We start from the raw sequence: 51,270 nt of genomic DNA on the forward strand, positions 1-51,270 counted from the left end.
TCACTTTCTCGGATGTCAAATTCCTGAATAAATAAGTGAAATCTTTATCCCAAGGAAGCAGGGGGTGTGGGCTAAAACAGATATAGAAAGAGAGGAGAAAAGAGAGGAAAATGAGGAGACGTCACAGGAATTCTCTGGGGCTCCAAAGAGACACTTTTATCACATCTGGGACAATAAGTCCTGGCTGAGACAGGACACGCTGCTGCTGGCATGGGGCTGGTGTCCATTTCTAGGAAACAGAATAAGAGTTTAAAGCCTGGAAAATGAGTTCTTGTGACCTGCTCGTGCACTTTTTAACGCCAAGCATCAAAGTAGTGGCACAAACCCTGGAGGATCCACAAGGGACCAGAGCAGGGCTGGAATCCTCCCCTGGGATCCACTGATCCCGTTGGCATCCAGTTGATATTTGGGAGCACGGACTGAGCCTGCTGAGCAAAATTCACATTGGCTTCAGCTGACATGTGAATTAAGTGGAAAAAAAAATCCCAAACTCAAATGAATTAAAAATGAAAATTTCAGGTGATGGCATGTGCTTGCAGATTAGAACGCCAAAGGAAGAGAAAGAGAACTCGTACCGTTCATGAAAAGCAATTCTGCTGAGTGATGCTCCCTGCAGGGTTGATACTGAGATTTAAAAGTGGCAACACTTTTTTTCCCCCCTAACCATACAACATTGATCTAAAAATAAAAAATGGAACTGTTAGAATAAGGTAACCTCACACAGCCCCTTTAGCCACAAACTTACAAGAAACAAGCAATGTAAAAAAAAAAAAAATTAAAAAAAAAATGCAGCGTCTAAGCATAAAAACATTGATGGGGTGTGTGGAGAGGAGGGGGGTCAAAGAACAGGAAACCAAAGTTGACGGGAACCCAAGTGACATTTGGGCTTAATGAATGACTTAAAACCCCAATATTGCTCGTCAGGAAATGGGGAGAGGAAATGGAGCGATGTTTTGAGAGTATAAATGAGGGGCTCTCATCAAGGTGAACGCTGCAGATCTGCTTTGTTCCCTCCCGTGGGATCCAGCCCAGAGCCGCACAGAGGGGAGCAGCCCTTCCCCAACAGCATGAGGAGCTGCTCCGGGGGCACAGCCCTGCCCGTCCTGCTGCTGCTGCTGCTGCTGCTGGGCACGGCGCCCGCCCAGCCCTCCTGCACCCTCTTCCCCAAGCTGCTGCCCACCAAGCTCAAAGAGCTGAGGGTCAAGTTTGAGGAAATCAAGGATTATTTTGTAAGTATTGTCGCTTTTTCTTTTTTTTTTCTTTTTTTTTTTTTTTTTGTCTTCCCGTTTTTTGCTTTTCTTGCAAAGGGCCGGGATCTGGACGAGAGGGAAGAGTTTCCTCCCTGCAGAAATGATTTGGCTGGGTTGTGTTTCTCGCTGCTCACAGAGAGAAAATCTGCCAGGCTTTCCTTCCTAGTTTTAATGACAGTGAACTCGAGGTTTCATAATGAACCTCTGCAAGCCTTTCTAGCCAGGCTTCCCCCGACATGCTGCAAACCGAGTTAATCACTGAATTAATAGGAAGGAAATAGGGTTTCTTTTTCTTCAGGGCAACAAAGTCCAGCCCTGCTGAAGTCAGTGACAGATGAAAAGCGAAATCTTTTGCTAGAGATTTTTTTTTTTTTCTTTGAAAGAACCACAAAACCTGCAGAGGGTGTTTTTATGAGTGGGGGAGCACAGCAGACACTGAACACCTGCCCTGGTGCCTGTGCAAGGTCCCTGCTCTGCACCCCAGGGTGCACTCAGAGCATCTGCCGTGCCATCAGCGCTGGTGGAGGTGCTTGGTCACAGCCCTGGCACTGCTTTACTCCGTGGCAATGTGTTTTAGCAATAAAACAGGGTCATTCTCCAGATTAAATCTCAAGCTAATGTCGCAGCTTGTATCTGTCAGCAAACGAAGGCAGCCAAGGTTTTAGATGGAGAGCTGGCTGTCAGTCTCCCAGATAACGTTGGGAACGGGATTTTTAACCTCTCGGGGCAGCTTTTAAAGCCTTTAAGGCTTTGGGTGGTGCCAGCCCATCCCGCTGCGGTTGGTGTAACAGAGGCACCACGAGAACAAACCCCCCTTTTCCCATCACCTGGGGGCTCACAGGGGTCACCAAAGCAGGGGGCTGAACCCTCCTGTCCTGTCACAGAGGCTGGGGTGGCTCCCAGGGCTCTGAAACCTCCCTGGAGAGCTTTGATGTCTGAGCACACCCTCAGACAGCAGCACCCTGTGAGAGAGAGCGGCTCCAGCCCGGCCCCAGGGGCTCCACATTAACAAATCCGATGGCACCAAAGGTGGTGATTTCATTTTCTGGCTGACCTTGTGCTGAGAGGTTGTGGAGCAGAGTGACTCCTGTGCCTGGTGTCACTGTGCTCTGCTCACACGCCCTTTGCTGCAGGGAGACCCGAAATGCAAACAAGGGGAGGATCGTTTGTTAGGGCAAATGGAAAGGTTTGGCTGCCCACCTGAAAAAGCTCATTTTTCAATTCCATCCTCCCCCAGCAATCGAAGGATGAGGACCTCAACATCCAACTGCTCAGCTCTGACCTGCTGGAGGAATTCAAGGTAAGAATCTCACTCCCTTGCGAGCTCCCCCGCCTTCCCCATCCTCGGGCAGCGTTTCATAAGAAGGGAAGCCGGCTGGAATCTGGGGCATGCGCTGCTGTCACGCCCGGCTGGCAGTGCCACCCTGCAGGGACACGTGTGGCTGTGGCGGGGCTGGCACCGGCTTCCCCCTTGGCTCCACACCCGGGGCTGGTTACACAAACCTCTAAACCCAGCTCTGCTCTGTACAAACCCCTAAACCCCGCTCTGGTTTGTCCAAACCCCTAAACCTGGCTCTGATTTGCCCAAACCCCTAAACCCATCTCTGGTTTGTACAAACCCCTAAACCCATCTCTGGTTTGTCCAAACCCCTAAACCTGGCTCTGCTCTGTACAAACCCCTAAACCCCGCTCTGGTTTGTCCAAACCCCTAAACCTGGCTCTGGTTTGTACAAACCCCTAAACCCATCTCTGGTTTGTACAAACCCCTAAACCAGGCTCTGTTCTGTACAAACCCATAAACCCAGCTCTGATCTTTCCAATCCCAAACCCAGCTCTGATCTTTCCAATCCCAAACCCAGCTCTGCCCTGTTCAAACCCCAAACCCAGCTCTGATCTATCCAATCCCCAAGCCCAGCTCTGCTTTGTCCAAACCCAGCTCTGCCCTGTTCAAACCCCTAAACCCGGCTCTGATCTTTCCAATCCCCAAACCCGGCTCTGCCCTGTCCAAACCCCACCCGGAGCTGGTGGCTGTCCCCAACCAGGCTCCTTTCCCCCTGTCCCCAGGGGAAGCTCGGCTGCCGCTCGGTGTCGGAGATGATGGGTTTCTACATGGAGGAGGTGCTGCCCAGCGCCATGAGGACCAGCGCTGAGCACCAGCACAGCGTGGGCGACCTGGGCAACCTCCTGCTGAGCCTGAGAGCCATGATGAGGCGCTGTGTGAGTGCGGATCAGTGCTGCTGGGCTGGGCAGAGCGTGCCCGGGGCGGGCCTGGGGGTGGGATGGAGGAACAGGGCTCCAGGCAGACCCCAGGGTGGGGTTTGTGCTCCCATCAGTTCAGGGATGATGGAGCAGGGCTCCAGGCAGGTTCAGGATGGGTTTGTGGTCTCATTATTTCAGGGATGGGATGGAGGAACAGGCTCCAGCCAGACCCCAGGACGGGGTTTGTGCTCCCATTAGTTCAGAGATGATGGAGCAGGGCTCCAGGCAGGCTCCAAGGTGAGATCTGTGCTCTCATCAGGTCAGTGATGGGATGGAGGAGCAGGGCTCCAGGAGCCTTCCAGGATGGGGTTTGTGCTCACAATATTTCAGGGACGATGGAGCAGGCATCCAGACAGGCTCCAGGGTCTGGTTTGTGCTCTCATCAGCCCAGGGGTGATGGAGCAGGAGCTCTACCCGCAGCCAGCCCTGCAAATCAGAGCCTGCCTGAAGAGCAAGGGAGGGCAGGAGGAGATCTGTCCCTTACCTGGGTGCTGAAGCTGCTGAAGTCACACCCGGGGTGGCCGTGAGCCCATCGCTGCACTCAGCTGGGACAAACCCTGTCCCACACCGGGAGCTGCTGTCCCCAGGGGCTGGCAGCAGGGACACAGGGCTGGGGCCACTCCAGGTGCCAACCAGCTGGAATCGCTGCCCCCGTGGCCGCAAAGAGGGGCAGCAGCGGTGACAAGGGACAGGAGGAGGGGACAGCCACCCCTGGGGCTGGAGAGGGAGGCCTGGGGCTGAAGCTCGTGTCCCTTTGCAGCGCGCATTCTTCACGTGCGAGGAGAGCAGCAGGAGCATGAAGAACATCAAGGAGACCTTCAGCAAGGTGAGGCCACACCCAGGGGCTGGGAGGAACCTGCTTAGAATGGAGAACAGAACCCCAAACAAAAAGCCTTTAATCACACAAAAATGTTTGATGACACAAAATCTTGCAGCAGAGGAACCCAGAGAGCGATGGTTGAAGGGTGGGAAGGTCCTGGAATTCCCGGGGGATTGGGCAGAGGAGCCGGAGGTGTCCGTGGGAGGAGGATTTGTCATCGCACATCACAGTCACTTAAACCCACCCGTTTAATCCTTTCCCCTGCAGATGGACAAGAACGGAATCTACAAGGCCATGGGAGAGTTTGACATCTTCATCAACTACATCGAAAAATACTTTACAATGAGGAGAAGGCGTTGAGAGCACCTCTGGGGCTGCATTTTCCACACCGAACCCTGCTACTTGTTGAAAAAAAATCACTTTAGGCTGCGAGAGCTCAAATTAAGTTATCTCAAGGTTCGGGTCAAGAGTTACAGGTCAATAACTCCCAGCTTAATATTGTATTTAAGAGTTATTTTTTTAATAGTTGAATTTATTATTTATTACTTCTAATACCTCAGTGTTGATGTTTACAGTGTGTCTTGAAGAAAGGAATTATGAGCTTGTAAATTACTATTTATTGTTCAATATTTTAATATTGTTTATCATAGCGCTATTTTATTCATAGCTTCAAAACATCCAAGGCAGCATTTTTCTGGAGGGCAGACAATGAACTGAGTGAATTCCACTCCTGATTAGGAGCAAGGCCAACTCTGAGTTCAACAAAATTTAATTTTGGGCAAATGACCCTCTCCTCATATTTTATATCTCTATTTATTTATTCAATCAGGTGGTTTTACATTTAGAAGGAGAAAAAGCCACAGCAACAGCTTGGTTGACTCCACTTTAAACTTCAGCCTGTAGATTAGTCCAGACTAAATTAAAAAAAAAAAAAAAATCAGTAATAGGAATGAAATGTTTGGTTCTAATAGAACTTGATTTAAATTTTGCTCAGTATCTGCCCTTCCAGAGCTGCTGCCTCGGCCACTCTGCACTTTGCAAAGTTAACCTTATTATTTTCCAGTCTCCCGGTGGGTTTTACTCACCGTTTTACTGCTGTTACTTTTTTCCTTTTAGAAGTTAGAGGATATTTAATTCACCACCATTTTAAGGTGGCTCGGGTAATTTGCATTCAAATCCGCGGAGGCTGCTCCACGGTGGGATTGGATTTTTAATCCCCACCGAGCCGCGGGAGCAGCTTCGGTGCAACCCCCAAAAAGTGGCCGATTTTAAGGCTCAGCTTCTTCCTCACCCCGGCGGACCCTTGGAAAAAAACAAACCACCACGACCCCAAGAGAGGCTTTTACTTCTAATATTTAGAAGTGGAAAAGCCCCCAGCCGACGGAAACGCTGCCAGGTTTTGGTGTTTGCTGTACGAGTCCCAGCTGAGGAGAGATTCTTCACGCCGGATTTTAATTTTCGGGGACATTTCTGGTGGCGGCAGGGAATTCCTGCTGGCAGCCTTGGACATCCCGGAGCGGGGCAGGGATTCAGGAATTCTGCTGCTCGCTGGGTCACTCCTGCTGCTGAAAGCTCAGGGCAGTCAAAGACTGTAAAATTTCGATTAAGCTTTTTTCCCAGGGCACGTTAAACTCCCGTTGAGCCCAATTCTGTGCTTCTTGGTTTTTTTTTTCCCCCTCCGAACACCGGGGATGTTGTGGGAGAAGCGGGGACATCAGCTCCTCTCCTGGGGCGGCTTCTGTCGCTGGGTGAACTCTCTCCTATTTATCTGTATGGAAAGAAATCCTTTATTTTTGCTAATAAAGATTCCCTAACGAAGGCGGCCTCTGTCCTGTTCCTGCGAGCTGTTGGCAGGGCTGTAAACGAGCGGTAAATGAGCGGTAAATGAGGGGTAAATCAGCGGTAAATGAGCGGTAAATGAGGGGTAAATCAGCGGTAATTTCAGCGTGGGGATGCCCAGTGGACACAGATCCAGGTGGGAAGACACCTCGCTTCTGTTACCGACCAGGGGAACTGAGAAAACCTGAGCAAAATTGCAGAGCGAATTCCTCACCAAATCCCTGTCACTGACCTCCCAGAGCAGGGAAACACCTCGGGAGGAGCAAACACCCCTCTCCTCCACCGCCGCTCCTCCGGCAGCGTTCTCCCCTCGCTGGAGCTCTGTCCGCGGCACGGCCGGGATGCACGGCTTAAAAAAATAAAAAATAACAGGGGTAAAAGGCCAAAAGGCAGCTCGGAGAGCTGGGAGACGCAGGGCACCGTCGCAAATGGCCCAGGTGACCGAATTCCAGCCGCGATCCTGGCGCCAGCATCCCGCGGTGTCCCCCCAGGGGCTGCGCCCTGACCTGTGCTGGGTGTGCGCAGCAGCTCTGCGGGTCCCAGCATCAACGAAGCCCAAAATATCAGTTTTTTTTGGGGAAACCACCATAAACCCCAGCGTTTTGCTCCTGCTGCCTCGCCAGGAGCTGCAGTGAGCCCCGGCACCGCTCCTCAGCCCCCGGTGCAGTTCCTGCCAATCTCAGTGGCCGTCTGCGTGTTACAGGAAGAGCAGGAAGCCGTGGCGGAGATCAAAGCTGGTGGTTTCTGGTTTTGTTATCCCACAGAAGTTGGGTTTCCTTGCTGGGTATCCTCGCCCTGAGAGCGCCGCCTGCTCAGCAGCCCCAGCGCCGAGAGCCTGAATCGCCTCCCGACCTCTCTGCTCCTGCCCTGCCCCAGGGCTGAGCGCCCCAAATCCCGCATCCCCACCCGGGGCTGCCTCGGAGCTTTCTGCTGCTTCTGCTTTTTGCTTTTTTCTTCCTTCAGAAACTTTTCCTCAAAGCCCCAAGCGCCCCGCGCTGTGCTCGCTGTCGGGAATGTAATGAACTTTCTTCATCTTCTGCTGTTGGGGCAGCAGGAGGAGGGCAAATCCCAGCTGGAACACCAGGGTGGAAGTGTCTCCTGACCACAGCAGGACAGACACCTCCAGACTGAGGACCCAAACCTCACTGACCTCTTTCTTGGAACAGGAAAAAAAAATTGTCTCTTGTCACGAGGAAAATGAGCACCCTGTACGTAACTCTTCAGCATCCCAAGGTGCCCCAAAAACCAGGGACAAGCCTGGAGGTGATACAAGGGGGCGAAATTAAAACAAGTCAACTCTGCTATAACTTCTTTAGGGTTGCGGAAGCTTTCGGAACTTTCCTCATTTTGCTGTGGTTGTAGTTATCTCGTGTTACTTAACTCGAAGTGGCTGCAGCTCCCGGGCCCACGCAGCTCCTGCCTCTCTGTGTCCTACATTTCAGCAGCACGTGGCCGAAATTGGGGCTTTTGTCGCGAAAGGGGACAGGAGGAGCAGCAAAAACAGGGCTGTGAACACCAGCTGGGCACACAGATCACCGAGGGGAGCGGAGGGCACTGCCCCGGCTTCGCAGAGCCGCCAATTCCTGCCCTCAGGCGGTGAGAGGCTGAGAAATTCCCAAAGCTGGGGATTGCTGAAGATGCTCATCCCCAGGGCCAGCAGCCCAGTGAGGAGCTTTGGAGTCACCTGGCTCCTGTTCCAGGGGGATGGCAACGGGAAAATGGAGCCCTGGGAGTGCACCCAGAGACGCCAGGGTCTGCACCCAGAGACCCCAAAGGTCTGCACCCAGAGACCCCCAGGGTCTGCACCCAGAGACCCCCAGGGTCTGCACCCAGAGACCCCAAAGGTCTGCACCCAGAGACCCCCAGGGTCTGCACCCAGAGACCCCAGGGACTGCACCCAGAGACCCAGGGACTGCACCCAGAGACCCCAAAGGACTGCACCCAGAGACCCAGGGACTGCACCCAGAGACCCAAGGGACTGCACCCAGAGACCCAAGGGACTGCACCCAGAGACCCCCAAGGTCTGCACCCAGAGACCCCCAGGGTCTGCACCCAGGGACCCCTAAGGACTGCACCCAGAGACCCCCAGGAGCTGCACCCAGAGACCCCCAGGGTCTGCACCCAGAGACCCCAAAGGTCTGCACCCAGAGACCCCCAGGAGCTGCACCCAGAGACCCCAGAGACTGCACCCAGAGCTCCCAATCACCAAATCCCACGGGTTACTCTGCTGGCAGTGGCCATCCATCCCAGGGATGCTCCCGAGGGAGGAAAAGGATTCAGTCCCACCACACCAGCCTGGCAGAAGCCTTCCCCCATCCCTGCTGCTGTCAGACCCTGTCCAGAGCAGAAAAAGAATGGATAAATGCTGGTTGGGAGGCAAGCAAAGCCACACAACCCTCGAGCTCAGTAAGGTGCCTGGTTCTTAGCAGGTTCCCACCAGGTTCCCAGCAGGTTCCCAGTTTCAGAGAAGCTCTGTTCACACGGGGCTGTGCTGCAGCCGAGCCCCCGGCAGCCCCAGGGCTGGAGGTTTCACAATGACTCAGGGCTGGTTTGCCTGAGACAGGCAGAGCCCGGGCAGGCTGAGGGAGCAGCACCCACGGGAGAAGGAGCAGGAGCAGGAGCAGGCAGCACTGGCTGTCCCCTCTGCCCTGAATTGCTTCATGCTCACACAGCCTGGGGCTCTGTGGAGGACTCAGATCCAAAACTGAACCCCGGGGAGGCTCGTGGCCACAGAATGGTTTGGGCTGGAAGGGAATTTATTGATCATATTGTTCCCACCTTCCACTGTCCCAGAGAGTTCCAAGGTGCCTCGAGCCTGGCCCTGGAGGGTCCCAGGGACAGAGCAGCCACCGCCTCTCTCATCAGCCTATTTCAGTGTTTGAAAAGTTTCTCCCTTATATCTAGTCTAAATCTACCCTGTTTTAATTAAAGGCCACCGTCCCCTGACATCTCACAACAAGCTCTTCTGAGATGTTCCCCTTTAAGCACCAAACCCCTGCAGCAGCAGTGACGAGGTGAGGGCACAGAGCTGCACAAACCCTGGGACACTTCGAGGTGCCAGCCCAGGCAGCAGTGCATTGATGTGTGACAGTGTGGGACACAGGCACTGCCACCCCTGGGGCTGTGGGACGGCGATGCAGGGCCAGGAAGGGTGTGGAACTGCTCCTCATCCCTGCCAGGCCTTCAGATGCTTCAGAGACTCCTCTGGGCTTTCCGACGGCAAAGGAGATGGAGATTCCAGCCCACGGTGCAGGGAGAACACCTCAGCTGCTCAGGGGTGGAGATTTAGGGGTTTAACACCAGCAGTTCTCATTTTGTGCCTTGTGACCTGCTGCCTTTGGCCTCTTGGCAGGGTCTCTCCATCATTTCATCACACCCTGAAGCAACCAGACCATCTCCTTTGCTCCAGAGCCGGACCACAAGGTTCCTTTCCTGGCAGTAAGCACCAAATTCACTTTTTTCCGAGCTGAAACTTGATTTCCTGACTCTTTTGCAATGCTGAGCCCGGCTGCTGCGACTGGCACATCTCACACACCCTCCCCACAACCTGCTGGGTCTGATTTTCAGAGCACCGAGGAGCAGCTTTGCCTTTTCTGGTTGGAAAACGGGCTGCAAAAAGCCTAGAGCAGGATTCCTGCGGGCCTGTTACACCCTGGTAACAGGAGCAATTTCTGGAGAGAACCTTTTACTCTGAGCAAAAAAAATAAAATAAAAAAAAAAAATCACATCTTGTTCCTCTGCTTTTTCAGCCAGATTTCCATCAGCACCTGTCACTTCACAGCCAGCCCTCAGCAGGGTCCCTGCAGCCCCAGGTCTGAGCGAGGCTGATGCCAACGGGATCTTCCATAAATCCAGCTTTTCCTGAGCATTGAGCAATTCAGCTGTGAGCAGGCTGAGCCTCCCACCAGGAAATCCTGACATCCCCCTGATGGGCCTGGTCCTAATGCTTAGAAAATACAACCCTCAAGTGATTTTGCACAGAATTTTTGCCCTTTTTGAGTTGTCCAGCTTTACCAACCAACCCAAGGCAGAAAGGCAACCAAGGCAAAGCCTCTGTGGCCAGCAGAAGGAGGCAGCTGGTTGCCAGAGCAGCTCTGCACGTCGTGAGAGACCAGGCAGGGAAAAAAAAACCAACTTCCCTCCGTGATAAATCAGGGCGACAAGCAGCAAATAATCCTCACCTCGTCACAAAACAAAGGGCAGCAGTGAAACAGCAACCAGCCGGGGGCTCCTCAGTGCCATTGCACAACTAATTCCTCCTTGTGCCTTCCTCCTGCGCTTCCACAGGACGTTTTGTCCTCCTGGGGCTGCCCGGAGTTGACCAACACCACGGGAGCACAGCAAACCACGGCTGGAGGAAGGGGCTTCACCTCCATCCTTGCGAGAGCAGCAGACACTTCGTGTGTTGACAGATAAGAGATCTCTGTGATTCATCCCTCCCCAGTGATCAGCCTGGAGCAGAGCCAGAGTTTTGATCAAAAGCACCTCAAAAGCAAGAAATATATATGTATATATATATATTATTATTCGATCAAAATCACCCCAAAAGCAAGAAATATATATGTATATATATATATATATATTATTTTTTTTTTTCCTTAGCAGGAAGCTTGCTGCTAAAAATAAAGCAGGTGGGGTGAGGAGAGAGGGGTTATTTTTCTATTAAAAAATTTCAGATGTCGAATTTCAGATGTTGCAGCGGATCTTTCACAAATTCCTGTGGAGTCAGCGGGTCGCGGGTGCCCCCAGGTTTCCGTGCTCTGCTCCCACTGCAGCTGACTCCTGCAAAAAGTCGTGACCATCACCTCCCACAGGCCCCAGACCAGCTCCTCAGTCTGGGATTTTCTGTCCTGCCCGCCCTGGGGTTGTGTTTCCCAAAGGTGATGGAAGCACAGAACCCCAGAATGATCCTGGAAGGCACCTTGAATCTCACCTCCCTGCCACGATGTGTGAACCCATCTCATCTTCCCCAGACAAAACTGGATTCCTTCCCGCTGCTTTTCCCATCCTCACCTGATCCCAGAGGACACAGAGCCCCCAGAATCCCAGAACCTCTCCTCTGCCCTCCGCTGCTCTCCAGCCGATTTATTTACAGCACCTCGTGAGCAGATCCGTCCCAAAATTCGGGTTTCGAACCTAAAATCGACCAAATACGGCCCCGTGTGAGTAAGCCCGTTCTCACCCGCCACCCACACTGCCCCAGCTATTCCTTTTAGCGCCAACAGCTTCACAGAAAACAGCCCCGGGTGGGTTTCATCCACCCAGGCACTGAAAGCAGTGACAGAAAGAGAGAGCCTGGGTGCCGCAGCGGGGGCAAAACCCCTCCGGAGGGACATTTCTGCTGGGGAAGGAGGGAAAGTGGAGGGTGGAAGGGGTGACACAGCTTCTTCTCCAGGGGTTGGGAGGCTCAGGAAAGCCTGGGGGGCTTCAGGACCACCCTGGGAGAGCTGCTGCCCTGATGGCTTCAATTGAGGGGAATGGAGTGAGGAACCAGCCCTCGGTGCCCGCCCGGCTCTTCCCTCCCAAAACACGCACAGAAAACGTTTCGAGCCGCAAATCTTCCCGCCGGAGTTGAGATTTGTGTCAGTGAGCACCGTAATTTCCAGAACAGGATCTCGGTGACAAAAAGAAACCTGAACCTCATCCCGCCCGAGGCCGCCTCGGGGCTCATTACCAGGATTACGTTGGTTTAAAGAATCTTTTTTTGGTTTGTTTTTTTTTTTTTTTTTTCCAAAACGTTGAACCTGCACAAGCCCTCGAGACCTCGGGGGTGGAAAATCCTGCCCGTGCTTCACACCTCTGCCCGTGCTTCACACCTCTGCCTGTGCCTCATCCCTGTTCCTCATCCTCATCCCTGTGCCACATCCCTCTGCCTGTGCCTCATCCCTGTGCCCGTGCCACATCCCTGTGCCACATCCTTGTGCCTGTCCCTCATCCCTGTGCCTGTCCCTCACCCTCTGCCAGCAGCAGCCACTTTTCCTCCCCTGAGGACAGCAGGCTTCGAGCAGCGGCCCCGGGGCAGTGCCAGGGATGAGCCCGGGGAAATGCCGGGGATGGACCTGGAGCAGTTTCTGGGATGGACCCGGGGCAGAGGCAGGGATGAACGCGGGGCAGTGCCAGCGATGGACCCAGGGCAGTTTCTGGGATGAATACAGGGAAATTCCAGGGATGGATCCGGGGCAGTGCCAGGGATGAACTCCCTGCTCTGGAGCTCGGCAGCCCAAGAGGCTCCTCCTGGCAGAGGAGGCTGCAGGAGGTCACTGAAGCTCCTCTGGCTGTTCCCAGCTCCCATCTCGCAGCATCTTCGTGGGATTTGACCCCCCTCTGCTGCTTGGGAACACAGTCACAGACTGCTCTGCATGGGGAGGGACCTTAAAAAGACACCCAGTGCCACCCCTGCCATGGCAGGGACACTTCCCACTGTCCCAGGCTGCTCCAGCCCCAATGTCCAGCCTGGCCTTGGGCACTGCAGGGATCCAGGGGCAGCCACAGCTGCTCTGTGCCAGGCCTGCCCACCCTCACAGGGAAGGATTTATCCCAGTATCCCACCTAAACCTGCTCTTTTCCAGTCTGAGGCCGTGCCCTGCTCTGCTGAACAAAGCAGGGATGTCCAGGAGAGCTGGAGCCACGTGTCCTGTGTGTCCCACACCATCATCCACAGCACCCCACATCATCATCCCAGCATCCTACAGCACCCCACAATGACCCACAGCATCCCACAGCACCCCACAGCATCATCACAGCATCCCACAATGACACACAGCATCCCACAGCATCCCATATCATCATCCCAGCATCCTACACGACCCCATATCATCATCCCAGCACCCCACAGCACCCCAGTGTCCCACACCACATCACACCACCCCACACCATCACCCCACAGCCCCGTCCCCAGGGGTGACAGATGCTGGGGGCACAGTCCCTGTGCAGCAGCCCCCGGAGCTGTCCCCAAACCGAGGGATGTTGTGTCCCCTGGAGAACACCCCGGGGAGCTCAGCCTTTCTGGTGGGAAAAAAAAGCAATTTTAGGGCACAGGGAGAGCAGCTGGAGCACTGGAGGGGTTCTTCACAGCCACACAAGCAACAGGAGAGATTGGGTGACTCTTTAAGTGTCTTTAATCCAAAGGACTGAAGAGCAGACTGGGAAGATTAGTATAAGCCAACAGGCAAAAAAAATATAATTAAAAAAAAAAAAAAAAAAAAGGGGGGGGGGGGGAAGGGATAAAAACCAGTTTTCAAAACAAATTAAAATCCCATACAGAGTCTAAAAGATCGCCTAAAAACTAAAACATCGCCTTAAAAAAATCGGGTTTTTTTTCCCCATTCAAACACATTTAACCGAGTGAAACATCGTGACAAATAATAATAATAATAATAATAACAATAATAATAATAATTCATGGACTAAAGACTTCAGAGCAGCCGCAGGAGCCACCCTGGGGGGACAGCCCTGGCCGGGGAGGGCTCAGTGCCACCTCCAGCCCTGTCACCCCCTGTCCCCAGGGACCCCCCAGGGCAGGGCAGGGGACAGGCTGAGGGGGGACACATCCCTGCAGAGCCCCCCGAGGTCAGAGCTGCCTTCCAGGGGGGAGCCACGAGCAGCTCCAGGCCCAGGACAGACACACAGCCCACACAGACAGACAGACAGAGCCAGGGAGCTCAGCCAGGGGCTGAGAGCTGCTTGGGTTTTTTGGCTCTTGTGATTTATTTGGTGGCCACAGAGACCCTCCCCAAAGGCCAGCAGGACAGGGGAGAGGACAACTCTCCTTCCCCGACCCTGTCTCTAGCCAGCATCCACACAGGAATACACTGCTCGGGGTTTTTCAGCTCTACAGTAGTTTGTTTTGGTTTTTTTTTTTCTTTAAAAAATATTTATACGTTTATATATCCTAAAAAGGTCACCACAGGAGTTTTCCGTGTCTTTGGAAGGAAGGAGGAGGAAAACAAACCAACGAACGAAAAAAAAAAAAATATAAATCAAAACTGTTTCACAGAAGTAAAATTAAAAAAAAAATCCAATTATTGGCGGTATTCACCTACAGGAGAAAAAAAAATCCTTGGCTGCAGGTGTGGGGTGTGAGGGGGGAGAACTCACCACCTGCCCCAGAAAGGTCAGAAAACACAGGTGAGTAGCTAAAAATAACTAGTCTGGTATAAATGTCTGGATTCCATGCGCTCCATGAAACACAGTCTTGGCTTTTTTTTTTTCCTTTTTGTCTTTTTTTTTTTTTTTTCTTCCTTAAAAAATATATATATATAATAGTTATTGCTTTTCTGGAGGGCTGGAGGGCCGGGGACCCTCAGTGGGGCAGCGTGGTGGGCTCAGGGGGGTTGGCTTTCTTCCTCCTCTTCATCAGCAGAGGGTTGGAGGAATCCTCGATTTTCTTGATCTTGATTTGTTCGTAGTCCACTCTCATGGTGGCCAGGGCACTGGTCATCTCCTCCTGCGGGCAGGGGGGACACAGAGACATCAGCCAAGTCCCCCCAGGGTCCCCAAAAGCAGCTGAGATTAAATTGCAGCAGGGGCTGAGTGTGGCCACGATGAGATTTTCCAAGCACAGATCTGCCCCAGGAGGCAGCACACCCACGGCAAACGGGAATTGTGGAATTGTGGGTTGTTAGGGCTGGAAAAGCCCTCCAGGATGACTGAGCCCAGCCCTGCTCTGCCCTGGGATGGAATTCCCATCCCTGGCAGTGCCCAAGGCCAGGCTGGAGCAGCCTGGGGCAGGGGGAGGTTGTCCCTGCCCTGGCCTCTGAGGCTCCTTCCCACCCAAACCATTCCATGGTTACCCCAGCACAGCCACTCCACCACTAAATCATGTCCCCAAGTGCCACATCCACGCAGTTATTGAACGCCTCCAGGGACACTGAGCCAGCCTCACCACAGGAGAGGACATTCCCCAGATGACAGAGGGCTGCAGTGCAGGGACAGAGAGGTTTTACCTTCACATCCTCCCACAGGTCCTTCTCCTCCTTCAGCACACGGCTGGTGTGCAGCGGGGTCTGGGGCACCTGCATGGATTGCTGCCAGGAGAGGGGGGAGTGTGAGCTGGGAGCCACAGGCATCCATCCCATGGGTCCCACCCCATGGATCCCATCCCATCCATCCCACCCCATGGATCCCATCCCATGGATCCCATCCCACTGATCCCATCCCATCTATCCTATCCCATCCCATCCCATCGATCCCATCCCACCCCATGGATCCCATCCATCCAATCCTATCCCATCCCATCCATCCCACCCCATGGATCCCATCCCACTGATCCCATCCCATCCCATCTATCCTATCCCATCCCATCCCATCCCACCCCATGGATCCCATCCCACCCCATGGATCCCATCCCACCCCATGGATCCCATCCATCCAATCCTATCCCATCCCATCCATCCCACCCCATGGATCCCATCCCATGGATCCCATCCCACTGATCCCATCCCATCTATCCTATCCCATCCCACCCCATGGATCCCATCCCATCGATCCCATCCCATCCATCCTATCCTATCCCACCCCATGGATCCCATCCCATCCATCCTATCCTATCCCATCCCATCCCACTGATCCCATCCCATCAATCCCATCCCACTGATCCCATCCCATCCATCCTATCCTATCCCATCCCATCCCACTGATCCCATCCCATCAATCCCATCCCACTGATCCCATCCCATCCATCCTATCCTATCCCATCCCATGGGTCCCATCCCACCCCATGGATCCCATCCCATCCCATGGGTCCCATCCCATCCATCCTATCCTATCCCATCCCGTGGATGCCATCCCATCCATCCCACCCCATGGATTCCACCCCATCCCACTGATCCCAGCCCAGCCCATCCCACCCCATGGATCCCATCCCATCCCATCCATCCCACACCCTGGAGGCCATCCAACCCCATCCCATGGGCCCCATCCCACGCTCACCATGATCCAGGGGTGGTTCATGAACTCCGTTATTGTCATGCGCTGGGTCGGGTCTGTCTTCAGCAGGTTTCGGATCAGCTGCTTCACTGCAGGGGTGTTTTTGGGCAGGCTCAGGAGCCAGCAGCTCCCAGGAGGGTGTTTTTTCCCAAAAAAACCACCCCACACAGCCCCACAGTGTGCCATACCCCGCACAAACCCCTCAGGAAAAGCCCCTCCAGCAAAGGGGGAGACGCTGAGGGGTGACCCCTGACACACCCACAGCCCTCCAAAAGAGACCTCAGCCTGGGGACAGCCAGCACAGGGAGCACACTCACCTTCCTCTGACACCTCGGACCACTCGGGGTTGGGAAACTCGTACTGGCCCATTCGGATCCGCTTCTTCATGCCCGGAGAGATGGCCAGGCCATGGTTGGAGTAGAACGGGGGGTACCCACACAGCCTGCACCAGGACGGGGAACAGAGTCAGTGGGCCACCCCAAAAACCTCCCCAGGAGCAGCCACGGGGCACGAGGCAGCGCCAGGAGCAGGAGGAGGAGAGGAACGCTCAGACTCACAGAATATACATGATGACACCCAGGGACCACATGTCACAGGACTTGTCGTACTTCTCCGGGCCCAGCACTTCTGGGGCTGGGAAAGACAGGGAGAAAACCCTAAATCTGGCAGCGTCAGCACTGTGTGAGAGGGGCTCTGCCACGCCATGGAGACACCAGTGCAGCTGTGAGCACTCTGGAGCAGGGTTGTCCCCAGCTCCAGGCTGGATGGCTGCACGTGGCACCCTCCAAACCCCTCAGCTGTGCCCCCCAACCCTAGAAACCCCCAGGGCAGCCCCCAAAGCACTCACCCACGTAGTAGGGCGTGTAGCAGGGCGTGGCCAGCGAGTTGTGTGTGGTGGTTTCCTTGGCAAAGCCGAAGTCGGTGAGCTTCAGCACGGCGTTGGGCCTCTTGGAGGTGTACAGGAGGTTTTCAGGCTGGGGACATGCAGGGGACAAGGGGTGAGTGTTCAAATGAAGGACATGCACAGCCAGTTGTTAGGGCAAAAAGAGAGGTTATTTTGACCTGGATTTCTATAGATTCTGGACCATGACCAGGGATGGGACAAACGAGGCTGATGCTCCTCCAACTACACTGCTCAAACCAAAAGTCCATCAATTGTCCCTCCTCCACAGAGGAACGGAAACATCAAGAACATTTTTTCCAAAACACCGCTTCTGTTTACACGGAAAAACTGTGGAAAAACTCCACTACAAAAACACAAACATCAGAAGGGTGGAAAAAGATGGGGAGGTGCAGCAGGGCTGGGACAGCACGGCCCTGGGGGGCTCAGCCTGGCTCTGGGGGGCTCAGCACGGCCCTGGGGGGATCAGCATTGCACAAAGGAGGGCTCAGCCCGGCCCTGGGGGGCTCAGCCTGACCCTGGGGGGCTCAGCATGGCTCTGGGGGGCTCAGCCTGGCCCTGGGGGGCTCAGCCCGGCCTTGGGGGGCTCAGCATTGCACAAAGGAGGGCTCAGCCTGGCCCTGGGGGGCTCAGGGCAGTACCTTCACGTCCCTGTGGGCGATGTTGATGGAGTGCAGGTACTGGATGGCTTCCCCGATGCTCTTCATGATCTCCGAGGCCTCTGAAGCAGCAAAGAAACCATCAGAAGCCTTCAACAAGCCAGGTAAAAGGGGCACCACTCCCTGGGTAACTCCACAAACCGTGAGTCAAAGAACCCGGCTGAGGTCAAAGGGGTTTTCTCTGAAGTCCCCCTTTTCCATGGGAAAGGAGCCTGCAGCTCCCAGAAACTCCAGGGGAAGGGATGGGGCAGAGCCCAGCCCCTGACCCCAATACCAAGGAGGGATTTGCACCATTCAGGGCACAAAGAATCCAGCTGGGAAAGGTGTCCCCTTAGGATGGGAAGTCAGGGGGGCAGCGGGGTCAGAGTCTGGGTTGTGTGGTTGCTTTTCCTGGCCAGAGGGAACGAGATTAATGAGATCTATGAGAACCACAGCCCACGGACTTAATCCTTTGAGGGAGGTGGGTGTTCCTGACAGGATTGGGACGGACAGAACGTGGGAGCAGCTGAGAAAACACCCCCTAACCCTGTTCTCAAGTGAACACAAACAGCAGGGCCCCTGGCAGCCACATCCCCCATTCCCTGAGCACAGAACTCTGCTGGGGACCCCCGAGGGTCACTGAGGGGCTGGAGAGGGCCAAAGCCCAGCAGGGGGTGGGCTCCATACCCCTCTCTGTGAAGGCCTGGTCTCCCCTGTCCTGGATCCGGCTGAAGAGCTCCCCGCCGTCCAAGCTGCAAGAGAAGCAGCTGCTGTTATCACGCCGTGGGTCCATCTCACAGCACCACAAACTGCACCCAACCCTCTGCTGCTCAGCAGGAAGCTGTGCACTCGCTATTTTCTGAGCTGGAGAAGAGCTGGCTCTTCTCAAGGGAAACTTTTCAGTAGTTTTTCTTTTTTTGTTTTCCCAAAACAACCCTGTGTAAGCAATGTTCCTCTCCCATGACAGGTGTTGTTTGCTCTTTCTGTTATTCAGCCAATGGGAGAGGTGAACCAGCGATGTGTCTTCTTAGCACAGCGTGTCATAAAAGGGCTGAACGAATTTATAAAAGGGCTGAATGAATTTATAAATAAAACTTCTGATTTCTGCTGCCTCCCACCTGGAGTCGTGTCCCACTGCGACATCTCAACACCTTATAAAAGGTAGTAAGAATTAAACAATAAAAAGCTCTTTTTTTTCTATGCTCTTTGCTTTCTGACATATTTGAAGTCTTTCATCCTTCTTTCGTGTCCTACAATGACACCCACCTGTGGACCCAATATTTTCTGAGCCTGAGCTCTTCCCAAGGGAAACTTTTCAACAGTTTTTCCCAAAACAACCTTGTGCAAACAATATTCCTTTCCCAAAACAGGTGCTGTCTGCTATTTCTGTCCCTGAGCCAACGGGAGAGGTGTCAGCCCTATGGACCAATAATGTGAATTTTAGCACAATGTATTACAAAAGGGCTGAACGAATTGTAAATAAAATCTTCCTGATTCCTCCTGCCTCAAGCATCTTTATTTTGTGTCCTATTACGACAGGGAACAATCCCCTTCTCCATCCAAGCCCTTGGCCTGGTGCTTCTGGGACGTTTCAGGGCCTCCCCTTTCCTGACACGAGCAGGGCAGAGGCGTGGGAGGACGCGGTCACCCCAGCAGCCCACAGAAACACATTTACAGTAAAGGCAGCAAATGTGGCTTGAAGTTGGTGAGAGCACTCCCAGCACTTGTGGCCTCCTTTTTTTTTTTTTGCTCACAAGCCACCTGCCTCAGCAGCACCATGACCCAGCACAGAAGTGCTGAGCAAAGCTCAGGGCACGGCTTAGACATCAGCTGTGTCACAGTTTGCTCCCCAGGCTGTGAGACACGGGCTGGAGCTCACTGCAGCACAGCCAGCTCTCATGGGACGTGCTGCAGAACCACTGGTGGGGTTCCCTCCCCAGGTACCCACAGGGAAAATGCAGCTCCCAGAGAGCTCAGGGATGAAAAATGGGAGAATTCTCCATGGGAATATGGATAATGGCACTTCCTGCCCCTGCCTTATCTGACTAGAGCAGGAACGGTTTGGCTTTCCCAGCGCTGATAGCATCTCCTTGACATTCACTGACATCTGCAATAGCAATAGCCTGCAGCCCTCGGGGCCCTCTGCTGCCCAGAGCCTGCCAGGATGGATCCAAAGCCTGCCAGGAGGGACCCAGAGCCTGCCAGGAGGGACCCAGAGCCTGCCAGGAGGGACCCAGAGCCTGCCAGGAGGGACCCAGAGCCTGCCAGGAGGGATCCAGAGCCTGTCAGGATGGATCCAGAGCCCGCCAGGAGGGACCCAGAGCCCGCCAGGAGGGACCCAGAGCCTGCCAGGAGGGACCCAGAGCCTGCTCCTGCTGGAAGTCAAATCCTGCCTTGTGAAGGGCGTTACCCCCAGAGCATCCCTCGGTCACACAGCCAGCCCTGGGCACTCTCCTCCTACCCCTCAGCCGTTCTCTGCTCCCCACCACACACCCCTTTTCCCGTCCCTGGCTGCCCAGAGGGCCAGGCTGGTTCTCAGCTGCCTGTTCCCCCACAGGAGCCGCCCTGGGGGCTGCTGTGCCCCCCTGCCCTGACACGGCTCCTGCACCCGCCGCCCCCCCGGGCGACCTACGGCTTGGCAGAGGAGAGGTTTTGGCAAGGAAGCTGCATCAAATCACAGCTGCGGTTGGGATGTGGTTTCAATACTTTCCCCTTCATCCCTCCTCCTCGTCCCCAGGTTAATACCAAGCTCCTTCCCAGAGCAGAGCCACTCAGCTGCTGCTGCAGGAGGTGCCAGGGTGGTACCAGGGTGGTTCCAAAGGTACCAGGGCAGTACCAGAGGTACCAGGGCAGTACCAGGGTGGTTCCAGAGATGCCATGGCAGTACCAGGGTGGTTCCAGAGGTGCCAGCTCGGCTCTGTGGCCGCCCCACCGCAGCTCCTGGGCTGCCAGGAACCCGCTGTGCTTTTTGATGGCCAAAGGCAGTTTGGTTATGACCCACTGTGAGAACCACAGGCCCGGAGCCGAGCGGAGCTGAGCACGTTCTCAGGATGACTCAGAGCCAGCGCAGCCCCGGCCGTGTCCCCGTCCCTCCAGCGCCAGCACTGCCCGGGCTGGCACCCCTACAGCCACATCCCCCCGGTGTCCCCAGCGCTGGAGGATGCCCACCCCCATTGTGGCAGCCCCCCGAGGCTGGGGTGTCCCCGGGCAGGGTGCTCACCACTCCATGACGATGAGCAGACACTTCCTCCCCTGGTAGAGGTTCTCGTAGACGTCCATGATGCGCACGATGTGCGCGCACTGCGACGCCCGCCAGTGCAGCTCCACTTCCCTGCGGGCCTTGGGGCAGTCCTGCAGCATCTGCGGGAGGAGTGACAGCCCGTCAGCCCCCGTGGTGACCCCCCGGCTGTCCCCGCGGCCACCAGAGGGGACACGGTGGCAAAGGCGGGGTGCTCCCCGCGGGCGCGGCCGGAGCGCTCTGCCCATGCCTCCATCCCCATCTAGTGGGAACTCCGAGAAGCCGCTTGCCCTCAGCTTGCCCTTCCTCCCAAGGCTGCTGAAAGCTCGTTCTGGGTGTCTGCCACCTCCCGGTGCCCCGCTGGCAAGATCTACCGAGTTTAGGAGCCGACCTCGGCACCCTGATCCCTCCACCGCTGCACCCCTGGGTGCCCCCGAGCATCCTCACCCTTCCCTTTGCTCTGCCCCGTCCATCAGCCTGCTCCTCCTGGCCACAAAAGCTCCCTCACCATCAACCCAGAGCCCACCAGCGCCTGAGCAGGGGCGAAAGCAAACATCCAGATGTTCCCTAAATTGCAGCTCTTTAATGAGGCGCCACTGCCCTTCCCAAAGACAGCTCAGAGTTCCCAGGTGCAGGAAGGATTTGCTCGTCTGCCATAGACTATTAATTACGGTGTTTGTCAGGATAAACAACCAGCCTCAATTATTGCGCTCCTAAATATAGACCAACAAACGTGTCTATCTTGAGCATAGCTCGTTTTCCTTCCTGTCTCCAGGAGCCTTTGGGGCCGGGCTCAGCCCCTGGAGCAGCTCTGCCCCTTGGAGCAGCAGGGAGAGGGGGACGCAGGAAACAGCAGGTTTGGTCATTTCACCGGGATTTAGTCAGGAAAGTCCTTCTGAGCCCTCTGCCCTGTCCCTGACACGCTCCAGGAGCGGAGCAGCACCAGCCCTGGGATGCTCTGCAGGACTCAGGGTGGTGCCCAGCGCAGTGGGCATTTCACAGGAACGAGGATGAATCCCCAAAAACCCCACACTGCCCGTCTGCAGGTGAAACACTCCCTGATGGTGCTGCTAACCCTGGCCATTGGCATTCCTGCAGCCATCCTCCACCACGGGGAAAGGCCCAGCCAGGATGTGCCCACCCAAAACACCATCCCCAGGTTTGGATCACACCTCTCCCACCTCCTCCTCAGCTCTCCTGCTTGCCCAGGCAGAGGAAACCTGGGGGAACCTGTGCAGGCAGGGAGGCTGCTGCCACCAAATCACCAGCGAGGACCGAAGTGGCCAAAGCCAACCTTTGCACAGCTCCTTGACATCACCAACAGCCTCGGGGAAAAGGCAGACAACAGGGCAGGAGGTTGGACAGCCCCTCCTTGCTCCTCTGTTGCTTAATTACCCTAAAAGCCGCATCCTGCAGAAGCCAAAGCCCCAAGCAGGAGTAACAGCAGCCCCCGGGGAGCCCTGCAGAGGGGACTGGAGAAAAGCCTGGCTATTTGCAGCCCCACTCCGAAGAACCTGGCGTGGGGAGCCAGGAAGCTGAAGAGAAAAGAGGAAAAAAAAAACAAAACCATTTGTAATTATGCTCCTGGAAAATGGACCGGCAGGAAGCAGCTAGTTAACATCATTCTGCACAAGGAACAAACAGCCGAGGTACAGCAAAATACATCCCATTTTCAGAGGCCACTCCGAGCGCTTTTAGAGGAGATTAATTGGATTTCTAATGAAGCAGGAGGCAGCAGCCTCCATTACCTGCACCAGCCCGGCCCTGACGTTTGTTTTTGTACCCAGACAACCTCCAGGAGCAAAGAGCTGCCCCGGAGCTCTCAGAACATCCAGCTGTGATCCAGCTGCTCCCTCTGCCCCCTGCTGCCTCTGCACGGAGAGGTGATGGAGAGGCTTCCAGAGGAGCACGTTAAGCCTCGTTAAGGGAATGATTTGGTTAATTTAGGAAATGTTCCCGGTGGCAGCTGAAGGCCAGATGCACAGAGGCTGTGTGGGGAAGGCCAGTGCTGGCTGCAGGAGAGATGTGGGGATGGAAAAGCCACGGCAGAGGCAGCCCACAGCCCCAGCATCACCCCAAAACTCCTGCCCTCAGCACAGGCACTGGTTCCCTGTGCCCTGGGATGCTGGGAATGTGCTGAGCACGACACAGGGCTGGGGCAAGAGCAGCATTTCCACCAATTTCTCCTCTTTAGGTGGGAGCCAGCAGCTCCCAGAGCTGCCAGCCTTCCCTCCCACTGCCCAGGCAGCAGTGAAACCTGTGGTGGGTGATGTCCTGGCACGGCTCTGCTCACAGGAACCCCTCACCCCACGTTCCTGGGGGGTGGCAGCACTAACTCAGCTCTGGTGTCCAGGAGCCTGTGACGGCAGCAAGATTCACATTCCTTGGCTCCCAAGAAGGAGGCTGGGATGGGAAAACCCCCCCGTGTTTCCCCTGAGGTTCAGCAAGGATGAACAGCCCCCATCCCATTTTGCAACCCAGTAATCTGGAACACAACCAGGGTTAACCCTCCGATGGCAGGAGCCAGGACGAGCCGCTCTCAGTTCGGCTTCTCCAGCTCTTATCTCCTGTTCCCCTTCCAAAGAAGGGATCTCCTGGATCTCCTAGGAGAGCAAACTTCATTACTGCAGATGGAAAACGCCGCACGACCCTGCCTGCTCCTGCTGGAGAGGAGAGGAGGAGGAGGAGGAGGAGGAGGAGGAGGAGGGCTCCGGCAGCTGAGGCGGGCAGTAACCGGATCCCCGAGTTACACAAGTGTCCCCGGGCAGGGCACAAGGGCAGCGCTGCAGCTCTGCCACCCCCTCGCAGCAAATCCCGGCAGGATTCAGGCAGCAGGAGCTGCTCCCCTTTCCCGTGACGGCTGTGGGGTGCTGCAGGTGTTCAGAGCATCTCCAAACAGGTCACAGAGCAGCTCTGTGTGTCCCCTCTGCATGGCAGGGGACAGGGGACAGCCAGGAGAGCTGAGCCAGCCCCCAGCTCTGCCCCATCCCAGCCCTGCTTCCCACGGGCACCTCCCTGCAGGAAAGGAGGGAGAGCAGGGACAGAGCCGCTCCACCCCGCTGTAAATAGGGAGGAAATTCAGCTTTCAGCCCTATCCCAGCTCCCCTCCCAGCAGCCTGACACCTCTGGGATCTGGGCACACAGCGTCTGCTGCCATCCCGTGCCTTGGCTCAGCCCAGCTCCCCCAGGAGCCTCTCCATGCCGAGAGAGAAATCACTTCTGTGCTCCTCTAAACACCCTCATTAGCTTCATCAGAGCCCCCAGCCACACCGCTGCCATCAGAGGACGGCACAGCCCAGCCTCATGTGCTCAGGGCCCCGAGAGCACCAAAGGAGCTCCAGCAGCACCTCTGGGCTCTTCCCCACCCGGGAAACACAAACCCTGGAACACAAATCCTGAAAACAGCTCATCAGGGCTCCTGAAGGTGGGCAGCACCCACTGAGCAAACCCAAACCCAAACCCAAACCCAGGCTCCAGCCTGGTCCTGCAGCATCAAAAATGAGCTCCAGCTCCAAGGAAGAGCCGAGCACCACACAGAACTGATTCCCCCCGTCACCTCAGGACAAGCACAGCACAGGGGGTGGGCACGAGGAAGGAAGGAAGGAAAGGTCTGGAGCAAAGCAGGGGGCTGGAGCTGCCCACGCTGCTCACGTTCCCTCCCCAGCCTGTCCTCAGGCAGCACTGATTCAGTCTCGCCGCCTCCTCCTCCTGGGATGATGTTCCATGAGTCACGACAGGTTGGAAAAGGAAGCTGCCTCCTCCCCTGGCACGGCAGGAGGTCACCGAGGACACTGTCCCACTGTCCCTCCTGTGCCACTGTCCCTCCTCGCTGTGGTGCCACCACAGCCCCAAATCTCAGCGAGCCAAGCACACCCAGAGATGGGCAAGACATCCCTGCCCAAGAGGGAAAACTCTAGGGAATTCCTGTGGAAATTCTATGGGGAATTTCTATGGAAAGTGAGGATCAGGCTCACACCTGTCCATTCTCCAGGGCTGCCCCACGCTCACCCCGAGTGCTCCAGCTGCTCTCACAAACAGGGTGGTTTTATTTCCATGGGTATTTTGATGCCACCCAATTCTCCTCAGTCCTGGCAGAGCAGCACAGGCAGCACCCACCCTCCAACAGGCCCCAAATCAGCCCCAGGAGCTCCCCTCCGCACCACAGGGGTTAAAATAAACTCCTCTTGAGCTGCGGTAAGAATGAACCCACAGCGAAGGGAGGCAGGGCTGTCATCCCCCAAATTATCAGCAGGGAAGCAAAGCAGAGCCTCCCCCTGCCTGGATCACACACACACAGGCTTTGGATTCCCCTGACCCGGCGAGCACAGGGCAAGCAACAGTTCTTCCTAATAAAGCAAAAGGGTTTCTCCTCAAAGGATTTTCCTCTTCTAATCTTCCCCGGCAAACTCGCTGCCAACTGGCCTCAGCTGCTTTACACGTTCGCAGGGCCAGCGCTGGAAGCTGTGCACAGGCTGTTCCCACCTCTCCCGGGACTGAAGGGAGCCTGTGACGCCAGAATATTCGGGGAGCCCACAGGTAAAGGAGCCCAAGGTGCCCCAGGCCCTGCCGGGAGGCAGAGGGCAGCAGAAGGACGTGGAGGCAGCAAATCTTGGTTCCGCTTTTGGGGTTTAGGAGCTACGAAAGAGAAACAAAAATCACGAGCCCCAGAGCCCCTGAGAGGAACTGTGTCACCAAACAGAGGGAAATTCACGGCTGAACCCCAAGGCAGGAACAATTCAAGGTGCAGCACAGCACCGTGGCTCTTATATAAATAAACCTTTACATTAACCCTGTCCCCGCTGCTGACACCCACCACAACCTGCCCTGGTGATGGGACTTTCCCAAGCTGGGCTTCATCTCTGCTCTGCCCACGCCCAAGAGCCACAGAGAGTTTGAAGCCCCGACAGAAGGAGGAGGTGAAAGCCTCATGCTCACGTTTGTTTTGCCCGGGGAAAAGCAGAGAGCAGAGGAGGAGGAGCCGTGTGTGGGTCCTGCCCGCAGTGAGCCCTGAGGCTCTGCTGATGGAGGCGGCTTCATCCGAGGGGATGAGGGATGAAGGCAAATCGCCCTTCCAGAGGGATGGAGACCACCTGAGCTGGCTGCACGCTGAGCCTTCCACACACACGAGCACCATCGGCTCCATCCTCCACGTTCTCTGGCCTCGGGGGAAACGGAAAGGTCAGAGAAAGGAAACCGAGTCAGGGAGGGTTATGTGGATGAGAAAGAGCAAGGCAGGAGAGGCAGGAGAGGCCGAGCAAAGGCGACCTGACACACACACAGTCACACAGACACACATACACATACACAGACACACACACACATTCAGACAGACACACACAGTCACACACACAGAGTCACACACACACAGACACATACAGACACACACACACACAGACACACACAGACACACACACACACACACACAGACACACAGACAGCCACACAGACACACACACACAGTCACACACACACAGACACATACAGACACACACAGACACGCACAGACAGACACACACAGTCACACACACAGAGTCACACACACACAGACACATACAGACACACAGACAGTCACACAGAGACACACACAGACACACACAGAGTCACACAGACACACAGACACACACACACATACAGACATATAGACACACACAGTCACACACACCGAGTCACACGCACACACAGACACACACACACAGAGACACACACACACACACACACTGACACACACACACAGTCACACGCTGGAGCTGCCCGGCCGCATTCTCCCAGCCGCAGTGATGCCAGCGGTACCCGGAGCTCGGGGAGAGTCTCCCCATCACACGAGCAGCCAGCCGGGCATGAAGAGGCTGCGTGAGGCCGGGGACAGCTCAAAGCCCTGCCAGGAGCAGCTGGGAGCGAGGCAGGCAGATGTCGCGGCGGGGGCAGATGTCGCAGCGCGCCCGTCCCCGCTGCCGCGGGCGATGTCGCAACCACGGGGCGGAGGATGGAGAGACATGGGGAGAGGGAAGAGGAGGCGGCTCTCACACGCCGCTTTCACAAGGGGCTCTCCAGCCTTGCACAAGGTCTCTCCCGTGCCCGTGGGGCTCCGTGGCCGGTGGGCGATGCTCCGAGGGGACCCCCCATCCCGCGGAACCCCCCCTTGCCCTGCCCGGGGCATCTGCTGAGCATTTCCTTGCCCCCGCTGCTCTCCCCCTGCGACAGATGCAGCAGCCATTCAGCCTTTTCAGGCGGCAACAAAAGCCTCTCGAGGCGCACAAAGGCGAGGAGCAGAAGAGAAGCCCGGGTTTAAATAAGAGCCACCTGCCAGGGGCCCGTGGTCCCCCCGGTGTGGTCGGTGCAGCAGAGCCCATTGCCCCAGCAGCTAAAAAACCTTCCCGGCACATCCCGAGGAGGAAGACTCCGAGTGGGAATCCGGGAGCAGCACCCTGGATGCTGAGGGAAGGGTCCCAGCGTGGTGGAGGCATCAGGGATGAGGCTGGAGGGAGGAGATGGAGGTGGGTGTGAAGGGGCTGCAAAACTCTCAGGGAAAAGTCAGAGCAGGTAAATGGCAACAAGACAGTGGCACGAAGCGTCCCCGCTGACTCACAGCCAGCAACAGGCTGGGGCTGGTGTTTAAAGGAGAGAAACAAAGCGTGTCGGCTTCATTTATCTGAGAAAAACAAAATTAGGCGCCTATTCAGTCCCACGTGTTTGTTTTGGGAGCCTCCTCTTCCTCCCAGCCCTCAGCAGCAGCAGCGCCGGCTTTGGCTGACTCAGCCCACGCTCATCATCCCTCCAGGAGGCTCCGGGTGAGGAGCAGCAGCAGCCCGGGCACGAGCCACGGTCACCGGGCCACATCTGCCTGCAGTGACAGAGCCACCACCCTGCCAGGACCTCCCCGGGAATCCCACTGCGACAAACGGGGTCACATAGCCAGAATGCTCCATCCCATCCCATCCCATCCCTCTCTAAAGACATCCCATCCCATCCCATCCCATCCCATCCCACCCCTCCCTAAAGACATCCCATCCCATCCCACCCCACCCCATCCCATCCCATCCCATCCCATCCCATCCCATCCCATCCCTCTCTAAAGACATCCCAGGTGTCACTGGCCACCAGGAGCCACCACAGCAGTGGGTTTGAGCAGGGATGGGAGCGACTGATTTGGGGACAGAAGGAGCCAGAGCCCAGCTCTGGCTGAGCTATTCCGGGCAGGGACGCTGAGATGGTCTCTGCAAACCAAACCCCTGATCCCACACTGCCTCTGACGGGGGCTTTCAGCAGCACCACACAAAGTGAAAGGGGAATAAGGGAAATAAGGAAGGAGGAGACCTCCCCGGGCACAGTCTGCTCCACACACAGCTCCTCCACCTTGCACCTCTGTGTGGAGCTGAGGGCCGGGGTCAGCTCCTCCTCCCAAAGCCTCTCCTTGCCGGATTCCCCATCGGAGCCGAGGGTGCCGAGGGAAAAGCACGCACGTGGGTTTCTGATGGGAAGCGGTTGATATTCGCAGGTGTGATTAACACCGAGGTAAACACTGATGTAAACCATTAACTCAGGCCTGACCTCTGTCCTTTGTGCCTCCCTCCCACAGGCTGAGCTTGAAAAAAAATAAACCCTTATCTATCACCAGCCCTGCGCAGAGCTGCCTGCAGCAGCCAAGGGCTTCTCCTCAGTGACAGAGCACCCAGAGCATCTCCTTGGGTCCCTGGCTCCACCAGGCTCACAGCAACCCTGCCTGACCTCCCTGCTACCCCTGACAGCTCTGCATCCCCCACACCTGCATCCCAGAGCTGCTTTTAGCTCTGCACGTGTCCGCCCATTCCCCGAAGGGGTCAGCTGGAAACGATTTTGGGGAGAGGCCCAGACCCACGCCCGCAAGAGGAGCAGCCCTGAAGCCCTGCCAGAAGAAGCCCCACAACACTCCCTGCTTCCCGAGGCTTGAGTTCTGCCAAAAAACCGGAATTTCTCAGGGCTCAGCCCATGGGCAGGGCTCCCCAGGGGACAGAGTGGGCTGCACAGGGACCCTGCCTCTTTCAACGCAGATCTTAGTGCGGCACAAATAAACACGGGCACGTTTAAAGAAAGGGAAAAAAACCCAACTGAAACACAAAGCTGCATCAAGGCCATCCCCTGCTGAAGCACCACTCGCCCCTGGCCCTGGGATGTGTCCCCTCCACCAGGGCCAAGCCTGAGCAGGGTTCCATTGACGCAGCCCCGAAGCTCGGTGACGACAGCGCCCTTTGGCATCACCCTGTCCTCCCTCAGCTGTTTATTTAACACAGTTTCACCCCTTTGTCAACAGCAGGCCACAGCAAACACCTTGCTGAGATAAGCCCAGGACATGCAGCCCACTTCAGCAGGGATCCAGAGCAGAGCATCCCCCGGCTGCTGGGACCCTCCTGGGCAGTGCCAGAGGGGCTGGGAGCACGGAGAACCCACAGCAGGCAGGATGCCACACCAGCCTGGAGCCTGCCACAGTGCTGGGAGCCTCTGGCACAGTGCTGGGAGCAGGAAAAGGCCAGGCCAGCAGCAGCTCAGGGGTTTCATCACAGGCTTTTGTCTGTGCAGGTGCTCAGCGAGGCAGGGGCTCCATGGCCACCCACAAACCTCCTCCTCTTCCTCCTCCTGCTCCCCTCCCATGGCACAGCAGACACAAACCTCTGCCCTGACGTCCGGGGAAGGCAGAGGGGCAGCAGTGAGTGTCAGGAGAGGGGATGGCAGTGCAGGGGCAAGAGGGGATTGCACCCCAAAGCTGCTCAGGGACACACATCCCCCCCCAGCCTCTGCTTTGCCATCCCCCCAGACACCCCCAAAGCCCTCCCTGCAGTCTCCAGGCTGTCCCTGCCCCACTCCTCACCCTCCTCCCATCACCCTGAGGCTGTACAAGCCCAGCACCCTGCAGGACCTGCAGAGGAGCTGCTGGAAAACCCCGTCTGCCACAAACCCACGTGGCCAAAGAGCCACCCCAGCCCCAGCACTGCCACAGCAGCCAGCATCTCAGGGGAAATCCTGGGCCCTGAGAGCCTCCTGCCAGCCCTGAGCAGGGCATTCCTCCTCCAGCAGCCACCCTGAGACTCCTTCAGCCGGCAGGAAAACACAGTTGTGTTTCTATTTAAAAACAGAACAAAAAAAAAAAAAAAAAAAAAAAAAAAGCCCTTCTCTGCATCCTGCTGGCAGCACGTTAAAGCTCTCAGGCCGTGGGGGCTATTCTTAGCTCCCTGCAGGCTTTTGGCACCTGTTGGCAGCAGCAGCCGTGCAGCCCCAGGGCTGGGGAGGTCTGGGGAGGCTGGGACAGACCATGGTGTCCCAGTCAGCACCAGCACCTCCAAACACCAAACGTGCAAAACTCTGCGTGACGTTGTTGCACGCTACGACGACACAAAGATTTCGGCTTTAGAAGGTTGAAAAGTGACCTTGTTATTTTTTGGGATGCGTTTCTTTTTTTTTTTATATTGTTTTCCACAGACCAGTTTGATGGGTGACAAGAAGATAAACGTCTTCAATGCCACTGGTCAGACCAGAGGGACATCAGGAAGAAGTCCCTCCTGGGGAAAAGACGTAAACAAAACTTCTGTTACAAAAACACGTCTCTTGTTTACAGAAAATTTCTTGGGAAAGGAATTTCAGAAAACCAAACATCTCAGGCACAAAACCAGGGCTACAACTACGAAGTGCCTCGGGTGCACAGACTTCCAAAAACCCCCGAGGGGAAATCTTCACCTTGTTCCTGTCACCAACACAGAGCAAGAGCTGAACCATGGAGTGGGTTAAAAGGAACCCTAAAGATCATCCAATTCCAATTCCCTGCCACGGGCAGGGACACTTCCCACCAGAGCCCCATCCAAGCTGATCCAGCCTGGGCTGGCAGCAGAGGGATTGTGCTCTCACATCCTTCCAAGACACAGCAAAGCCACGTGTGGAGAAGGCAGAGGGAAGAGACGCTGCTCCTCCCGTGGATGCTCAGCACCCCACTGCTCGGCAGTGTTTGCCAGCAGGGGACTGCATCTCCCACCAAAGCCCGCAGGCAGCGAGTGGCGTGGACTCCCTTCGCCTGCTGGATTCAAACGGAGATGGGATAAAAGGATAAAGACACGGATATTTAAACAAACCAACAGAAAAATCTCCTCCTGCAGCTACTGCTGCTCCCTTGGCAAACGGCCCGGGCTCCTTGGGCATTCCCAGAGCCAGCTTTTTAAAAAGAAACCTCTCCCCTCAGCCAGCCTTACACACGGCCTGATCCCAGGGCGGCGTTATCCGGGACCCCTGGGTGTGGGGTGAGCAGGGGGCAGCTGCTCCCTCCGGGGCAGCTCCTGGGCCCTGCTTTGTATGAATTTAAGCTTTCTCAATCCCACTTATTCACGAGAAGAGCTCAGGGCTGGGGGAAGCCAGAGAGCAGACAGGGCAGCCTTTGTGTGGCTCCCGCCGCCCACCCCGGGGCTGGGGCAGCCCCCCTGTGCCCCACACACAACCCCTGCAGCACAGCTGGGGCTGGCACGGCCCCACAGAGCCTGGAGCTGGCCCCACAGAGCCTGGAGCATGCCCCATAGAGCCTGGAGCACGGCCCCACAGAGCCTGGAGCATGCCCCATAGAGCCTGGAGCTGGCCCCATAGAGCCTGGAGAACAGCCCCATAGAGCCTGGAGCATGGCCCATAGAGCCTGGAGCTGGCCCCATAGAGCCTGGAGAGCAGCCCCACAGAGCCTGGAGAACAGCCCCATAGAGCCTGGAGCATGCCCCATAGAGCCTGGAGCTGGCCCCATAGAGCCTGGAGCATGCCCCATAGAGCCTGGAGAACAGCCCCACACAGCCTGGAGCAGCACCTCGGGTCAGCACAGCCCCGTTTCCTGAGCCAGAGGGAGAAATGAAGCCTGGAAAAGCCCCTGTGAGCAGCACCCACAGTGCACAGCCCACCTCTCACACAGGGCAAGGCTTTGGGCTTTTGGCTTTGGGCTTTTCCCAGGGCTGCTGGGGAGATTGGATTCGAGGTGGGTGCAGGATCCAGATGCCCACTGATGGTCAGCAGTTAACTCACTAAAACCCTCCAAGCAGCAGCACCACGTCCCAGGCCAACTCTCCTTCAGACATTTCCCTGGATGTTTCAGGGCAATCTCTGAGGAGAAGGAAACATGAAAGGAATGCTTTGGTTAGAGCAGAGGTACCTGACCTGCCGTGAACACACTGCCAGAGCCTGGCAAAACTCAGCTGAGGGGACACACTGACCTTCCCAAAGCCTCTCCTTGCTGCCAGAGCCGTGCCTGCCCTGCAGCTGCTCCAGGCCAGGCCCAGAAATGGGAATTTCCCCCAAAACCCTGCCCTGAGGCACACAAACATCATCTTCCACAGTCCCCCCAGACCACGGCAAAGGCAGAAACCTCAGAGCTGCCCCACGGCTCCTGGGGAAAAGCAGCTCTGGCTCCCACCCAGCACCTGCCCGAGCTGCTGCTGAGCGCCCAAAGGCCACATTTTAATCCGTCCAGAACCTCCTCACCCAGCATCTCCCTCACCTTCATCAGCCCAGCATTTGCACTCCTGATGACATCCAGGACTGGGGAATGCGACCACCAGGACACTTCCCAAAAACCCCCAGGGACCTGGAGTGCTCCCTGCTGGATCCCACCACCCACAGAACATCTCCTGCCCCGGCTGAGTGGCTCTTTACAGCAACTCCTCCTTACACCGGGAGACTGGGAGTCTGAGCTCCAGGGTGGGATAAGGGCATGGAGAGATGTGAGTGGTTCCAACAGAACTGCACAGCCCCTCTCACCAGGAGCAGGGTCATTCCTCGTGGGAAACACTGAGGACGGAAGCAAAGGGCTCCCCAAGGCTCCCCCAAGCTCCAGCAAGGGGAAGATGTTCTCTCCACCGAGGGCTGTGACACCCCCAGGCTCCCCAAAACATCCCCGTCCCCTTGGCAGCGCTGCTCTGCCCGAGGCACGGGAGGAACCCAGCCCAAAACGCCAAATTCACGGCTCTGATGACTTACAGGAGATAACCTGAGTTTAAACTTCCTGGCAAGCCCGGCCCTTCCCAGCACTGCCCGAGCCTCTTGCGCAAGAACCTCCCGCCCGGGGCTGCTTCTCTCACGATGTGCCCAGCACCACGGGCAGCCGGGCTGGGAACCGGCCCGAGAGGAAAAGAAAGTCACGGCAGAGCCCCAGGGGACCGGGCAGGCTGCAGGAGGCTGGCACAGGTGACAGTGGCTCCTTGGTGACAGCTCAGTGACACCCACAGTGGTCTGTTCACTACAAGTGGGAATAGAACCAGTTGAAGCACTGAGCTGGGAGATGCCATAAAGCTCCCTGCTGCTGGAATTCAAAAACACATCCCCGCCACCAGACACCTCCCCTGCTCTTGATTTTATTTACTGCTTTTGTGAGATGAAGCCGAGGATAACACGCATATTTTCGCGTTTGTTTGGACCTGATTACATCTGCTTTTTCCCCCCGGCCCGGCGGAGACAGGCGGGATTGCAGCTCCATTCCCGAGCCCCCGCCCGCACCTAGGGGATGATGAGCCGCCGCTACTGGAATTGCAGCCTGACACGGGACGAGCTGCCAAATTTCCACAGCAGCCCCGGCTGGTGCTCCAGCCACGTTTCCCTGCAAACACACACACGCCGGGCAGGACGTGCAGGGAGCCTGCGGAGAGGCTGGCGCACTCGGAGGACGGCGGCAGGGAGGGCAGAGCCCCCGCTCCAGGGCTGGAAGCCCAGAGGATGCTCCCAAAGCCAGGAGGGGCTGCAGCCCTCGGGAAAGGGACTGCACGGCCCCAGGCTGCTGTGACACAGGTTTAGCCTGATTCAGAGTGCGAGGCGTGACCCCAAACCCGCCTGAAATGGGACCTGGAGGTTGAGCTCGGAACGAGCACCCACCTGCAGCCAAGGGCACAAAGCAGCAAACTCAGTTACGGTGACAAAGGGAATGACTCCATCCCTGCCCTGACCCCCAGTCCATAGGCCAAGCAAGGACACCACGAGCAGAGCAGCAAAGCCCCAGCCTGGCTTTGCCTCCTGCCAGGAACATTGAGATCTGGGGTTGTATTTTGGACTTTATCTCTGGTTTAGGCTACAGCTCGCGGGGCACAGAAGCACGTGTGGCCCTGACGCCAAGCGCCTGAATAATCTCATTACATCTGACACAGGCAAAGGCTGTGCCAGCCGCAGCAAGCCCCGAGCCCCAGAGCTCACCTGCCCTCCCCACCGGGCACAGCACCGAGGGACAGCCTTCATCCACAAGAAGGAGCCATCATCCTCCTCACCAGAGTGAAGATGGAGCCACAGAGGAGCTCAGAGGAGATCCTGCGTCCCCCTCCCAGTGACAGCTGGCATTGTTCACACAGCATCTCCAGCAAAACTTTTTCTTTCCAGGTCATCTCGGGTCCAGCAGCACTCGGGGGACCCGGGGCTGTCAGTCCCCTCCCCGGGCCACAAAGGAGCAGCGAGTTAATGCAGCCATTAAACCTGCCAGCCGCTGTAATCCCCACCTCAAATTGGTGAGATCTTAAAAGGCTGAAATGTTTGAAATGACTCAGCCGCGGGGTACAAAGGAAGAGCAGTTGGAAAGGCTGGTAAAGCTCTCTGCATTCAGAGCTGCTCTTGCGTGCCCTGCTCCAGCCCCCGCACGCTGCTCCCATCATCTCCTTTGGGGACCTTTCCCTTTGGGAATCGGCCACAGAGCTCCGAGTCCTCCCCAAAAGGAGCCTCCGGGCACGGGGCACACTCACAGCCCCCGTGCCAGCCAGAGCTGAGAGGGGAGATTCTCAGAGAGGAGGAATCACGACCTGGTTGGGTTGGAAGGGACCTGCAGGGTCATCTCCTTCCAGCCGTGGGCAGGGACTCCTTCCACCAGAGCAGGGTTTTCATCCTGCAGCAGATGAAGATGGGACAGGGGGATACAGGCCCCAGGGGCTGTTAAATTCAACACTGGCACCCCCAGATATGACCATGAGGCTGACCCACAGTGACTGCCCAGGCTCCAAACTGGTTTTTTTGGGAGTGGTCAGGCCAAGCTGTGTCCCCACACCAGCTTCTGGAGATGGTGGAGGGATCACTCTGGTCCTGCTTCAAACCCTCCCTCCTCCAAAACCGGCCTGCAAGATCCTGAAAACCCTCTCCCAGCTGCTGCCTCACCTCTGCAGCCCACAGAGGGCAGAGGAGATGGGCACGGGGTGGGCACGGGGCTACCTGGGACAAACCAGAGCCCTGGAGCCAACCTGGGGTGGGCATGGGGACACCTGGGGCCACCTGGGACAAACCAGAGCCCTGGAGCCAACCTGGGGTGGGCATGGGGCTACCTGGGGACACCTGGGACAAGCCAGAGCCCTGGAGCCAACCTGGGGTGGGCATGGGGACACCTGGGGACACCTGGGACAAGCCAGAGCCCTGGAGCCAACCTGGGGTGGGCATGGAGCTACCTGGGGACACCTGGGACAAGCCAGAGCCCTGGGGCCAACCTGGGGTGGGCATGGGGACACCTGGGGCCACCTGGGACAAGCCAGAGCCCTGGGGCCAACCTGGGGTGGGCATGGGGACACCTGGGGACACCTGGGACAAACCAGAGCCCTGGGGCCAACCTGGGGTGGACATGGGGCTACCTGGGGCCACCTGGGACAAGCCAGAGCCCTGGGGCTGGCCCATGCCAGGCTGTGGCAGCCGCCGTGGCCCTGTGGCCAGCCCCTGCATGGCACAGGGGAGGCAGCAGGGGAGGCGGCACGTTATTCTTGGAAACCAGGAGGTGAGGTCATGCTGCCTGAATGCTGCAACTTGAGGCCAGATGAGCGGGGCCGGTTGTGCTTGGAGAGGAGCCTGACTTCTGCAGCGAGGGCCGTCTGCAGGTCGGGAGGCCGCCCGTGCTCCGAGCTGGAGGAAGAGGCTTTCTAAGGGAAGGAAGGAGGGATCTTCCTTCTCCTTTTCTCAGCTCTTCCCTCTCCGTTTCTCAGCTCTTCCCTCTCCGTTTCTCAGCACACAGCAAAACCACAGCGAAAGGATGGGTTTGAAAAGAGCAAAGCCCCCGGAGCACCCCGGTGTGGGGCACAGGAGCCCACCAGGGAGGCTGAGAAGGTGGCAGATCATCAATCTGGAGTGATGCTGCTCCTACAGCACAGGATCAGCCCAACAGCCTCTCCTCTGGGTGCCTCCCACGGACCTGCACCGCCCTGCAAGAGCTCTTCCATCTCAGCAGACACCACAGCACACCCCAGAGCTGTCTGGGAAGGGAGAAGTCACCAACTTGACCCTCCAGGTTTCCTCAGCAGGAACCTTTGGGAGTTTTCCCCACCTGTGCCCACCCAAATGTGAGAGCCAGCAGAGCTCTCAGGCTGCACAGCCTCAGTTATTATTTACACGCGGCTTTGGTTGTTTCAGGGCACGTTTCTGGCAAAGCTCAGCCTCTGTCCTGCATCACCCAGTGCCCCAGAGGCCAGCAGGGCTCAGTGTGAGGGGCAGAACCATGGTTTTACCTGGTGGTGTTTGGGCTGTTCAATCACACATCCAGGGGCTGTGTTTTCAACCTGCCACAGGCAGCTCAGCTCAGCTCAGCTCAGCTCAGCTCAGCCCGGCGCTGCCTCTGACGTTCAGTAAATCACTGCACCTCAGTTCCCCGCCTCTGAAAACATGGGAAACGCCTTTTGCAAGACCCACGGCTGATGGCAGGAGATTATTGCCGAGAGGAAGAGCCCCGTCACTTCCTGAGCAGGTACCCAAGAGAAAACCCCTGTCCCTGGGCTTTATCAGCCCATCACAGCCGGAGCTCTGACTGCTCAGGAGACGTGAAGCCTGTAAAAGAGATCATGGCAAATCCTAAATCGTCTGAACAAACCCAAACCCCAAGTTTGAGTTTGACTCAATTGACTGAGTAGCCTCCTTTGGTCAATGAGATAATAAACCACGGCTTTGGAAAAGTCCCGGTGATGTCACTGCAGTTTCCACAGCTTTTCGACCACAGCTTGCACAGGAGGCCACAGCGAAGACATTTCTGATTACATAAAATACATGGCAGAGCTAACTAAAAAAACCATCTCTCCACTGCGAGAGGGACAGAAGAACAGCAGACACAGCAAGCTGTCTCCCAAGAGCATGAGCCCAGGGTCTCCATTTACTCCCTCACTTCAGGGATGTTATTTCCAGATGGATTTTCAGAGGGACGCCGCCTTTGAGGGACACGGGGTGCTCGTCCACGGAGCTGCTCAGCTATCAGCTCCGAGCTGCCTGCCCTAATTCCACAACAGCACCTTCCCAGAACAGCCAACCACAAGCACCATCCTCCTTCCTCCTTCTCCATCAGGGGAACCATCACTGACAGATTATCAGATGAGGCCGAGAGTGAGACTGAGAGTGTTTCGCAAACGTGCCCCAAAGCACCCAGGATGCTCCAGAAACGGGCAAATCCACGGCCCTGAGCTCCTCCGGCCCTTCCAAAGCTCACCACTCCGGCTGAGGATCTCCTGCTTTGAAGCTGAAGCCAGCAGCGAGGTTTGTTCATTTATTTTAAAGGAAACCTGCTCCACAAAGAGCTCCATCGTGCAGCGCATACAACAAACTCCTCACCTGCAATACCAGTCCCCACTCCCCAGCCCGGCTCAGCTGCCATTTCCTCGTGGAATGAAGGCAGCCAGCCCAAAGATTAGTCTTAAAAGTGGAATTTGCAGCAGGCAAAGAGCCCTCGCTCCCAGCCCCACCACTGCAGCCTGACCACAGCCAGCCCTGCCAAGTCGGGCCAGCAGTGACCTACATACAGCGGCCTCCACAGAAATTACAAGCCTAATTTCGCCTACTAATAAATCACAGCGAGGTACAAGGAAGAACAGGGTGAGGAACCAGGCATCTCAGCTCCATTCATCACCTCTGCCCTTTCTGTTCCTATCCTGCAGCACATCACCCTGCTTCAAAGGAGGCCAGCTCACGGGTGACTGGGACCATCCGTGGCTGCTTCACGCCAGGTAATTCAGGGATGCCACGCATTCAGGTACCAAAAAATACAATAAAATCGAGGGTGGGAAACACAGAGAACAAGAATCTGTAAGAAAAGTAAAGGAATCTCTTGTTTTCACCCAGGTACCACACGGCAAGCAGAACTACCTTCCATTAACTCGCACACAGCATCATTTTGTTTAATGATGTGTCTCTGCCACGGACTATGGCTCTGGAAGGAGGAGAAAATTGGCCTTAATGTTTCCCCTGCTGTTAGAACACTGTCCCCAAGCTCAAACTCTCCTGGAGCACTGAAAAGTTCTCTTCAGCAAAGTGACTCTCAGCAAAACCCTCACCAAAACCATCTCTTGCTTTGGGAGGAAGAGCTTTGAACAACACAACAGCTGCTCGTGACCCAAGAGGAAGCACAAGATGACTGGAAGACAGCGTTCATGTCAGGGACAGACAATGAAGGACTGCACTGTTATACAAGATTTTGGAAGAGCAAACCTAAAGAATGGCACTCCAAACGGAAAGGTTCACTGCACAACCAAAGCAGGCAGCAGACAGATTTCAGCTGTGGCTCCTGGCCATGGGCCATCAGGATTCTTTTAAGCATCATCTGAAACATGACAACTCGATGCAATCACTTCTGTGGATCCTGCTTTAGGTCATCTTTCCACTCTGATGCAGCCCATGAGTAATTTGGAGCCAAATACCCCTCCACAGGTCTCTAGCAGAGACGTCAGCCCAGCTGCAGAGCCGAGGAGGGAATGAAGTCAGCACACATCATGTCTGGGGCAGTCACCCACACCAAGTTTGGGCTCTGCAGCCCAGTCCAAATATCCCAGAGCAGTAAGCCAAGGTGCAGCTCACCCACGGGGGCAGGACGGGTACCCACGGGCTCATCCCAGAGCCCAAACTCCCAGCGCAGCAGCTCTGAAGGTGCTGCAGGGAATCACTTACAGTAGCAGCTGTGCTGCTCTTTGAGAAGCCAGGGACGTGTCCAAGCACTCAGCTGAGCTCGTCCCTCCCCATCAGGGACGCCAGGAGAGGCCACCACAGGGGACAGGCAAGACAATCCCTTCTCCTAAAAGAGACTCAGTGTCGAATATACCTCACCCTGCAAGAGCCACTCTGTGTCACCCTCCTACATCCCAGCTCGCAGCCCTGCACTCCAGGAGGCTTTTCAGCAAGCCAAGGGACCCGTGTGACATGTGACACAAGCCCTGAGCCCTCGCTCTGGCACGGGCAGGGTGACAGCCCCAGTCCCGTGCCCCAAGCAGGCCGGGCAGAGGAAGCTCTGGCCTCCTCCTCCTCCTCTTCCATCCTTCCCCTTTCAGGGCTGCGAGAGGGAAGTGCTGTGGGATCTGTGCTTTAAATATGTGACTCAACTTCAGAGGCGAGGAGGAGCCCGTCTGTCAAAACAGAAGAGGATTTCGCTAATTTTCAACCCAACGAGATGACAACACAACGTCGGCCCCGAGTGCAACGCACGGCGCCTCACCAGCAAGGTCTCTGGAGTTTCTGAAGGAAAAGCCAAACTTTTGTTACCTAACTGACCCCTCTTCCTTAAGAACAGACATTCACTGTACCTGCCCACCCCAACACCTCTGCAGCACAACTTCTATCCCCAAAACCCCGGGTTTGTTCCCTCACTTCAGGCAGGACCCCAGACACCAAGAGAGGAGCAGCTCTAAACACAAAAGAAGCGTGGTTATGGATTTAGGTAGGAGTTACAGGGTTTAGGCGAGGGTGATGGGTTTAATGTGGGGTGTTTTCAGCCTTCCCAGCTCTCGGGGTAACGCCAAGGACTGGAACAGCTCATGTGTGGGCGCAAATTGCACGGATGCTGGAGAACACGGCGCTCCCACCCAGCAGCCAGCCCTGCTCCTGCCTCACCCTGTCAGGAATCCATTCAAACTTCCCCGAGCCTCGCTGGCAGGGAGACACTCTCCCCTCTTTGCTCAAAAACCTCGTTTGGGAAACGAGGAGAAGGGCGGCATCACCTAGAGCCCGCTCAAACACACACCTGGCTGTCCACGCCTGGCAAAGAGAAGCGAGTTAGGGACGAGGGGGTAACATCGTAACGCTGAAATATTCCCTGCGGAATTCCCTGGGGACGGCAGCGGCTCGGTGTTAGAACCGGGAGGGGACACGGAGCGGGGGCAGCGAGCGGCTCCCGGTGCTTTACACCCCTCACACCAACACCCCACGGGGGGAACCCCGCGTTGCCACACTCGGGGATGCGGCATCCCAGGACGAGCATCCCCCGGGGGGATCAGAGCCAGGCCACGGCCTCCTCCCCACTCCTGACACCCCCCTCTCCCCAGCCTCGGGCTACCAAGATGTCACTTCGCTTCGTTTCCCACTACAAAGCCGGAAAGCCGCGTCTCGCCGCTCTTAAAGGAGGGGAGGAAAATAATAAAAGAGATTAAAGCGCGGCCGGAGGGACGGGCGGCAGCTCATTGTCCGGCGGGCCCCGCTCATTGTCCCCCCCCGGGACCCCCTTTCCCGGCAGCAGACACCTTCCATCACTGTCACAGCGCCGCTGCCGGCCCGGTGCCGCCCGGTGCCGCCCGGTGCCGCCCGGTGCCCGCTCCCCGCCCGCTCCCCGGCCCCGGGGCCCCCGGCCGCACCTTCAGCGCGAACTTCTCGCCGCTCTTCTTACTGAAGATCTCCAAAACTTTCCCGTTGATGCCGAGCCCCAGCACTTGCGTGGTGACCTTGTAGTCGTCCGTGATGGCATTCTTCCGGATCTGCAGGCCTCCCTTCCCCGGGAACGGCGGCGGCCCGTGCGGGGGAGCGGCGGGCGGCGGCGGCGGCGGCGGCTGCGGCGGCGGCGGGCTGGGGAAACCGGCGGGCGGCGGCGGCGCCCCGGACAGCATGGCGAGCGCCGGGAGGGCTCGGGGAGCCTCGGGGGAAGGCTCCGGGAAGGGCTCGCGGAGCGCGGGGAAGGCGGCGGAGCCCCGCGGAGCGAGCGGCGCGGGCCGGGGGTGTGCGGGGGGAGAAGCCGCAGCGCCGCCGCCGCCGCCCCCCGCCGGTGCGCCCCGGCCCCGACAAGAGCGATGGCTCCGCTGCGGCGGCGGCTCCTCCTTCTCCTTCTCCTTCTCCTCCTCCTCCTCCTGCCGCCGGCCCGGCTCTGATGTCAGCGGCCCGGCCGCCGGGGGAGGGACGGGGCGGAGCGGCCCCGGGGCTGAGCCTGCGCCCCGCCGCTGCCCCCGGGGACCGTGAGCTATCCATCCCCGGGGGACAGGCGACCCCCGGGCCCGTGTCCCCCGGTGCCCCGGAGCCGGCGCTGCGATGGGCAACAGGTCGCGGCCACGGCGGTGACCCTCCGGTGACAACGGGGAAGAGCCGTCGGCAGGAGCGCGGAGCGGCAGCACGAGGGGGACACGGCTCAGGTTCAAGAGAGGAGGTTTAGGTCGGATGTTAAGGAATAAATTCTTCCCTGTGAGCGTGGGGAGGCCGTGGCGCAGGGTGCCCGGAGGAGCTGCGGCTGCCCCATCCCTGGAAGTGTCTCCAAGGCCGGGTTGAAGCAGCCTGGGAGAGTGGAAGGTGTCCCTGCCCCTGGCAGGAGGGTGCGATGAGAGGATCTTCAACACAAACCCATTGTCCCCTTTGTGTACGATTCAACACTAACAGAGTCCCACCCGTGCCTGGTGTCTCCGCGGTGTCCCGACAGCGCCCTGAGGTGACAAAGGTGACAAAGGGCTGCTCTGAGGAGTGGGTGACTGCTGGTGCCCAGCACCTCATCCACCATCGCTCCATCTACAACCACCCCCCAGGAGCGCAAGGGATGTAACCAGCACTGAGTAAAGCCTGTCCTGATTATGACAAATTAACTCCCATGTCCACGTTCATCCCAGAATCCGACAAAAATGAGGCTAAAAGAGAAGAGATCCACACTGAGGTGCAATCTGCCCTTCAGCTGCCCGACATCCAGTAAAACCCATCTGCATTCCTTCTGCTGGAGCGCCACAGGAAATCCAGATATTTCATTTATGGATGTAAAAGGCACTCTGATAATCCCAGTTTTCTAAGTAAAGAACACGGGGGGTTTTTACATCCCTCCCTCTTTCCCAGCTGTCCCACAAAAGGCAGGGAGTGTGGCCTGGGGAAGGGATGAAGGAGCATCAGGGTACACAGGACCTACACCACGTCCTCCAGAAGCAGCTGCCACCACAAGGAAGAAGACTCCAGGTCCTAAAAAGGGACAGGACAGTGAAGGGCAGGCCAGGGAAGGGCACACTCTGTCCCTACACGCAGGCAAGGCCACCCCAGAGCAGGAGGCATCTGCTCCACCTCTGCCACCTCAGCACCTTCTGAGATCAATAAAATCCTCTCAGGTCTTTTTAATCGAGCCAATAAAAGCGCTCCCGGTTTTCCACGGGCAGTTCTTACGCCGTGGCTGATCAATAGCTGGGTGAAGCAGCGGATCCAGCTAATCAAAACTACGTCATTAGCAGCAAGAGGCTGAGCGTCTGTCAGGAGGTGGCAGTGACAGTCGCCAGATGGGAGAGTGAGTAAACCTACACCAGGCGCTGGCAGCTTTATAAATAAAATTCTCGTTGAGCTCCCCGTGCCTCCCTCACCGAGTCCTGAGTTTCCCTGAGAAACCTGGAGAGCAACAGCGGCCTCTGCCCTGATCCTGGCTGCAAGGAAATTTCCCCCTTGGAAAATGGATTCATTCTGGGCCTCGCAGCATCTCCCAGAATAATCTGACTCTGCATCCTTCACCCCGGCCAACAAGGGGCTTTGGGGGTGGGAGTTAAATCCAGTTAAATCCAGCAGATCCTGTAACCGCAGATCAAAGCTGCTCTCTGTGGGGTTTTCCCAGCTCTGGCGTCCCCCCGCTTGGGGCTGGTCCCAGCACGTCTGGGGAAAGGAGCCTTCGGAGCCAAGTTTTTCCTCCACGGAGGAATCTGGTCAAAGGAACGTGATTGACCCATTTCGTTGCTCCCGTTTCCTTTTCGTTTCATTCATATTTGCTTTGTAACCCGAGCCTTCAGCTATTTCAAAGATAAACAGCAGCCCAGAGGAGGCACGGTCGGGGAGCCTCGGGTCCTGGGTTTCCCATGGAATCCTCCTTTGGTTACTCACCCGAGGCGAGGGCTGTGCTGGCTCCTCCATCCCGGAGGGAGCCGGGCCCCACTCCCCTCTGCCTCCAGCCTTGGGGCACTCAGGGAACCGCATCAATCCATCAGAGAATCCCGGAATGGTTGGCCTTGGAGGGGACTTTAAAGTTCATCCATGGCAGAGACACCTTCCCCTGGCCCAGGCGGCTCCAGCCCAGCCTCGGACACTTCCAGGGATCCAGGGGCAGCGGATTCTCTGTGCCAGCACCTCCTCATCCTCACAGGGAAGAATTCCTTCCCAATATTCAACCTAAGCACCCCATCCTTTAATTTTCAACCATTCCTTTTTGTCCTGTCACCAAGCCTCTTTTTTACTATTTTTAAACTATTTTAACTTTTTAACTATTTCTGAGGTAAATCTGGTCGCAGGGAGCTTGTCCTTGATCTGTTTCACGCCGTGCTTGTTGATAAACTTAAGCTTTCTCCTGTAAAATTCGTGTCTTGGGGACAGATGTTCCTTCCCATCATCACACCTTTTACAAGGTAATTGCAATGACAATCTTCTGCTGCAGTCAGTGGGAAGCAATGAGCCCTTCGATGTGAATTCACTACGAAATCAAGAATTTATTAAAGAAATAACCGTGGAGAGGCAGGCAAGAGATGGCCCAGGGTGACCATAAATATTTCATTTGCAGTTCTGTGTCTCTTTACAGCAAACCTGAGCAGCGAAAGCTCACTGAACGGTGGAGGTGAGACAGGATTAGAGAGAGATTTCCCCCAGAATACTGCAGAAAAGAGGGGACAGGGAGGTCCAGGCGGCTGTTCCGGGGTGTCGGGGACTCGCAGCTCCTCGCCGGTGTCGCCACGAGGTGGCCCCCGGTCCCCGCTCCGCCCGCGGTCCGGGAGCGCTGCGGAGGCTCCGGGTCCCCCAGCCCCGCGCAGGGGGTCACCTGTGTCACCTCCTCACACCCCCATGTGTCACCTCCGCCCTGGCCTCCAGGGGACCCTCCGCAGCACGAATCCCCGAGGAGCTGTGCCGGAGGAGGGTTGGGCTGAGCGGGAGAAGGTTCTTCCCCAGGTGTGGTGGGGGCTGAGACTCACCTTTCTCCTTCTCGAGCACCCCACAGCTTTACCCAGCAGAGGGGCTACTCTTAATTACCCCGAAGCATCGTCAAAGCGACTCTTAATTACCCCAAAGCATCATCATGTGGGGTCCGGAATAGGAACAACTCACCAGATTTTGCTCCCTTTTTATCAAAAAACAAACAAACAAAAAAAAAACCCTCCAAACAAAGCAACTCATAAAACCCTCTATGAACACCAAACCCAGCAGCAGTGACCTCCAGTCCTCGGCCAGGAGAAAAAAAATAAAAAATCACTCAGGTGAGAATGGAAACTGGTTTTCCCCTCCTTCCAGTCCCATTTCCACTCGGGAATAACCCCTGGCTGGCAGCAGGCTCAGCCTTTCCGTCACAGAAGTGGCTGATCCATGAACGTGCCCTCCATGGCAAGGAATAAACCAGATGAGTTATTTGATTATAGCAGATTTACCAAGAAAAAAACCAGACCACGAAGATGAGGGCAATGATCATTAAGGCTCTGTGCATCCTGTTCCTCTCCCTGGGTGGATCTGTGGGAGCACGAGGCTGCTGAAAAACCATTCCCACCTGAAAAATGATAATTCCCTGAAATAATCCCACCTGCTTTTAGGAGTGGCGTAACAGAGACGAAAAGACGTTGTTAATCATCATTACAACTGTCGGTGCCACTTGTAAAGCGGCGGAAGGATTGAAATGAGCACTGGGAGCTGCACCGAGGGGGTTTTTCCATAGTTCCCAGCTCAGCTCCCGGCAGCGGCTCCGCTCGCCCAGGAAGTGGCTCCATCCCAGTGCCTGGAAGTGATCCTTGTGCACGGCTTGGAAATCTATTTATAAACCACTGTGGGCCCCTTCGGGATGAGAGGAGCTATTCTAACTCGGGTTTATTTCCCAAAAAACGCGGCCACAAACTTTGTCACACTGCTCCGCTCAGGACTTGCCGGAGCGATGGGATTTTTGTGTGGAGATGCTCTCTGGGCGCGGGATGGGTCTGGCAGCACCACGGGCATCACCTTCGTGCGGCAGCGGGAGATGCAGCGGTGCCCCTTTGGCACAGGGTGGGGACAGCTCCAGGGCCGGGATTCCCGGCGGGATTATCGCCCGCCGCCTCCGGCGTTGCTGACATTCCGCAGCGGGGACAGATCCCCGGCCCCTTCCCGCTGGGCATTCCCGAGCTGACACACACACAGTCAGGAAATTCTGCTCGGGATTAGAGCCGTCTGCCCGCTGGGGTGAGGGTTTTCCTGCCCCTGTCCTGCCAGATGAGTGCCGGGCGCAGGGCACAGCGCAGGGGACACAGCACGGCCTAAGGGACAATCCAGAGTGTCCTGGAGCATCCTACAGGTGTCCCACCTCCGGCAGCGGTGGGTGATTATCCGTCCTTAAAATCCACCCGGGATGGGGCACAAATGTGATATGCTACAGGCGTGGTGCTGGAATAAATTCATCCAACAAGATGTTTTACTCTGTGTCGTGAATAATCTTCAATCACCTGAGCAGGAGCACGGCTTGATGAATTAACAGAATTAACAGAATTAACAGAATTAACAGGCTCAAGGCCTTGGCTTCTTCAGCTTCATCTTCAGCTCCATCCTCTGCCTCAGATTTCTCATTTAATTTTGGGCAAGCCACTTAATATCTCACTGGCTTAATAATAGGCAGGGGTTCTCCTGTCTCTCCTCTTGGTATAAGCAGAGTAAGTATATATCTATATATATACATCCCCAGGAGGGTTTAGCACAAGGAAGGAGAGCCCTAAAACCACACCAAATCCCCCAGCACTGACCCCTTACTCTGCTTTTCCCAACACAAGGAATTTTCCGCCTGGAAACCGGATCCTGATTCATTGGCCACCAGATGATGCCAAAGGTACTTCCCCAAGTGACAGTCACAAAAACCACCACTCGGAGTGCACAGAAATGTGCAGGCCCTGAGATAATTGCCTTTTAAAGGGATGGAGGCCAGCTGCCAGGTGAAACCATAGATCCCACACCGGGAAAAATGGGGAAAAACCTCAGGCCCAGGCAGAGGGACCTGGTTTTAGGGCCAGCACCGCTGTCCCTGCATGGCAGAGGGGTGACAAGGTAAGGCCCTGAGCAGGAGGAGGATCTCCCCACCTGCCCCAGCTGGACCCAGCCTGGCACAGCCCCCTGAGCCCCACATGTGCCACCTCCCAGGGCCCTTCTGTCTGCTGCGTCCTCACCCCGCCCAAACCCCGCTGCTCGGCCAGCGCAGAGCGGCGTTTGTGGGACGAGATTATGGAGATTAGCCCCATTACCATAAGCAGCTCCTGGGCTGGCCCTAATCCAGAGGGATGTATGCAGCCCCTGCGCTGCTGCTGCTGCCCGGGCTGTCCCCAAGGACCTGTGGCAGCTGGGGACACGATTGTCACCCGTGTCCCCATGTCAGCAGGGACCCACAGATCCTCCCGGCTCAGCCCCTGCAATGGGCTGGCCACACTGGGGCAGGGGTTGGGGACAATCCAAGAGGTGGCAGTGACCCCACCACATCAGCAGAATCAGGCGCTGGGGACAATCCGAGGGGTGGCAGTGACCCCAACCACACCAGCACAGCCCTGGGTTGGGGACAATCCGAGGGTGGCAGTGACCACACCAGCACAGCCCTGGGTTAGGGCTTGGGGACAATCCAAGGGTGGCAGTGACCACACCTCACCAGCACAGCCCTGGGTTAGGGACAATCCGAGGGTGGCAGTGACCCCACTCCCCAGCACAGCCCTGAGTTGGGGACAATCCGAGGGTGGCAGTGACCCCACTCCCCAGCACAGCCCTGGGTTAGGGCTTGGGGACAATCCAAGGGGTGGCAGTGACCACACCTCACCAGCACAGCCCTGAGTTGGGGACAATCCGAGGGGAGGCAGTGACCCCACCACATCAGCAGAATCAGGCACTGGGGACAATCTGAGGGGTGGCAGTGACCTCACCACACCAGCACAGCCCTGAGTTGGGGACAATCCGAGGGGAGGCAGTGACCCCAACCACACCAGCACAGCCCTGAGTTGGGGACAATCCGAGGGTGGCAATGACCACACCAGCACAGCCCTGGGTTAGGGCTTGGGGACAATCCGAGGGTGGCAGTGACCCCACCCCACCAGCACAGCTGCTGCCGGCTGTGGGACGGGCTGGTCTCTCTCGAGGTTTCTCTGTAGGGTAGAAAATAGCTCTGGCCACCGATGGAGAGGCTCCAAGTGGCCGGGTCAGGGCCAGCAGCTGCCGGGGCCGTGCTGGAAGCGCCGAGCCGCGCAGCGCTCGGCCGCAGCGGCGGGATTGCATTGCACAGCCCGGGGCTGGCACGCCGAGCCGCCAGAAATAAACTGTTTGTGTAGCAACTGGAAACACAGCAACGGCACCGAGGTGAGGTGGGAATCGCTTTTTTGGGTGTTTGTTCGGGTTTGGGGTTTTTTTTTCCTTTTATTTCTTTGGGTGGGAGAGATTTGTTGCAAAGAGGTTTTTTGCTGGGGATGTGAGCTCCTCGGAGCACCCAAAGGCTGCAAGGGGCAGCAGGATGTCTCCATGGAGGCCTGGAGCAGCATCTTCATCGCCCATTTGTGTGTCACAGGTTTTGGGCTGCTGGGTGGGCGGAGAAATGCAGGATGCAGGGACAGGTTGGAACCAGGTGTATCCCAATATTTGGGGGACATCACTGACGTTGCTCTGTTCTAGTCCCTTTCCAGCTGTTCCTGCACCTTGTGGATGGGGACAGGGAGTCAGGGATGATTTGGGGTTGTTCACGTGGACTCCTCAGGAGCCAGGATTATCCCACAACCCGCAGCAGGATGCAGGAGGACAGGACAAGCTCCAAGGCCAGCAGACAGAAAACAGGGAAGATGGGCTGATTAAAGTGTCCAGAGCAGTTCTGTACACAGTAACCTCCCTGCAGGCACAGGGCAAAGCACAAGGTCACCCCGGGGCTGGCACAGAGCAGTGACAAAGCTCCCACCTCCCACCTGCTGCAGGTGGCACTTCATCCCCTGGCAGCGCCACGTGGGAAGGGATCTCAAATGGCATCAGGGAGGCTGGAGACAGGGAAAGGACTGAAACTGGGCCCACCAAAAGCTGCATTTGCTGTGGCCCTGTGGGAAGGCAAAACATCTTTGTGTAAGGCTGCCAGGAAGGGTCATGGAGCGAGAACAAAACCTGAGAAAGCCGCTCATAAAGGCCAATTCCTCCACGGTGTGTAACGAGACCCAGCAGTGTGGGTGATGCATGAAGCTCTGGGTTTAGTTTAATGGAGGGGGGAAAAAAATCATCAAAGAATATTTAGAAAGGTTTGTGTCACTCCCATCACACGGGGATGTGTCAAAGGACCACGCTCAGTGCTGCAAGTGCTGAAGAGGGGCCTGGAAATAGTTATAACAAAGCGTGTGACCCATCAGACAGGGGGAAAGAGGAAGAAAATCCAGCTCGGAGATTCTGGCTCTCTCTTACCTCTCCTGTCACCTTTATTGCTGCTCCTGAGAGCTCAGCCAGGGCCCCCTGAGTGAGGAGTGAGATGATGAGGGGGGTGAAAACGCTGCCGTGTCACCGAGGCCTCGTCAGCTCAGCTCCACGCAACTGGCACCGCTGAAACCTCCTGAATCAGCAGCAGCTGCCTGGAAAATGAAAGCTGGGCTCTTTGCTCCCCTCTTGCACCTCCCAAAATAACCAGCAGCTTCCCTCTCCTCGCCCCCTGTGAGCACACCCCCCCAGCAATGAGCGTGTTGAGCCTCCTGCTCCCCGTGCCCCACAAGTGACCACCTTCAATGGGTGATTTTGAAGGTCACCAGGCTGCAAATGTCTGAAAAGTGTTGGAGGAGAACAAAGATCCCCCCTCCCAGTGGTCAGGGTGCCGTGTGGGGGTTGTGAGGGGCTGTGGGGGCACGTCCAGCAAGGAGGAAAATCATCTTAAAGCAGCCTTATTGTTTCCACTTTTATCTCATCCAAGGGAGAAACGGAGCATAAAAAGGTGGGCAGCACTTTTCTCCAGGCTCCTTCAGAAGCCTGAGGAGCTGCAGGAGGTGCCCAGCCCCAGCCTCTTCCTGTCCTGGGCCACTCAGGAGCCGACAGCCCCACACCAAACCAGCCAGGGGCTGAAAACAGCAGGAAAACAGCACTGAAGGGAATTGTGCAGGGGATCCACGGCGGATCTGCAGCTCCTGTCCCCGAGAGCCAGCCTCAGACAAACCAAAGCACCCCTCTCTGTTTGCCTGCCCGTGCTCCTTGGTGCTGGGGGCGCCGGGAGCAGAGGAGTCCTGGTGTAAATGACGTGCACGACCTTTCCTGGTTGATGACTTTACAGCTGGCTGCTCACACCTCAGATGTAATTCCATTTATGCCATCCGTCAGCAGCACCTGCTGGGGAGCCTGGCAGCTCCTGGGGCTGGTGCTGCTGTCACCAGGGGCTGGGCACAGGATGGGGACACAGGGAGGTGACACTGCCCTGGGCAGGGCAGGACACAGCCAAGGACCTGGCATAGGATTGAGTAAAATCCTTTGTCTTCTCCTGATTTTTTTACCCACTTTGAGTGTGGCAGAGTAGAAATCACTTTTCCAACTCTTTTCCCGGCCCGACTGATGCCTTGGGAGGGCTGAGCTGGGACAGAGACTGGACAGAGCTGGGGAATAAAGATTTATTTAAAAGGCCTTTAGGGTACACCTTGGGCAGGACAAGAGCCTGGCCAGGGCTGCACCCAAGGTGGACCCAAAATGGGCACAAAATGGTCACAAAATGGGCACAAAATGTCTCACCAGTCACAAGGTCTCACACTTTTATAAGTTTTGGTCCATTTGCACATTGGGGTTGAATTGTCCCATTCCAGCTCCAGGCTGTGAGGTCCCATCCTTGTCCCTCCCTCCAGCCCACCCTTGGTTGTGCTTTGGGGCTGAAAGTTGTCCTTGGTGTGCAGCAGGAGAAGGATTTGTTTTGTGTCCCTGCTGTGTGCAGAGCTGAGTGACACTGACTGTGAGCTCAGAGCCGAGTGACACTGACTGTGAGCTCAGAGCTGCCCCTGGGCACCACAGAACATGAAATACAAAAAAGCCAAAACTTAAGGCTCATCCTCACACGAGTGCCCACCACAAAGCCCCTGAAGGCCACGGCCAAACTCCAGCAGCTTCTTGGGGTTGGGTTCTTGCATTCCCACGTCCTCAGCAGCTGCCTCGTAGCCAAAATCTGCCCAGGGCAGGACCTGGTTGGGTCATTCCTCACCTGGTTGGGTCATTCCTCACTCACATCCCCCTCTCCAACACCGAGGTGAGGCGTTCTCCCACTACAATAAAACCTGGGAAGAAATTCCTGTTAAATCCAGCCCGGTTTGTGTCACCCTTACCTCCAAGAGTCCCTTCCGTGGGCTAATCAGGAATGTGCTTTATCGCTCTCAATCCCTTCTCTAATGTGCTTAATTACACTTAATTATTGTAATCAGGGGCTCGGCCTTCCTGCCCCCAACCCCCCAGCCCAAGGAAACAATTCCCGGCGATGGTGCCGGGTTTGTGAAGCCGAATTCCGGAGCTCCCGAGGCTGCGGGAGGAGGAATGGAACCCTTACTTGGTTCTGCTGCTCTGCCCATGGGGCTGCCTCTCCCCGCCTCCGGAAAACTCCTCTCGGCTTTTCAGAATGGACAGGTTTAATTCGGGCAGCTATTCCACGCCCGCAGACAAAGGAAAGGAGCCGGAGCGCACTTAAGGAGTGATTATTTAAATCCCTCCTGTCTGCGAGAGGAGGGAGCGGGGAAAAGCTGCTGGTGCCAAGGATGCCCTGTCCCTGCGGCTCCCAAACTCTCCTGGGCTATTCCTTATAAGTTCAGCTTTCCCCAGATGTCTCAGAGCACGCCTGTCTCCATCTGCACCCGGGGGAAAAAAATCACATTTATCATTCCCCTATAAACTCTGGGGAGAGAGGAGTGGGACAAAGGGGAAAAAAAAAAAAAAAATCCGGTTAAGAATATGTGTTTATTCCTGGGGTTTACACCCAAAGCCCAAGGGAAGATTGGGTTTCCCTCTCAGAGGGAAAGGAGCATCTCTGCACGTGGCTGTCCTTAAAAAAAAATCGTGTTTGCAAAAGCCCGTTAGGGTAATTTGACAAGAGGAAAGGAAACAAACCCGGAGCTCCCTCCTCGCCTGAGCTTACAGAACCAGCAGATGAATCACCCCAGCACTCCCAGCCTGCCTGAAGAAAACACAATTTAGGGGCAAAATTCTCCTGGGCAGGGGACACCTTTCACCATCCCAGGCCTTGGGCATTCCGGGGATCCAGAGGCAGCTCCGGCTGTGCCACGGCCTCCCCAGCCTCAGGGAAGGATTCTCCAGTCTAACCCTTCTCCCTCCCAGTTTAAATC

General features: G+C 56.5%; 2 protein-coding genes across 2 annotated transcripts; one reads left to right on the forward strand and one right to left on the reverse strand.

Annotated features, from left to right (window-relative positions):
* Window positions 1-1,067: 1,067 nt before the first annotated feature.
* IL10 (interleukin 10) lies at window positions 1,068-4,797 on the forward strand. Its single transcript, XM_066335562.1, has 5 exons — window positions 1,068-1,229; window positions 2,488-2,550; window positions 3,315-3,467; window positions 4,270-4,335; window positions 4,597-4,797. The coding sequence occupies exons 1-5, from the start codon at window positions 1,068-1,070 to the stop codon at window positions 4,687-4,689; spliced, it is 537 nt and encodes a 178-aa protein (XP_066191659.1). The 3' UTR covers window positions 4,690-4,797.
* An 8,471-nt stretch (window positions 4,798-13,268) lies between these two features.
* Window positions 13,269-40,665, reverse strand: MAPKAPK2 (MAPK activated protein kinase 2). Its single transcript, XM_066336011.1, has 10 exons — window positions 40,402-40,665; window positions 20,855-20,994; window positions 18,322-18,386; window positions 17,638-17,717; window positions 16,943-17,069; window positions 16,653-16,728; window positions 16,413-16,537; window positions 16,099-16,184; window positions 15,114-15,194; window positions 13,269-14,614 (listed from the first exon to the last, which is right to left on the reverse strand). Exons 1-10 carry the CDS (start codon window positions 40,648-40,650, stop codon window positions 14,471-14,473), a joined length of 1,173 nt encoding a protein of 390 aa, XP_066192108.1. The 5' UTR covers window positions 40,651-40,665; the 3' UTR covers window positions 13,269-14,470.
* Between the last annotated feature and the right edge of the window lie 10,605 nt (window positions 40,666-51,270).

Source organism: Sylvia atricapilla, chromosome 25 (assembly GCF_009819655.1).
Source record: "Sylvia atricapilla isolate bSylAtr1 chromosome 25, bSylAtr1.pri, whole genome shotgun sequence".
NCBI lineage: Eukaryota > Metazoa > Chordata > Aves > Passeriformes > Sylviidae > Sylvia > Sylvia atricapilla.

Excerpts from the sequence above, each read along its gene's own strand:
- IL10 (XM_066335562.1), top strand. The coding sequence starts at position 1,068 with ATGAGGAGCTGCTCCGGGGGCACAGCCCTGCCCGTCCTGCTGCTGCTG. Across the intron at positions 1,230-2,487 it reads AGGAAATCAAGGATTATTTT|CAATCGAAGGATGAGGACCT; the intron begins GTAAGTATTGTC and ends ATCCTCCCCCAG. Across the intron at positions 4,336-4,596 it reads TCAAGGAGACCTTCAGCAAG|ATGGACAAGAACGGAATCTA; the intron begins GTGAGGCCACAC and ends TTTCCCCTGCAG.
- MAPKAPK2 (XM_066336011.1), bottom strand. The coding sequence starts at position 40,650 with ATGCTGTCCGGGGCGCCGCCGCCGCCCGCCGGTTTCCCCAGCCCGCCG. Across the intron at positions 17,070-17,637 it reads TCGCCCACAGGGACGTGAAG|CCTGAAAACCTCCTGTACAC; the intron begins GTACTGCCCTGA and ends GCATGTCCCCAG. Across the intron at positions 14,615-15,113 it reads ACCTGTGGGAGGATGTGAAG|GAGGAGATGACCAGTGCCCT; the intron begins GTAAAACCTCTC and ends CCCTGCCCGCAG.